The sequence below is a fragment of the Garra rufa genome, chromosome 2, assembly GCF_049309525.1.
Source record: "Garra rufa chromosome 2, GarRuf1.0, whole genome shotgun sequence".
Classification (NCBI taxonomy): domain Eukaryota; kingdom Metazoa; phylum Chordata; class Actinopteri; order Cypriniformes; family Cyprinidae; genus Garra; species Garra rufa.
In genome coordinates, this window is record NC_133362.1 from 26,086,311 (window position 1) to 26,158,399 (window position 72,089).

The 72,089-nt window shown below is 36.4% G+C and overlaps 1 protein-coding gene and 1 long non-coding RNA gene across 3 annotated transcripts; both read right to left on the minus strand.

The window, feature by feature from the left end:
- Window positions 1–9,166: 9,166 nt before the first annotated feature.
- On the minus strand, window positions 9,167–38,328 carry oprm1 (opioid receptor, mu 1). Its single transcript, XM_073835043.1, has 3 exons — window positions 37,827–38,328; window positions 13,180–13,541; window positions 9,167–10,587 (listed from the first exon to the last, which is right to left on the minus strand). The coding sequence occupies exons 1-3, from the start codon at window positions 38,087–38,089 to the stop codon at window positions 10,055–10,057; spliced, it is 1,158 nt and encodes a 385-aa protein (XP_073691144.1). The 5' UTR covers window positions 38,090–38,328; the 3' UTR covers window positions 9,167–10,054.
- Window positions 38,329–56,620: 18,292 nt separating this feature from the next.
- LOC141326345 (uncharacterized) lies at window positions 56,621–59,296 on the minus strand. 2 transcript variants are annotated; one of them, XR_012353879.1, is made up of 4 exons: window positions 59,145–59,296; window positions 58,125–58,234; window positions 57,965–58,036; window positions 56,621–56,987 (listed from the first exon to the last, which is right to left on the minus strand). It is a non-coding gene; the product is annotated as an uncharacterized lncRNA (long non-coding RNA). The 2 variants fall into 2 exon arrangements; XR_012353878.1 differs by lacking the exon at window positions 59,145–59,296 and having other exon boundaries at window positions 58,125–59,138.
- Window positions 59,297–72,089: the final 12,793 nt, after the last annotated feature.

Here is a 72,089-nt window from a genome sequence, read left to right on the forward strand (position 1 = left end):
CAAAGCATTCTTTCAGTTAAGAGTCGGGCTTACTTCCGTGTTCAGGAAAAAGGTCTATACAACTTATTATAGCCCACATACTAATAACAGCTTCGATACTTTATGTAGCCTAATTTGCGGGCATTGAGTATTCGCTTTGTAAACATGGGGTACTAAAATTGCTTTTGAATGCACGTGCGCGTTTTGCTTTCGGTTTCATTTAAACGATCACGCGAAACAGCGGCGCTGAGCGTGCATTCTACAATACAAGACATTACTTTTACAAAACCATTTAAAAGTGGGAGGACACAAACAGGATTTTGAAAAGCCCCAAGTGGAAATTACACCCTTGCATGAGCTGAACTCTGCCGCTGAGTTATAATTTTTGAATGTATGCCGATTTGTACAGTATACCGAGACTGAGGCGCCAGAATGCCGCAGTTCAGCGGAGCGCAGTGTGACATCTCTGCTGGAGGCGACAAAGTTGCAAATAATTTTAACTTTGAAGCCATGCATTGAGCTTTTGAATGACCAGCACCTGCCTGGGTCTGTGCAAATTCATATGTTTTTCTCTTCTCTTTTATGGCGTTATATGTGTGCCTCATTCCTGAGCGAGTAATTGTAAGTTTTGAGCACAGAGAACTATATTTTGCAAGCACATTACATTATATTTTGAACAGAAATTAACAATCGCAAAAAAAAAAATTTGTTTGAGCAAAGAAAAAACGATTCCGTGCTCAATAAATGTATTTGCTATTATCCATATCAACTTGCAACAGCGTTACAAGTGTGCCACAAAATCAACCAATCGGAAAAAATTAAAGGTCAATTGTGATTGGCTGTTGGTCTCCAATCAAATCGCTAGTAGAACCAAAGCCCGTCTTGTAGGTCAGGTCAGGTCAGAATCAAGTGTTTCCAGAACATAAAAAAAAATGGTTGCAATTGCTTTTCAAGGCCATTTATTTATATAATAAAAAGTATAACTGGCACTGAATCCACTCAAAAACAAACAACTTTACTCCCAGTTATTGAAATGAGATCATGTTCACACAGATGCTCTTTTGTCAAGAAATGCTTTTAAAAAGCAGATCTAATGAATATAATTAAGAAACATGATTTTGAAATCATCTGAAAAATGGGTGTATGTGAGACATTAATGGAATTAGACACTGGGTTTTGTTTTGTCTCCTTAATGCAATTGAGCGACACAGAGCGACAAGTCAGATTACAATGTAAATTTACCGTCTGTCAGGAAACATATTAAGGCTGTATTGTGCATCAGTAAACAGTAAAAAAATACATCTTCCAGAAAACATGCACTTCAATGCAATGATTGTGCGCTATCAGGGATATGTGTGCTTTCTCATATACACTACATCCATGTGCGTCATCTACTATAAAAACACTCAAGCTCTGTGTTGCTGATCACAGTGATGATTTTCTCTTTGAATCACCAATATATTGTGTGAAATTTTTGGAAAGGAGAGATAAGAGCAGAGGCTTGCAAGAGCACTTGTCCTTTAGTTTAATAGAAGCAGGTGTCAGAGGCATCTGTGGATATGTGATAGCTGCAAACCGCACATTGAAAATAGTCATTATTGGCACAAAGTCAACAGTTTTTCTTTTGTCCTCACAGTGACTTATGGTAGGGGGGTGAAAATCACTAGTTTTTAGCTTTCTGACAGCTTCATTAATTTTAGCAGCACATTTGGAGAGGAAAAGGCTTGAATTGAGAAAGGATGCAGGATGCAGACAACCCGATTTCATGAGAAAATTAGGGTTTTATGTTTTGACGAATTGGTGGTGAATTTGAATGAATTCATACAGTTTGAGGTTTTAAAAAACGCTATGCATAAAAGACAGTGGGGCTTTTGAATAGGTCTCTTTCTGTTCTTAAAGAAACAGTTCACCCAAAAATGACATTTCTGTCATTGTTTACTCACCCTCATGTCTTTCTTCTGCGAAACACAAGATATTTTCAGACCCCACTAGACTCCATAGACTTTTACTATATAGACAAAACAGTTGAAACACAACACAAGGGTGATTAAATGGTAACAGATTTTTAATTTTGGAGTCAACTATGCCTTTAATTCTTGCCATTGTTAATTATATTTTACATTTGCAGTGGAAAGCACAATACTTGGACATTATTTTCTTCTAATTCAGCAACCAGTAATTTATAGAATTAGTTCGCTTCCAGAATAAAATTCTTCTGATAATTTACTCACTTCCTTGTCATCTTTTTTCAGTCTTGAAGAATTTAAGGTTTTTTTCTCCATATAGTGGAATTTAATGGGAGCCAACGGGTTAAAGGTCCAAATTGCAGTTTCAATGCAGCTTTAAAGGGCTCTACACAATCCAAGCAGAGGAATAAGCATCTTGCCTAGCCAAACAATCAGCCATTTTCTAAAGATTTATATAATTTTTAATAGGGCTGCATGACATTGGGAAAAAAAATACATTGCAATATATTTTTTTCTTGCGATATATATTGCGATGTGTACAAATTCATTTATGTTCATCAGGTTGTTTTGAACTGCTTAAAAATCAAATAATAATTCAAGAATAATTGGGGTAATTTTGTAAGAATTTTCAAAGAATAAAAAAATGTAGAAGTGCAGTATAATCAAAACCCTTAAATAAAATACTTTTTAAAGCTTATTTTGGGTAGTTTCATAAACAGTTTGACTCACCTTATTCACTGTCAATTCAGGCAAATCAAGGCTCTAATATGAAATTAATAATGAATGTTGCTTTTACCCTGATGAAAGGGAACTCAGCTTCTTCCTTTCACGAAAAACATTAAAAGCTTAGCCAAGATGGAGGAACAGCTGATCATAGCTGTTACAGGGATAACATTTTTTAGTAGCAGAGCTACGGCAAGCAATTTTTAGTTTTGGAAATCCATTTATCTTTGCTGAAACTTCCACGTCTTTAGGAGAGCGCGGGTCATGGTTGCTTAGCAACGGCAGACGCCACTCTGCCACTCAAGTTACAGAGCGCTTTGGAAAGAAGGAGAAAGCGGCGCGCCTAGTGTTTTCCACGCGTTCTTAGGCGCGACATGTGAACGGTCCCTTAAATTCGCAGTGTTTCCGCGAGTTGTGGCAACAACTGCCAGGCACTCCCGACAAATCACCTGTTTTTGGTCAGCAGCATCCTTTTTGTATCCAAAATACTTCCATATGACCGACGTTGCGTTTCTTTTTCAACCAAGTCTTCCATTTCGGCGCTTTTCTCCCATCCCGCGCTCATTTCGCCATGCGCACGCAGAGACTGCAAGCATGAAGTAGGTGAAGCAACGTGTGCACTGTAGTTTTTAAAGAAGCCTTATACATGAGTTAATTACTTTATTTTAGACAAATATAGATCCGTGAATAGAAAGTTTAGAAATATAGAAAGTACATTTTTAAATCAGACACACATACATTTTTTTTTTGCCCTGCATCGTGACTGCCGCAATGTGTATATCGCGATGACGTTGCTGAAACGATCTATCGTGCAGCCCTAATTTTTTAAAACAAATGCTCATCTTGCACTAGCTCGACTTCATGTATTACATAATCAAGTTGGAAAGATCAGTATATAAATTTGTAATTTTTTATTTATTTTTTTTTTTTTTAGACAATGACAGATTGTTTCGATAAAGATAAGACTGTTATTTCTCGGCTGTAGAGCTCTATGAAGCTGCATTGAAACTGCAATTTGGACCTTCCACCCGTTGATCCCTATAAGTCCACTAGAGAGAAATCCTTAAATGTATTCCTCAAAACCTTTAAAGGAACACTCCACTTTTTTTTTTGGAAATAGGCTCATTTTCATACTCCCCCCGAGTTAATAAGTTGAGTTTTACCGTTTTTAAATCTATTCAGCCGTTCTCCTGTTCTGGCGATATCACTTTTAGCATAGATCATTGAATCCTATTAGACCAATAGCATCGCGTTCAAAAATGACCAACGAGTTTCGATATTTGTTCTATTTAAAATTTGACTCTTCTGTAGTTATATCGTGTACTAAAACCGGCGGAAAATGTAAAGCTGTAAATTTTCTAGGCTAATAAGATTAGGAACTTCCATTCCAGTGGAGTCAAGGAAGTTTGCTGCCTTAATATGGACGCAGCAGGCGCAGTAATATCACGCAGCGCCTGAAGTTCGGTCACAATTTCAAAAAGCCGGTCACATTGGCAGTTACCTAGCTGGGAACTCATTTCAGGCGCTGTGTGATATTACTGCACCTGCTGCGTCCATATTACGGCAGCAAACTTCCTTGACTATTACGCCGGAATGGGAGTGTAGTTCCTAATCTTATCAGCCTAGAAAATCGCAGCTTTACATTTTATGCCTGTTTTAGTACACGATATAACTACAGAAGAACCAAGTTTTAAATAGGACAAATATTAAAACTTGTTGGTCATTTTTGAACGCAATGTTATATTGGCCTCATAGGATTCAATGATCTATGCTAAGCTATGCTAAAAGAGATATCGCCAGAACAGGAGAACGGCTGAATGGATTTCAAAACGGTAAAACTCAACTTATTAACTCGGGGGGAGTTGGAGAATGAGCCTATTTCCAAAAAAAGAAGTGGAGTGTTCCTTTAATTTCTTTTAGACTGAAGAAAGAAATACATGGACATCTGACATGGGGGTGAGTAAATTATCAGGAAATTTTTATTCTTGAAGTAAACAGTCATTTCTTTAGTTTTTTTTAGGATTGACTGTTTTACTACTCTAACTTGGGGACACAAGGCCAGTAAGTCTATTAAAATGTTTTGGACAAGAAAGTGAGTTGACTTCATTAGGAGTGTGTGAGTTCTTTCACACTCTTTCAAGCCATTTTAGAATTAATTAGACCAGATTTAATGGCTTAAATTACTACAGCCACAATCTTTATTACCACAAGTTTCATTAAATCTCCAGTGCACTTTCTTCCTCTGCAGTCTATAGAATCCATGTCGAACTTTAATTATGCTGTATTCAGCAAAGCTAGTGGGAGGAATGAAATGAGTAGATGAGCAGCCACAAGCTCTGGTTCCCTCACATGAAACAATCAACCAAAATGTTTATGGTTTCATGTTATGGATTCTGTCTTCTTAATTAGGTTTAATACATTATTATATCTGCTAAGGAAAAGAAACAGTCTCGCATTGTTATACATATCCTGCGCCCTAAAGCCACAGTTAAACGAGAACTGCAACGATGACCCGAATGACTGCCGCCCCCCTCTCCTCTGCTTTCCACCGCTCCGCTGTTTCTCGCGCCTTAGGTTATGTGCTGAGCAGTCCTGACCATACTAGCTCTCTGTTCCTTAATTTCCCCAGGGTGTTGCAGCAAGACTGCATGTGGGGGGAAACTCTGCTACAAAATGACTGAAATGGCAGCTCAAAGGCCATGATTATTTGATTTCAAAGTATTACAGAACCAAATTATTGGCCCCATTGGTCTCAAACTAGATAAGAGATCCTGGTAATAACTGAAAACAGCTGGAATAGTTTTACATTTTGTCTTCTCACAGAGGACTTTCTTACTTATAAGAGTCCTGTTAGGAAAGGAAGGAAAGGAAAGGAAAGGAAAGGAAAGGGGGTGAGTGAGGCCAAGTATGGTGACCCATACAAGGAATTTGTGCTCTGCATTTAACCCATCCAAGTGCACACACACAGTAGTGAACACACACACACACAGTGAACACACACCCGGAGCAGTGGGCAGCCCGGGGAGCAGTTGGGGGATCGGTGCCTTGCTCAAGGGACTCACCTCAGTCGTGGTATTGAGGGTGGAGAGAGTGCTGTACATTCACTCCCCCCACCTACAATCCCTGCCAGACCTGAGACTCGAACCTGCAACCTTTGGGTTACAAGTCCGAATCTCTAACCATTAGGCCACGGCTGCCCCCGTTAAGCGATATGTTCATTCAAAGTAATTTTAAATTGAAAAATGTTGAAAAACTGACTAGCTCAAAAATTGGAGATGTCATAAATTTATGAAGGGTGCAGTCATTTCTGCATAAATTGATTATCAATAGTGTAGTAATGTATGAAGCACAGCTCACACAGAAATCATCACCAAATCAAACCAGCTTTTTGTTGGTTATTGCAATGAATCGATGTGACCAACCTGTTGCAAAATTTCCGTGGGGAAATTTTTCCTATTGAATTGACTGGATTTTACCCACCAAAGTTTGCAGAATCTTTCGAAATGTATAGATATAATATATCTGACAGCTTTTTGACCCTACATAGACAGCAATGCAACTGATACGTTGAAGGCCAAAGGAGTAAGGACAAATGTGCATCTAAGACTAACACGGAAGAGAATAAATTGTTTAATAAAGTTTATTATGTCATATAAATATAAATATATGTTATTTATTAAGTCATAGCTTCATAACATGACGATTGAACCACTGACTATTTTAATGATGTTCTTAATACCTTTCTGGACCTTGAACGTGTCAGTTGCATTGCTGTCTATGCAGGGTCAGAAAGCTCTCGGATTTTATCAAAAATATCTTAACCTTATGGGTTTGAAACAACATTAGGGTGAGTGATTAATGACAGAATTTTCATTTTTGCGTGAACTATCCCTTTAAGGCATAAAACCCGCCCATCATTTAACATTGATTCATTTTTCAGAACCACAACAATTAACAACTGGCGCATAATATACAGTTAAGATCAAAAGTTTACACCCCCTTTCAGAATCTGCTAAATGTTATTTTTCCAAGATAAGAGGGTTCATACAAAATGCATGTTATTGTTTATTTGGTACTGACGTGAAAAAGATATTTCACAGAAAAGATGTTTACATATAGTCTATAAGAGAACATAAGTTGAATTTACAAAAATAACCCCATTCAAATGTTTACACCCCCTTGATGTTTAATACTGTGTTGTTACCTGAATGATTTTTTTTAGTGATAGTTGTTCATGAGTCGCTTGTTTGTCCTGAACAGTTAAACTGCCCACTTTTCTTTAGAAAAATCCTTTAGGTCCCACATATTCTTCTTCATTTTTGTGTATTTGAACCCTTTCCAACAATGACTGTATGATTTTGAGATCCATCCTTTCACACTGAGGACAATTGAGGGACTCATATTTAACTATTACAGAAGGTTCATATGCTCACTGATGCTTCAGAAGGAAACACAATGCATTAAGAGCTAAGCGGTGAAAACTTTTTGAATTTGAAGATCAGGGTAAATTGTACTTATTTTGTCTTCTGGGAAACATGTAACTATCTTCTGTAGCTTCTAAAGGGCAGTACTAAATGAAACAAATATTATTTAGGCAAAATAAGAAATGTGCACATCTTCATTCTGTTCAAAAGTTTTCACCCCTGGCCTCTTAATGCTTCATTTTTTCTTATGGAGCATTAGCGAGTGTTTGAATTTTCTGTAATAGTTGCATAGGGACTCATGAACAACTATTGCTGAACAAAAAACACAGCTGTGGATCATTCAGGTAACAACACAGTATTAAGAATCAAGTGTATGTAAAATTTTGAACAGGGTCATTTTTATAAATTCAACTATTATTTTCTCTTCTGGACTATATGTAAACATCTTTTATGTGAAATATCTTACTCAGGTCAGTACTACATAAACAATAACACTTCGTATGAACCCTCTTATTTTGGTAAAATAACGTTTTGTAGATTCTGAAAGGGGGATGTAAACTTTTGACCTCAACTGTATAGTGTTACATAATAGTTGCATAACTTTCAAATCAAATCTAATTTAGGGCTGCCACTAACAACTATTTTTATATCGATTAATCTATCAACTAACTTTTCGATTAATTGATTAATCTAAATGACTAATTTCCCACAAAACCCAGACAATTTTACTTAAAAGGGTCAACGGATGCAAAACTTTTACATGTTGTTTGAACATTAATGTGTGTTGGCAGTTTGAGTACACAACCACCCTACAATGATAAAAATCCACCCAGTGGTATTTTTTTTAATCTGTAAAAATAATATTCCCTTTTTTAAATCAGGTCATTCTCAGCTTCTTGTCATTGTGACAGCACACTGCAAATGGTCTTTCTTAATAATGTGCTTGTTGGCAAGTTTCGCCACTAAATGCGGCTAAAGTAAACATCACATTTCAGGCAGAGAGGGGCGGGGCATTTAAAGGGCCATACAATAATATGAGTTGATGTTTTGCAGAGCTGATTTTGACAACGTAAAAGGGTGTTTTTTACACTACTATTGAGAATTTTTAACCAAAGTATATTATAGACTTTTCATTAAGACCCTAAAGAATCATATGAACTTGTGGAAAATGGGCATCCGATGACCCCTTTAAGAACATTTTATTTTTAATAAAATAAATTAATTGGAGATGTTTTTGATTATTACATTTTAATGGAACCTTTCAAATGAAATCCAGAAAAGTAATAGAAAGGATTTTGGTTAAAATAAAACTGTTTTAATTACACAGGATTTTTGATTAAAAAATATATATTTAATTATTAAAACAGAGTATAAAACAAAATTAAAAAAGAAAAAAAAAACTGAATTTGGATATAAAACAGATTTCATAGGGCCTTATAATTGTAATTAGGCTATTTTTTTTGTGGTAGTAAAAATGTAGAAATAAGTGAACAATTACTTAAAATGCATATATAATAGCAATGAGGCAATAATAATCAGTTCAAAGCAAGAAATCATATGATTTATTGCACAAAACTGTTGTATTCTCCTGAGTTTGCATAGGTTTATAAATGATTTACCTTACAAATCTGATGAAATGGCGCATGTTGCGTTCCCAGATGATGGGAACAATATGCAGAGATGGAGTGTGAGGCACTCCACACATGTAAATAATAACAGTTCCTGTGAACAGAGCTGCTGTGAGACGCACGTATGTAATGTACACGCATATAAACGCAATAAACCTGCATTGCATATATTTGTTTAACTGAATCGTAGCATTTGTGAATTCACAATTTTGCTTGATTATGATTTTTAAGTGTGTTTAATATATAATGCAACCTTGGAAAACAGTCTAGTGCACCACTTGAAGTGCGCCACTTCTGATATTTTGCTGGTTAGTCGACGCAGGCAAAAATGAAATCGAGGATTTTTTAAAAAACAAGTAGTTGATTAGAATCGACGAATAGCGACAGCCCTAATCTAATTATGTGCCATCTCACTACAAACACATATTCTGGTGTGAATGATTTATTTATGATGCTGCATACAGTATATAAAAACTTACAGAAACACCTGCACATAGATCTTCAAGGTATTTTAGAGCATAAAACATTTCCTTTTTCAGACAGAGTGTCTTAATGTGAGTGACAACCAGACAATTACATTGGACATTTACATTAGTACAAGAGATTTGCATCAGAGTACAAGCACAATACATTTGTCACCACCGAAGCGTGAAAATTATCCATTGTTGCACGAGGCGTTTTTGTTATTGTGTTCGGCATTTCTATGAAGTCCATGGTAAATCAGAGAAACAGTGCGAGCGTCACATCCAACAGTCATTTGATGATTAATTTCAATCACTCCAAAGGAACATAACTGAACAAGACAGCTTAACCAAATTGCTTTGTTGGCCATGAAAGCAATTGAAAATTGAATACTGTATGATTTAAGGCAAAGACAGATACACTAAAGGCTGAACATTTTATGTTAAATACATAATTGTGATCCTAAGTGAATTCATACATTTTCTTCTTTCTACAAATAAAAGTGTTATCAGTTATAAAATAAGCATTTTAAGTGTTAAAGGGGACTTAAGATGCAACTCTAAGTACATAAATACAGTTCTTGAATGCTGGACTAATCTAACGGATACATCAGATGCATGGCTGTGAACATCACAGATAGTGAAATAAGCTCAGCTTATTGGGGTCATTTGGGGTCAATAATCTAGTATGTATTGAATCTGAAATCTACTTCAACAGTCTGAAATTGTGAGGAGGCCTAGCAAGATGGTTCAGCCTACCGCAGCTCCTGTAGGTGAAGGTGTTAGACACCCGTGGTGACCTGCGTGACATCCGAGCTCATGTCAACACTGGGCTGGCAGCGGGACTCCAGTGATGACATTTCCAGGACTAGTCATACCTGCTGATTCGTCCTGTCTACTGTGTGGCCGCTGGACTGGCCCTCGCGCTGGGGGTTCCTGGTGCGTGTGGAGTTCTGGAGGTCCAGCACGGACGGACTCGGAATGCAGAACTCCCGGAAACAGCGCTTGAAGTTCTCATCCAGGAAGGCGTAGAGCACTGGGTTGAGGCAGCTGTTAGTGTAGCCGAGGGCGATGCAGAAATGCCAGGTGACGGTCTGCAGGAGCGAGCTGGGAATGGTCACCAAAGCCTTGATGATGACGAAGATGTGGATCGGTGTCCAGCAGACGATGAAAACCGCCACCACCACCAGAACCATTCGGGTGATGCGTCGGAGGTTGCGGTCCTTTTCCTTTGAGCCGGACAGCATGCGCACACTCTTCAGGCGGAGGATCATTAGGCCGTAACAGATGGTGATGATGAGGACGGGCATGATGAAGGCGAAGATGAAGACGCAGATCTTTAGGAGGTTCTCCCAGTACCAGGAAGGATGAGGAAAGAGCAAAGTGCAGTCAGTGATGCCAAACGCTGTGAAAGTAAGAATATAGCAGAGTGCAAGAACACATTGAGTCATGTGAAAATCAATTCGTATTTGCAAAGATGACAGTTAAACCACTAGTCATTATTTCTTCAAGGCATTGTTTAGAGGGCCTCAGAGACCCAGGCCTTTCTGCTACAGCTATTAAACCCCTTATGATTTTCTTCCCAAATGACTAGAAGTGACATCAATCTAAATCACTTAGTAACAATTTTCTGCCTGAACTCTTCTTTTGTGTCTGCAAAATTTGTGCCGCCACAGGAATAATACGGGACGTTTCCAGTATTGAGGAAAATGTCTTAAAGTATTAAGAGAAGATCAAGCTAAGAACTAGATGAGTGTGTTTCAAGTGCAAACTGTTCTGATGGGGTTGCATGTTAAAGGGATAGTTTACACAAAAATGACAATTCTGTCAACAGTTACTCACCCTCATGTCGTTTCAAATCTGTAAGACCTTTGTTCAACTTCGGAACACAATTTAAGATATTTTTAATTAAATCTGAGAACTTTATTGTTAAATAAAACATTGTTAAAATAGTCCATGTGGTTCAACCTCAATTTTATGAATTCCAGGACTTTCAAGTACTTTTCTAGCACTACATTTTTGATTTTCAAGGATGTTTCCTTCAAATTCAAAAATAGAAAAATGGATAAATTAAAATACATGACCTTGGACAACAAAACTTTAAGTAGCATGGGTATATTTGTAGCAATAGCCAAAAATACACTGTAGGGGGCAAAATTATCAAAATGATTTTGTTCTTTTATGCCAAAAATCATTAGGATATTACGATCATGTTCCATAAAGATATTTTGTAAATTTGCTACCATAAATATTTTAAAACCTAATTTTTGATTAGTAGTATGCATTCCCAAGAACTTCATTTGGACAGCTTTAAAAGCGATTATTTTGCACCCTCAGATTTCAGATTTTCAAATAGTTGTATCTCAGACAAATGTTGATTTATCTTAACAAACCATACATCAATGGAAAGCTTATTATTCAGCTTTTCTCAGCTTTCTCAATTTCAAAAATTGACCCTCATGACTGGTTTTGTGGTCCAGGGTCACATATACTAGTAAAACAAAATGGTAACCACAAATTAACCATGTTTTTACCTACACTAACCACAATTTAACCATGTATTTGTAGTAAAACTGTGGTTATACAAAAAACGTTTACTACAGTAAAACTTTAGTTTATTTTGTGTATACTTTCATTCCTCTTCCTTCATTTTTTAAAACTTATACTGCCTTAATGATTTGATGTTTTCTACTGTTTAAAAAAAAGAAGTCAGACAAAAGATTTGTGACCCTGTTCTGAAGTCCTGAACTGAATCAAATGATTCGCAATCTGTGTTCCGAAGGTCCGATCTGAATCAAAAGAATCGCAAACCCGGCCTGAAGTCTTAATCTGAATCAAAACAATCGCGATCCATGCTTCAAAGTTCCGAATCTGAATCAAAAGGTTTGCAAACCCTCTCCGAAGTTCAGATCTGGATCCAAATGATTCGCATTTTGAAGCCCCGATCTGAATAAGGATTCACGAGCCATCATTTCAGATCAGGACTCGGAGCGCGAATCGCGAATCATTCAATCCGAGAAATTATTCACAAACCCACTCTGAAGTTCCAATCTGAATTAAATGATTCGCAATACATAATGTTCTGATCTAAATCAAAAGATATTTGCTAATTGAGATAATTAAACACTTATTTCACAGATACATTGTCTTTTAATAATTCAAGCACTTTTCAAGGGTTTTCCAAACCTTAAATTATAAAAAGTCAAGCACTTCAAGCACCCTGGAGAATACTTTCTGTGCACAAACAAATCAAAATCACAAATTTATTTAACAATTTCTTCTCTTCCATGTCAGAACACCGGCTATTGCGTCAACATGCGTTGTGTACTCTCGTAACCGTGTGACGAAGACTAACACAGAGGAGAAAAAATTGTAGAATAAAGTCATTATTTTTGTTTTTGTAGCTTCATAACATAACAGTTGAACCACAGATGTCACATGGACACTTTAACTATTTTAAATTTCTGTTACTTGAAGATGGTAGTTGTTGCTTTCTATGCAGGGTCAGAAAGCTCTCGTATCCCTGGTGAAAAAAACAGCTAAAACCAGCCTAGGCTGGTTGGCTGGTTTTAGCTGGTCAACCAGCCTGGTTTTAGCTGGTCATAGCTGGTCGCCAGGCTGGTTTTAGAGGGGTTTTGGCCATTTTTCCAGCCTGGCCAGGCTGGGAGACCAGCTAAAACCAGCTACTTCCAGCTTAAACCAGCTTAAACCAGCTAATACCAGCCAACCAGCCTAGGCTGGTTTTAGCTGGTTTTTTCAGCAGGGATTTCATCAAAAAAATCCTAATTTATGTTCCGAAGATGGACGAAGGTCTTACAGGTTTAGAACAACATGAGGGTTAGTAGTTAATGACAGAATTTTCATTTATTGGTGAACTATCCCTTTAACATTATATGGTAATGTATGGTAACTAGGTTGGTTTTTCTAGTTTTTTTTTTTAGATTTATCCCTTTAACATTAAACATTAAATGTGCATTGAATATGTTGGAAAACATACAACTGCTGTGGTACTCAATAGTGGTGGAGGCCATGACCATAACAGGGAGTCCGATGGCAGATGAGAGGATCCAGTTACACACGTTGACAATCTTGGCGTTCCGGGGGGTTCTGAAGTCCAGGGCTTTAACTGGGTGGCAAACAGCGATGTATCGGTCGACACTCATAGTGGTGAGGGTAAAGATGCTGGTGAACATGTTGTAGTAATCAATAGACATCACAATCTTGCACAGTACGTCTCCAAAAGGCCATGTACCCATCAGGTAATTCACACTCTGGAATGGTAGAGTGCTTGTTGCCAAGGCATCTGCTAAAGCGAGGTTGAAGATGTAGATGTTGGTTGCAGTTTTCATTTTGGTGTATCTGGAATAGATAAAAATAGATAGAGATCATTACATCAATTGTGTTTATTAAATATCGTGAGTACAATGTGTATTCGGTTAACAGGAAAAGCAGTTTGATCAGGGTGAGTAATAGGGAAGTGAAGGGACTATAAAATGTTTATAAAATGAAAATAAAATGTTTCTCAGAAAAATACTGAAATAAACAGAACAGACATGAAAGGACTCTCCACGTAGTACACCTTATTCCATATAACTGCCTAAAATGATTTCAGTCCCAAGAACATGCTGCATCAAGCCATTAAGAAAGGTACCTTGTGCATCCTGTAATGCAACTATGACCTTCATTCAAATGTTAATTTAGGAGGACAGATAACAACCATTTTATACACCATTATGCAAATGCTAGGCTCCACATGAATACCACTGCAGTCTTGAGTAATAAAAAAATCAACCTGTAACATATTTACAAGCTTTTGAGCAGCTGTTTATATATTTAGAGGTAGGAATATGAGGGGAGGTGTACAAACTCAAGGCAATGTTGTTTTATGGATGACTTTGAAATTTTATTATGATGAATAACCCTTTAGTAGAAAAGACCTCTTGTAGAATGTTCGTACATGGACAAACAATGGAAAAATACACTTGTTTGAATGTAACACAAAAGCCGTAAGCTATTTTTGATATTTACTGGGGTTAGTCGTGACAGGTATGCAATGCTATATCGCGTATATTCACAGTTGAGGTCAAAAGTTTACACACACCTTGCAGAATCTGCAGAATGTTAATTATGATTATTTGACCAAAATAAGAGGAATCATACAAAATACATGCTATTTTTTATTTAATACTGACCTGAATGAGATATTTCTCATAAAATACGTTTACATAGTCCACAAGATAAAAGAATAGTTGAATTTATAAAAATTACCCTGTTCAAAAGTTTACATACACTTGATTCTTAATACTGTGTTGTTACCTGAATGAGCCACAGCTGTTTTTTTTTTTTGTTTTTTTTGTGACAGTTTTTCATGAGTCCCTTGTTTGTCCTGAACAGTTAAACTGCCCACTGTTCTTCGGAAAAATCCTTTGGGTCCCACTAATTCTTTGGTTTTTCAGCATTTGTGTGTATTTGAACCCTTTCCAACTATGACTGTATGATTTTGAGATCCATCTTTTCACACTGAGGACAACTGAGGGACTCATGTGCAACTATTACAGAAGGTTTAAATGCGTACTGATGCTTCAAAAGGAAACACAATGCATTAAGAGCCTGGGGGTGAAAACTTTTAAACAGAATGAAGATGTGTATATTTTTCTTATTTTTCATTTAGTACTGCCCTTCAGAAGCTTCAGACGATACTTATACGTTTCCCAGAAGACAAATAAGTAAAATTTACCCTGATTTTCAAATTCAAAAAGTTTTCACCCCCCGGCTCGTAATACATTGTGTTTCCCTCTGAAGTGAGAGTGTTTGAACCTTCTGTAATAATTGCATATGAATCCCTCAGTTGTCCTCAGAATCATAAAGTCATTGTTGGAAAGGGTGGGACCTGAAAGATTTTTCTAAAGAACAGCAGGCAGTTTAACTGTTCAGGACAAACAAGGGACTCATGATCAGCTATCACCAAACAAAAAAACACAGCTATAGATCATTCAGGTAACAACTCAGTATTAATGTAGTAATTCACTTTAGAACAAAAATTTACAGATAGTGCACTCACCCTTGTCATCCAAGATGTTCACATCTTTCTTTTTTCAGTCGTAAAGAAATTATGTTTTTTGAGGAAAACATTTCAGGATTTCTCTCCATATAATGAACTTCTGTGGTGCCTGCGAGTTTTAACTTCCAAAATGCAGTTTAAATGCAGCTTCAAAGGACTCTAAATGATCCCAGCTGAGAAAGAAGGGTCTTATCTAGCGAAAACGATCGGTTATTTTCAAATTTCTGCACAGAGTACACACAGAGCTAGACAATTTGATGTTAAAAAGTATATAAATTGTAATTTTTTTTTAGAAAATAACTGATGATTTTGCTAGATAAGACCCTTCTTTCCTCGGCTGTGATCGTTTAGACCCATTCGAAGCTGCATTTTGAAAGTTCAAACTTGGGGGCACCACAGAAGTCCATTATATGGAGAGAAATCGTGAAATGTTTTCCTCAAAAAACATAATTTCCTTGCGACTGAAGAAAGAAAGGCATGAACATCTTGGATGACAAGAGGGTGAGTACATTATCTGTAAATTTTTGTTCTGAAAGTGAACTAATATACATTTTTGAACAGGGCTATTTTTATGAATTCAACTATTATTTTCTCTTGTGGACTACATGTAAACGTCTTTTATGTGAAATATCTTATTCAGGTCAGTACTAAACAAAAAGTAACACGCTTATTTTAGTAAAATAATCAACATCTTTCAGATTCTCTAAGGTGTATGTAAACTTTTGACCTCAACTGTATATACAACTATAGTGCATCTAATTTCTTATTTTTAAACAGGAGATTTAAGTAGTCAAATAATAAATAGAATATTAGTAAATATATATTTATTCTTATTATTCCAAGCATTTGACATTTTATTCACAGCAGACAATCATGCAACCTGTTTGTGTGAGCAACATGTTCCTTGGTTCGTAGGATCACAGAACTCGTTTCTCCACTATGAATAAATCGCAATCCTAATACATGAGTTTTATCACTGAGGTGCCATGTAAATTTAATTTTAAAGATGTCCAGGAGAAAAAATTACAGTCCGAATAGGGCTAAAGAGATGTTTGGCTGGTTTAAACCTGATGTACAGAAACCTTCAGATTTTTTGTATTTATCATTTTCATAACAAAAAAAAAAAAAAATTAAATTATAAAACCTTTTTTTTTCTGGATAGGTGGATGGATGGATACATGTTTTGATACTCCTGATTTTATCTCAAAAAGAAACGTTATCCTACTGTTCACAGATGTGACCCCAACCTTCACATTCATAATACCACTGCTGGAGTAACATGAAAGAATGGCTTGTGCACATCACAAGCACAGCAAGCTAATTACACGAGCCATTATTTCCTTAACTGAGTGGCACATGGTGTGATGAAATGGAAAGATACCTTTGGTGCGGAAATTGGAAGATCATTTTTCAAGCTATTGTTTGATAGAGAACCCCATGAATAATAGAGCAACAGGGGGATTTTTCGATTGCTGAAAAGATGATATATTGATTTAAACAACAATTTAGCCTGGAATAATAAAAACTGAGTGCAAAATGGTTGCATCAATCTAAATATGTACGAATTTCATGAATAATGCATGGAGGCTTGCCTCATTTCCATGAGATACTCTGACTTTTAGCACTTATTTTCTGAGTTTAGATCTCTGTCTTCTTCAACTGCATAAAAACTCACTTCCTTTATTGAGAAATTGTGATCTAAATGGTTAATTCCTTTGTTCAGGAGAAAATTGCATTAAAGCATAATTTCTAGGGAATGCAGAAGAGATTTCTTTAGATAATCTTGGAAATGGCTGGTATTCATCCATAGTAAACACTACATCCAGATGAAAGAAATTCCTGCTCTAAAGTCTACATGTTTGTTCCCGTTCTTCTTGGCAAGATAAACAAAAGATGAGCCATGTGCCAGTTTTGACTATGAAGATACACAAATTCTGATGTATTGCAATAGCAGCGGAGATGATAAATTAACAGCATTTACACTATGTAAACTACCATCTCAGTAAAAACGATTATGGTTTGTTAGAGCTCCACTGTTTGACTTTCACAGAAATAAACATAAATCAGGACAAAGTCTAGTCCATCCAAATATATACAGTCAGCTGTAAATATATAGCCACTGTGTGGACAAAACAACTTCTGCAAAAACATAGTGTGTGTTTGATAAATGCAGCTGCAGTTCCGCTTAGATGACGGTCACGGGCTAAACTCAAGAAAACACTTAGGTCACAAACATGAACGTCACAAACATGGACTGGCTAAGGCTTCAAACCTATTTACAACCATGCTGTTCCCATTCAGTACCGTGCACTTGATATAATGATGGAATTTCAAGAGAATAACCTAGTAAAAAGTACAAAGAGGAAGAAACTTTAGCATTATTTTCCTTGAAAATACAAACAAATTATTTTAAATAATCATTAGACCAAAAAGAACAAAATTGTTTCAAAGTCTTTGTTAATTGATCCATCCATTTATCCATCTATTCACACTAACTAAATTTTTGATAAGTTTTTTTTTTTTTTGTTAAGAAATTAGTACTTTGGATAAGCAAAGACACATAAATCTGATCAAAAGTGATAGTAGAAGTTTTTTTTTTTTTTTTTTACAAACACCAAGGTTGTGTCGTAATTTAACTGCTGTCTAAATCCACATCTCTCAAGAAGAACTCAAAAAGTCATTGTTTACATCCTTTTTGACCTCAGCAAATTACCATACTGTAATTTGCATGCATAGTTTGTGTTAAAATGCTGGAAAGTATTTACAAGAACAATATTTCATAACTGCTCCACCACAGCAGGGGGAGCTGTTAAAAACAAAGAAGAAAGATAAAAAAAGCAAGCAAGCAAATATTTGAAATGAGTCATTATTATGGGAGCAACACATATGCAATACAATTTTAAATGTTTTATATACAAAGATCACAGAACTTGGTTCTCCACTGTGAATAAATAAGTCGAAAAGTTTCGAGAATGAAGTCGAAACACTGCGAGAATGAAGTCGAAGGGTTTCGAGAATAAGGTTGAAGCGTTTCGAGAATGAAGCCGAAAGGTTTCAAGAATAAAGTCGAAAGGTTCGAGAATGAAGTTGAAAAGTTTTGAGAATAAGGTTGAAGCGTTTCGAGAATGAAGCCGGAAGGTTTCGAGAATGAAGCCGAAAGGTTTCGAGAATAAAGCCGAAAGGTTTCGAGAATAAAGCCGAAAGGTTTCGAGAATAAAGCCGAAAGGTTTCGAGAATAAAGCCGAAAGGTTTCGAGAATAAAGCCGAAAGGTTTCGAGAATAAAGCCGAAAGGTTTCGAGAATAAGGTTGAAGCGTTTCGAGAATGAAGCCGAAAGGTTTCGAGAATAAAGCCGAAAGGTTTCGAGAATAAAGTCGAAGGGTTTCGAGAATAAGGTTGAAGCGTTTCGAGAATGAAGCCGAAAGGTTTCGAGAATGAAGCCGAAAGGTTTCAAGAATAAAGTCGAAAGGTTCGAGAATGAAGTTGAAAAGTTTTGAGAATAAGGTTGAAGCGTTTCGAGAATGAAGCCGGAAGGTTTCGAGAATGAAGCCGGAAGGTTTCGAGAATGAAGCCGAAAGGTTTCGAGAATAAAGCCGAAAGGTTTCGAGAATAAAGCCGAAAGGTTTCGAGAATAAAGCCGATAGGTTTCGAGAATGAAGTCAAAATGTTTTGAGAATTAAGTTGAAAAGTTTTGAGAATACAGTCGAAGCATTTCGAGAATGAAGCCGGAAGGTTTCGAGAATGAAGCCGAAAGGTTTCGAGAATAAAGCCGAAAGGTTTCGAGAATAAAGCCGAAAGGTTTCGAGAATAAAGCCGAAAGGTTTCGAGAATAAAGCCGAAAGGTTTCGAGAATAAAGCCGAAAGGTTTCGAGAATAAAGCCGAAAGGTTTCGAGAATAAAGCCGAAAGGTTTCGACAATAAAGCCGATAGGTTTCGAGAATGAAGTCAAAATGTTTTGAGAATTAAGTGGAAAAGTTTTGAGAATACAGTCGAAGCATTTCAAGAATGAAGCCGAAAGGTTTCGAGAATAAAGGCGAAAGGTTTCGAGAATAAAGGCAAAAGGTTTGAGAATGAAGTTGAAAACTTTTGAGAATACAGTCGAAGTGTTTTGAGAATGAAGTCGAAAGGTTCGAGAATGAAGTCGAAAGGTTCGAGAATGTAGTCGAAAGGTTCGAGAATGAAGTCGAAAGGTTCGAGAATGAAGTCGAAAGGTTCGAGAATGAAGTCGAAAGGTTTCGAGAATGAAGTCGAAAGGTTCGAGAATGAAGTCGAAAGGTTCGAGAATGAAGTCGAAAGGTTTCAAGAATAAAGTCGAAAGGTTCGAGAATGAAGTTGAAAAGTTTTGAGAATAAGGTTGAAGCGTTTCGAGAATGAAGCCGGAAGGTTTCGAGAATGAAGCCGGAAGGTTTCGAGAATGAAGCCGAAAGGTTTCGAGAATAAAGCCGAAAGGTTTCGAGAATAAAGCCGAAAGGTTTCGAGAATAAAGCCGAAAGGTTTCGAGAATAAAGCCGATAGGTTTCGAGAATGAAGTCAAAATGTTTTGAGAATTAAGTTGAAAAGTTTTGAGAATACAGTCGAAGCATTTCGAGAATGAAGCCGGAAGGTTTCGAGAATGAAGCCGAAAGGTTTCGAGAATAAAGCCGAAAGGTTTCGAGAATAAAGCCGAAAGGTTTCGAGAATAAAGCCGAAAGGTTTCGAGAATAAAGCCGAAAGGTTTCGAGAATAAAGCCGAAAGGTTTCGAGAATAAAGCCGAAAGGTTTCGACAATAAAGCCGATAGGTTTCGAGAATGAAGTCAAAATGTTTTGAGAATTAAGTGGAAAAGTTTTGAGAATACAGTCGAAGCATTTCAAGAATGAAGCCGAAAGGTTTCGAGAATAAAGGCGAAAGGTTTCGAGAATAAAGGCAAAAGGTTTGAGAATGAAGTTGAAAACTTTTGAGAATACAGTCGAAGTGTTTTGAGAATGAAGTCGAAAGGTTCGAGAATGAAGTCGAAAGGTTCGAGAATGTAGTCGAAAGGTTCGAGAATGAAGTCGAAAGGTTCGAGAATGAAGTCGAAAGGTTCGAGAATGAAGTCGAAAGGTTTCGAGAATGAAGTCGAAAGGTTCGAGAATGAAGTCGAAAGGTTCGAGAATGAAGTCGAAAGGTTCTGAGAATGAAGTCGAAAGGTTCTGAGAATGAAGTCGAAAGGTTCGAGAATGAAGTCGAAAGGTTCGAGAATGAAGTCGAAAGGTTCGAGAATGAAGTCGAAATGTTTTGAGAATGAAGTCGAAAGGTTCGAGAATGAAGTCGAAAGGTTCGAGAATGAAGTCGAAAGGTTTTGAGAATGAAGTCGAAATGTTTTGAGAATGAAGTCGAAATGTTTTGAGAATGAAGTCGAAAGGTTCGAGAATGAAGTCGAAAGGTTCGAGAATGAAGTCGAAAGGTTCGAGAATGAAGTCGAAAGGTTCGAGAATGAAGTCGAAAGGTTCGAGAATGAAGTCGAAATGTTTTGAGAATGAAGTCGAAAGGTTCGAGAATGAAGTCGAAAGGTTCGAGAATGAAGTCGAAAGGTTCGAGAATGAAGTCGAAAGGTTTTGAGAATGAAGTCGAAATGTTTTGAGAATGAAGTCGAAAGGTTCGAGAATGAAGTCGAAAGGTTCGAGAATGAAGTCGAAAGGTTCGAGAATGAAGTCGAAAGGTTTTGAGAATGAAGTCGAAAGGTTTTGAGAATGAAGTCGAAATGTTTTGAGAATGAAGTCGAAATGTTTTGAGAATGAAGTGGAAAAGTTTTGAGAATACAGTCGAAGCATTTCAAGAATGAAGCCGAAAGGTTTCGAGAATAAAGGCGAAAGGTTTCGAGAATAAAGGCAAAAGGTTTGAGAATGAAGTTGAAAACTTTTGAGAATACAGTCGAAGTGTTTTGAGAATGAAGTCGAAAGGTTCGAGAATGAAGTCGAAAGGTTCGAGAATGAAGTCGAAAGGTTCGAGAATGAAGTCGAAAGGTTCGAGAATGAAGTCGAAAGGTTTTGAGAATGAAGTCGAAATGTTTTGAGAATGAAGTCGAAAGGTTCGAGAATGAAGTCGAAAGGTTCGAGAATGAAGTCGAAAGGTTCGAGAATGAAGTCGAAAGGTTTTGAGAATGAAGTCGAAAGGTTTTGAGAATGAAGTCGAAATGTTTTGAGAATGAAGTCGAAATGTTTTGAGAATGAAGTCGAAATGTTTTGAGAATGAAGTGGAAAAGTTTTGAGAATACAGTCGAAGCATTTCAAGAATGAAGCCGAAAGGTTTCGAGAATAAAGGCGAAAGGTTTCGAAAAATAAAGGCAAAAGGTTTGAGAATAAAGTTGAAAACTTTTGAGAATACAGTCGAAGTGTTTTGAGAATGAAGTCGAAAGGTTCGAGAATGAAGTCGAAAGGTTCGAGAATGTAGTCGAAAGGTTCGAGAATGAAGTCGAAAGGTTCGAGAATGAAGTCGAAAGGTTCGAGAATGAAGTCGAAAGGTTTCGAGAATGAAGTCGAAAGGTTCGAGAATGAAGTCGAAAGGTTCGAGAATGAAGTCGAAAGGTTCTGAGAATGAAGTCGAAAGGTTCTGAGAATGAAGTCGAAAGGTTCGAGAATGAAGTCGAAAGGTTCGAGAATGAAGTCGAAAGGTTCGAGAATGAAGTCGAAATGTTTTGAGAATGAAGTCGAAAGGTTCGAGAATGAAGTCGAAAGGTTCGAGAATGAAGTCGAAAGGTTTTGAGAATGAAGTCGAAATGTTTTGAGAATGAAGTCGAAATGTTTTGAGAATGAAGTCGAAAGGTTCGAGAATGAAGTCGAAAGGTTCGAGAATGAAGTCGAAAGGTTCGAGAATGAAGTCGAAAGGTTCGAGAATGAAGTCGAAAGGTTCGAGAATGAAGTCGAAATGTTTTGAGAATGAAGTCGAAAGGTTCGAGAATGAAGTCGAAAGGTTCGAGAATGAAGTCGAAAGGTTTTGAGAATGAAGTCGAAATGTTTTGAGAATGAAGTCGAAAGGTTCGAGAATGAAGTCGAAAGGTTCGAGAATGAAGTCGAAAGGTTCGAGAATGAAGTCGAAAGGTTTTGAGAATGAAGTCGAAAGGTTTTGAGAATGAAGTCGAAAGGTTCGAGAATGAAGTCGAAAGGTTCGAGAATGAAGTCGAAAGGTTCGAGAATGAAGTCGAAAGGTTTTGAGAATGAAGTCGAAATGTTTTGAGAATGAAGTCGAAAGGTTCGAGAATGAAGTCGAAAGGTTCGAGAATTAAGTCGAAAGGTTCTAGAATGAAGTCGAAAGGTTCGAGAATGAAGTCGAAAGGTTCGAGAATGAAGTCGAAAGGTTCGAGAATGAAGTCGAAAGGTTCGAGAATGAAGTCGAAAGGTTCGAGAATGAAGTCGAAAGGTTTTGAGAATGAAGTCGAAATGTTTTGAGAATGAAGTCGAAATGTTTTGAGAATGAAGTCGAAAGGTTCGAGAATGAAGTCGAAAGGTTCGAGAATGAAGTCGAAAGGTTTTGAGAATGAAGTCGAAAGGTTTTGAGAATGAAGTCGAAATGTTTTGAGAATGAAGTCGAAATGTTTTGAGAATGAAGTCGAAAGGTTCGAGAATGAAGTCGAAAGGTTCGAGAATTAAGTCGAAAGGTTCTAGAATGAAGTCGAAAGGTTCGAGAATGAAGTCGAAAGGTTCGAGAATGAAGTCGAAAGGTTCGAGAATGAAGTCGAAAGGTTCGAGAATGAAGTCGAAAGGTTCGAGAATGAAGTCGAAAGGTTCGAGAATGAAGTCGAAAGGTTCGAGAATGAAGTCGAAAGGTTCGAGAATGAAGTCGAAAGGTTTCGAGAATGAAGTCGAAAGGTTTCGAGAATGAAGTCGAAAGGTTTTGAGAATGAAGTCGAAATGTTTTGAGAATGAAGTCGAAAGGTTCGAGAATGAAGTCGAAAGGTTCGAGAATGAAGTCGAAAGGTTCGAGAATGAAGTCGAAATGTTTTGAGAATGAAGTCGAAAGGTTTTGAGAATGAAGTCGAAAGGTTTTGAGAATGAAGTCGAAATGTTTTGAGAATGAAGTCGAAATGTTTTGAGAATATAGCTGAAAGGTGTTGAGAATGAAGCTGAAAGGTTTGGAGAATAAAGCCGAAAGGTTTCGAGAATAAAGGCGAAAGGTTTCGAGAATAAAGGCGAAAGGTTTGAGAATGAAGTCAAAATGTTTTGAGAATGAAGTCAAAATGTTTTGAGAATGAAGTCAAAATGTTTTGAGAATGAAGTCGAAAGGTTCGAGAATGAAGTCGAAAGGTTCGAGAATGAAGTCGAAAGGTTCGAGAATGAAGTCGAAAGGTTCGAGAATGAAGTCGAAAGGTTCGAGAATGAAGTCGAAAGGTTCGAGAATGAAGTCGAAAGGTTCGAGAATAAAGGCGAAAGGTTTCGAGAATAAAGGCGAAAGGTTTGAGAATGAAGTCAAAATGTTTTGAGAATGAAGTCAAAATGTTTTGAGAATGAAGTCGAAAGGTTCGAGAATGAAGTCGAAAGGTTCGAGAATGAAGTCGAAAGGTTCGAGAATGAAGTCGAAAGGTTCGAGAATGAAGTCGAAAGGTTCGAGAATGAAGTCGAAATGTTTTGAGAATGAAGTCGAAATGTTTTGAGAATGAAGTCGAAATGTTTTGAGAATGAAGTCGAAAGGTTCGAGAATATAGCCGAAAGGTGTTGAGAATGAAGCTGAAAGGTTTCGAGAATAAAGCCGAAAGGTTTCGAGAATAAAGCCGAACGGTTTCGAGAATAAAGCCGAAAGGTTTCGAGAATAAAGTCGAAAGGTTCGAGAATGAAGTCGAAATGTTTTGAGAATGAAGTCGAAATGTTTCGAAAAATAATAGCAGACATTTTCCAAAATCTGTGCTAATACATTCATCCATCCATCTACTCACACTAAATTAGTAAGGTTTTTTAAAAGAAATTTGTATTTTGGATAAGTAAGGACACATTAATCTGATCAAAAGTGATTGTAAAAGCTTTTAAATTGAAAAAAAAAATGTTTTATGATTTTAAAGGAATATTTAAAAGTATCACAGTTTCCACAAGAATATTAGGCAGCACAACTGTTTTCAACTTGAACTTCTGCATCACATCAGCATATTTGATTTCTGAAGAATTATGTGACATTGAAAATGTAATGATGCTGAAAATTTGGCTTTTCCATCACAGGAATAAATTACATCTTAAAATGTATTCAAATAGAAAACAGTTATTTTAAATTGTAATAGATTTTCACAATATTATGGCTCATACTGTATTTTTTGGCTAAATAAATGCAGCCTCTGTATTAAATCGTATCATTCCAAAAAACAAATAAATGTGTATTTAAATGTTAATATTAACAACAAAAAAAAAAGATATAAAGTCAAGTTAAATGTGATGTGTCTACTGAATAATTTAACAGTATTTTTAAGTTAACAGGCCATTGTACATCAGGGCATTTTCCTGAACAAGTAAATGAAAATTAATTAAAATAATTGAAAAGTAATTCAAACTTTTTAATAGCTGTAAGCATGTGTGAAAATGCCTAGACACAACACTCCTACCCATGGTGAAGTGGGCAGTTTCATTCATCACTAACTGGAAGTCTCATACAAGGGTTTAGGCTAGCAGCCATTACTAATGATTACGTTGTCATCCAAAGGCTCTTTGCACCAGACAAATGATCACACCGCTTATGTTTCCCACAAGGCACAGACTAATTATGAGGGCATCTCAGGGATGCACTACTCCTCCATACTTCACATTAAAGACATTTGAGGTGAAATGTCAGGCCTTTGAGTCTAATCACTGAGTGGAGGAGCTGCTCTTTGGTGCTGTGAACACCAGTTACTGAAAGCACATTAAAAATGTATCTTGCTATGATTAACAGTAAACAGTTGTGTTTTGGATGCTGGTGAGCAGTTCTTTACAGAATCTGTTACTGTACATCTACACCATCTCTGAAGATTTGGAAAGAGCGAATAAATGCATATCGGACAACATGCTTGGCAACCAAGACTTTTAATTAACCTCAAGGAGGGTGTGCAGTATTGCTTATGGAAAGAATTAGAAGTGTCATCTGTCAGCTCAGAGCACAGTTCATAAGTTAAGCGAGGACATCCACCTGCTAACTCTGAGATGAAGACAGACACATGTCTTCAATAGTTAACACACGTTCTGCAGAGAGCTGTCAAACCCCCCCGTTCAAACGTCAAAACATGGGAATTCTGTCATTCAGAAGGTGTCTTTGTCCATGTCAGTCTTCTAGAGTGAAGCTTAACTGATTTAAAATGTCTGAGTATAATTATCCCTGCCTCTGGCATGTAGAGACAGTTAATGCTCATAAAACATGACAGATGACACACTGTGAAAATAGGGATTTTAAATACCCCACACGTGCAGCTTCAGGCCTTGATGGTGACAATATTTGTGCTGACATGATTCATTTTCTGTCTGTTACTGTTGTATTCTCATTATTGTTTCCATAAATTAAAAAGGAAATGCTTAAAGGGATACTTCAGCCAAAAATTAATTACTCACCCTTATGTCGATTCAAACCCATAAGATTTTTGTTTATATTTGAAACGCAAATTAAGACATTTTTGATGAAATCTAAGAGCTTTCTGACCCTGCATAGACAGCAATGCAACTACCATGTTCAAGGCCCAGAAAGACATCATTAAAATAGTCCATGTGACATCAGTGGTTCAACCAGAATGTTATGAAGCTACAAGTATGCATTTTGTGCACAAAGAAAAAATAACTTTATTCAACAATTTATTCTCTTTCCTGTCAGTTTTTGATGCATGTTCCTGAGAGTACAACAATGTACACACTTAAAAATAAAGGCTCCAAAAGGGTGTTTTTGCAGTGATGCCATAGAAGAATCATTTTGGTTCTCCAAAGAACCTTTTAGTGAGCAGTTCCTAAAAGAACTATTTTGAAGAACATTTTAAAAATCTAAAGAACTTTTATGACTATAAAGAACCTTATCTGCATTTGAAAGTTTCCAAGGATGTTCAAGGTTCTTCATAGAACCATTGATGCCAATAAAGAACTTTTCCTTTTAAGAGTGTGCGTGTGCGTGTGATGCTGCTGACACAGGAGCCGCATTCTGTTTAACTTTTTATGTTTATATGTTTTAGGGGTTTTTTTTGGACTACGGTGGGTGCCATTATGACATGAAATGGTTGCACTCTGGCACTTATTGGCGCTTGCTATTTTTACAGCAACACATCTCGGAATACAAAATACTGATTTGATGTATTCGAATTCAAACTAGTTGGATATAACCATAGGCTTAAACCAAATAACGTACCATTGATTTTTTTTTTCCCCACAAGGAGTCTAAAATATCAAGTCAAATCCGGACTGAGAAACTCCTTCAGTGACTGCAGTGTTGCATGTTTACATCTGCCAGGATGGCATCTAGGATTTCTTGTCTCTGCCGTTTGTAAGCTCTTTCAGTAGCTGTGGTCTACTAAAACTGTGCTGTGGTAAAAATAGCAACAGGTAGCACCACTAGCTCACCAAGTGCAGCCATTTCACATCATCGAAATAATGGCGCCCCCATAGTCCAAAATATTTATAGAACAATGTGGATTTTTTAAAATGATGTCTAGTTAAGTCTTTCATGGGTTTTTTACTACATATTTCAGTAAGAGACATCATTTATGTTATTTTAAGCCATACAAGTCTTAATACCTAGGGTTCCCTTTAACAATGTCCTTACTACCTTTCTGGGCCTTGAACGTGTTGCTTTGCTGTCTATGCAGGGTCAGAAAGCTCTCGGATTTCATCAAAAATATCTCAGTTTGTGTTCCGAAGATGAATGAAGGGTTTGGAATGACAGGAGGATGAGTAATTTTAGACAGAATTTTCATTTTTGGCTGAACTATCACTTTAAAGAATACTGCTTAAAACTCTCAAGCCTTTTCATGTCTTTATTGAAAAAAAAATATTGCTGTTAAAATTGTATGAAGACAAACCGTAATAGTTTAAAAACATAACACTCATATTAGGCAATTGATCTTTCTATTCATCAAAAATTTTAAGCAGCACAACTGTTTTCAAATAATAATAAGAAACGTTTCCTGAGCACCAAATCAGCATGTTAGAATGATTTCTAAGGATCATGTGACACTGAAGATATATATATTAGTGGTGGGCATAGATTATTTTTTTTTAATCTAGATTAATCTCACTGTAATCTTGGAATTAATCTAGATTAATCTAGATTAAAATGGCTAATTTGAATTCTGCCGAAGGCATTCAGAATATGTGTGCTACCCAAATAATGACTAAAAGTAAGTCTTTGAGAACGGGTTTCTCAAGCCAGGTGGCGCATTAGACCTGGAGCTCATCTCCTGTTTCCAAAACGCATCACAAACTGCTTGACAATTGCATTTACAACACAATTAACTATACAAACTTGCATAACCAACTATTCCTACACTGCATGTACTTCTGCGTAAAAGGCTGCGTGACGTGCGCGTTGCGGTTAAATACACAGATGCGCACGGGCATGGATATCTGCGTGCATAGTCTTTGGCTAAACTGCGTTGCTTTTAGAAGCGTCAATTCAGTTGTTGCATATAGTTTAATGTCTTTATTTCGGGATTATCAAAGTAAATTATAACTCACGTACGTGCCCCAGTAAAAAGGGTCTAGCAACGCCCCTGCCCTGAAGCAAACCCGGCAGCTTCATAGCTGCATCCATGTTAGCACGTCTCGTTTGATGTGGTAATTTGACAGTAGGCATATCATAGACTGAGGCATACACACAGGTTCGAAGACTCGTTCGAAGACTCTATCTCGCCCACTACAGTGCAATTCGGCTAGGTATACATCCGCGTTAAAATATCAAGGTGAAAGTCATCATAGCTTGCGTAGTATAGACCCAGCTCCCAACCCAACTTTGAGAATAGATTAACTGCGATATTTTTTTTAATCGCCCGATAAGAGTCTCACGTTAACGCAGCATGTTAAATAATGGCCCACCACTAATATATATATATATATATATATATATATATATATATATATATATATATATATTAGTAACATTAGTAACATGCTGTATTTTTGTGCATTAAAAAGGGACTATTTCTAAAACAGTTCTAAAAACTTTTGAATAGAAGTGTATTCGTTTAATGTTCACTTATTGGTTTCTTACCTTTTTTAATAGTTAATTATGAGTTTATTATTATTATAAATTACAAATGTAATGCTTAACTTTAAGGAATACTGTTTAAAAAAGAATCATGCTTTTATGCTACATAAAGAATAGTACTCTTACAGTTATATAAACGCATATTATTATTATCTTCAAAGACAATGCATTTGTAAATGACTTTTGTTAAAGAAAGGAACAGTGTAGTAGCCAGGCAAATCAGATTTTGTTGTGAAAAAACCAAGGACTTGCTTGTTGCTAGGGAACACCAGAACATGTGCAGATTTCTCATACCATCTACCTATGTGCAATCTGCTCATAGATATGGACATATTGCAATGCTAAATACCAGATACTGGTTGAGAAAACACTTGGAACAAATGAACTTTATGGTGTTTGTGAATTAGACGCTGCACTAAAGCATTAACTCCAAATGGTGTTTGATTGCCATAAGTGGGAGATGTGCATCACAAATAAAGGATGATGACTCAAAATAATTGAAGCTTTGAAACTACATTCTTGTTATCACTTTGTCTATTTGATTTGATAGCATGTATATGAAAAAAAAAAACATAGTTTAAATACCCAATTATCAGCCTTTAAATGCAAACTGTCAGTCCAAATGACAAGCTTCTAAAATAGGCATCAACAAACGTTTTCATCTATAAAAGGCAGAAAAGAAGAAAATGGGATAGAAACAGATTAATAAATCAAAAGCTCCTTTTCTCTTTTTGTCATTATGTGCTTCTGATTTCAAAGCATCCAAAATGGCAGAGGAAAATATTATAATGTAACCAAAATGGATCAAGACAAACTAATCTGGGTGAGTCATGCATGAGTTGCCTATGCTGATTTAAAACTAATCAAAGGCGACGTTTACATTTAGACTGTCAGACACAGCTAATGCACGCTTGCTAGGCTGGAGTCCAGTGCCAGCACCTGGAGTCCAAACAACAACCAGCCCGCTTGTGCTTATGTTTCCATGCCAATCAGATGCTGTCAGGTGCAGTCTTGTCATCTGTCAAGAATAAGGGTGCTGATAAATAGTGCTTTTCAAGTCATTCCGTGGCTCTCAGAGGCTGAAGTGTCTCTAGGAATCTGTTTAGGCTTTTAACATGATTTAGTTTTATTTACTATATTATCTGTGGCTATTTATTGCTCTTTAGGTGGCAAAACCAAACTGTATATACACACACGCACACACACACACACAGTAAAATGCTGTTAATTGATTAATGGTTGATTTTATAAAGTCCCCTTTAATAGTGTATACATAGGGAAATCTAAAGCACATCACAAACAGTTTTTCCACAAGCAGAGAATAAAAATACAAACATAGGTGTCAGGGGTGCGTGCAGGATTAGACGAGACGATATATACAAAATACAATATATTTAATATAAATCTCCAAGTGGAACAAGGCAGGAACATTCACACACATCTATATCACAAAAGGACCGACAAAGAACTGAACTCAAACACAGACTCTTAAAGACAGACTAATTAACAAACACAGGTGACACAGATGACTAATAATTACAAGGACAGGTGCAGGGAATCACAATGACGAAGGGCTAAACCAAATGACAGATCAACGGGGGGAAGACAAATGGGAAAAACCAATGACAAGACAGACAGAACTGTGACATTACGCCCCCCTCCGGAAAGGCGCGTCCTCGCGCCGTGGAAAAAACGAAAAAACGAGAGGGGCGGAAAACCAGAAAACCAGAGTCAATGAGGGAGGGGGCTCCGGCGGAGGACGCAACCCCCGGAGGAGGACCAGAACAAAAGTCCAGGTGACACAAAAGACAGTCCATGGGGGCGACGACGGAGGGAGGAGCCAGGGAAGACACAGGAGGGACCTGAAGCAGGAGAGCAGGACCCAGATCGCAGCCAGGATGACAGCCCACGGAGGAGCCGACGGAGGGAGGAGCCATGGTGGAGGGAGGACCGCCGACTCCAGGGGTCCGACCGACAGAGGCAGAGCAGCTGGCAGAGGAACCCGAGGCGGAGAGCCGACGGACCAGGGCGACACCGAGGAACCGGAGGGCCAAGGTGGAACAGGAGGCTCTGGCGGCCGAGGCGGAGGCGGAGATCCGGAGGTCCGCGGCGGAGCCGGAGCGACAGAGGACGAAGGCGATGCTGACGGGAAGGAGGAGCCTGACAGAGCCGGAGGGACAGAGGGACGAGGCGAAGCCAGAGGAGTGGAGTCCCGAGGCGGCGGATGGTCGACGACTGACCAAGGCGGAGCCGGAGGGACGATGGAGCCCGGTGGAGCTGGTGGGCCGACGGGCGACGGTGGAGCTGAGGGCGTTGAGAGCCGTGGTGGAGCCGCAGGGTCGGAGGGCCGAGGTGGAGATCTGGGCTGTGAGGCTGGAGGCGGAGCTGAGGGATCCTCCAGCCATGCCACCGATGTTGATTGGCATCCCTGCGGCGAGCCCACTGCATGGATGGTGGGCTGAGGGTGAGCAAGGGGACTGACCGATGACCTGGGAGACTTTGGACGGCTGGGCGGAACCAGCGGGGACTCAGGACGGCTGGGCGGAACCAGCGGGGACCAGGCAGATTCAGACAGAAGAGGGCGGGAGGGAAGCTTAGGCAGGTCAGTGGCTCAGAGAAAAAGTCTATTAAGTCAAATGATTTATAATCCATAACTTCGGCAAAGAAGTCAATAAGGTCCCCAGAGTTGTCTATCTCACCCCCAGCGGAGTTGCAGTGGGCAGGGCTCTCCATTTCCCTCATCTGCTCCACGTCGCAATCCACCGTCGCAGATGTAGAATCCGGCTCACGCACCTGGTCAGCCGGAGAGGGCTCTGGCTCTGTCGCTCGCGGCTCTAGTCCCTCATCCGCGGTGCGCTCGGGTTCCTGCTCTGCGTGTCGGGGTGATGGTAGGCTGCTCTCTGGGTCATGAGTGGGGCTGACGTCCTCCTCGACGAAACCGACAGTCCAGGAAGATCCACAGGACGGCAGCACCCACTCGATGTATCCGGCAAGGCTCTCTCGAGGACCCTCCCCGGACAGCTGCGTCTTGATGTTATCATTTAGTCCGTTGCGGAAGAACGTGCACAAGCAGCTGTCCGGGTAGTGCGTAGCTGGAGCGAGGACCATGAAGTCTCTGATGTGGTCCTCGAGAGAGCGTTTCCCCTGCTTCAGGAGGATGATGATAACGGCAGGGTCCATAATAAGTCAAAAAACAAAACACTGAGAAAAACAAAGACGGAAAAATAAACGCAGGGGAAGGTGCCGGGTAAACTGTTGTAGGTCGGTCATTATGTCAGGGGTGCGTGCAGGATTAGACGAGACGATAGATGATATATACAAAATACAATATATTTAATATAAATCTCCAAGTGGAACAAGGCAGGAACAAGGCAGGAACATTCACACACATCTATATCACAAAAGGACCGACAAAGAACTGAACTCAAACACAGACTCTTAAAGACAGACTAATTAACAAACACAGGTGACACAGATGACTAATAATTACAAGGACAGGTGCAGGGAATCACAATGACGAAGGGCTAAACCAAATGACAGATCAACGGGGGGAAGACAAATGGGAAAAACCAATGACAAGACAGACAGAACTGTGACATCAGAAGATTCACAATGTCATTCACACAAATACTAAACACCATCATGGTAACACAATACTGAAATAATACAATAAACATTAATTTAACAACATAAGATGTAAGCCTAATGAACATAACTGGTGAGAAAAAGCTAAGAAAAAAAGTTATTTCAATGAAAAAACATCAAATGTCAAATGAAACCGGGAATTTTGTGAATGTCAATTTACAGTTTTTCACTTTAAATTATGTTTATTTTCACTTCCAAAACTGTATTTTACTGTAAAATTACATGATATGTCTATTAAAGCTTTTCATCATATATAGTAAGGTAACTTACCGTTAACCAATAATAGGTTTTTACTCTAGCATTTTTACAGCCTTTTACGGTTAAAATCATTATTTTATGTACATTAGGGTTTTATGTATTTGTGTGTATGACACTGGACTTTCTATATATTACTATTTACATCAGCAACGCTACTTCTTTGTTCAAGATAAATAAAGACTTTATTTTCAGCACAGTAAAACTGTGCTTTTTGTTTTGCATTGTATTGTCTCTTTTTTTACATTATCGGTAAAAACATTACTTGAGGGGATACAACCTCTCAAAACAACTTCCTTCCTGACACAAGCCCTATTTACACATATTTTATAATGGATCATAAGAACCATTAAGCTTGCACAAGGATCAATAAACATTTGTGGCTACCGTCCATTTTGTTAGCTCAGTATACATGAATGGTACATTTACCTGAAAATTCGGAAGTAGAGTTTGAAATGCTATAAAGCGAAAAGGGTGTAAAGAGTGGGCGCTGGATTGAGTATAGCTGTCTGAAACCTGAGCACATTCATCATTCAGCTGTCGAGAGCAGAGTATGAACTGAATAACCCCTCTTTTGGTCGTCTCTGTGATACGATTTTTACTTTTATCTTAATAATTAAATGTTTGAGCTTCACTTGGCACAAATCAAGGGGAAAATATGCAGAGATAAAGGAGGGATATCAGCAAGCTTTTGATAAATATAACAAATGAGAGAAATTGTGGGCAGTATTGATTTTTTTGTGCCTCATCGCTTGTGTACTTTTCTGTGGAAGAGTAGTAAAAACAAGAACAGCTTTTAACCTTTCCTTATGATGTATATAAGAAATTAAAAAATATAATTGATGAAAGTTTTCCATTTATTTCTCATTTGCTTGTAACTGCAGGGCACATGTAAAGAACACAAAATGCTGTAAACAATCGCATGAGCTTCTCCGTGACAACAAGAAGCATATGCTATTTAAATTCACAGCATTTGCCCTCTCTAAGCACTTAAAACCTATTTTCTGCACAACTGTGAATTGCAAGAATCCCTGAACACTGGATGCTCAACAGGTTTAAACAACAGTTGGTGACTGCTCAAAAGCCATTAATAAAAAAAAAAAAAAAAAATTACAACACAATTAACTATACAAACTTGTGTAACCAAGTACTTCTGCAACGCGCGACGTGCGTGTTGCGGTTAAATACACAGACGCGCACGGGCATGGATATCTGCGTGCATAGTTTTCGGTTAAACTGCGTTGCTTTTAGAAGCGTCAAATCAGTTGTTGCATATAGTTTAATGTCTTTATTTCGGGATTATCAAAGTAAATTATAACTCAAATTTGAGATTTTACTGGGGCACAGCAGATTTTCACTAAAAAGGGTCTAGCAACGCACCTGCCCTAAAGCAAACCCGGCGACTTCATAGCCGCATCCATGTTAGCACGTCTCGTTTGATGTGGTAATTTCACAGTAGGTTGGAAGACTCTATCTCGCCCACTACAGTGCAATTCGGCTAGGTATATATCCGCGTTAAAATATCAAGGTGAAAGTCATCATAGCTTGCGTAGTTTAGACCCAGCTCCCAACCCAACTTTGAGAATAGATTAACAGCGATATTTTTTTTTATCGCCCGATAAGAGTCTCACGTTAACGCAGCACGTTAACGCCGATAACGGCCCACCACTAATATATATATATATATATACAGTGTCAAGCTATGGAGAACTGAATTTAAACTCTGAACAGATACGATGACCGTTTTAGAACACATTTTTACAGCTGTGGCTAAATATTGGTGTTTATCATATTGACACCAAAAGGAAAACAAATTATTTAAAAGGCAAAGTTTTTCTACTGAACATCTAGGCTTTGTACCAAGGGAATTCTATGTGGAACTCTATAAATTATTAATAAGTAAAAAAAAAAAAACTTCAAAGTTTTTCTAAAAAGAGTGCTGTAGTATTAGGGGGTTGGTTTTGATACATGTGTGACACTAAAAGGTTGTAGGAGCAGGACTTGAAGAAAGTGCCTTTGATCTTGACTTTTGATCTTGGGATTGTATGTAGGACGTTCTGATGTGATGTGATGTGTAGCAGATCTATACAGGTGGAGCTGGGGAAGTGGAGGGTTTCAGAGTAACTGAAAGTGCATTACGAACTGCTCTAATGAATAACAAACAGCCATTTAAATGTAAAGCAGCAAGCTCATTGGCTCTGTATGCAACATGAACCAATCAGCATGTGTCAAGAAGTTTAATGCTGTGAATATCATTGGTTTGTGGTAAGGACCCAGCAGCCTGCACTATCTAGAGTTTCATGACAGAACTTGGCATTAATACAGTTAAAAAATGGTATGCTAATATTTTGTAAGCCATTATTTACACCAAGTATAAAAAAGTCAGATGCTCTTTACACCAGAGTTATTCAATCGGTGGCCCACGGGTCCAATTCGGACCGTCAATCATCTTCATCTGGCTTGATGAAAGAGTATGCAGGTCTTATATATACATCTTAAATTGTTTTTTAATTTAAAGAGCATATTAAAAGCATGTTTGAAAGTCTGTGCCAGTCCAGTTGCACTTCAATGGACAAAAATACACACAAAATTGTCAAAATGTGTGGTTTTGGCGAATTACCTCTTAAACAGTCTTAAGTGAGTTGTAAAGTCTTAAATGACCATAAGGAGTTTTTTTATTAGTAGGTGCAGGACACTATAGGTCATTTATGTAAGTGAAGATAGCAAAATAAAGTAAACTGTGACATACCCAAAAATTCTTCATACAGTGGACTACTAGTAAAATTGATTGATATTTGGGACCAAAATTATACATTATCAAGATGAATTTGTTCTGACACAGTTTAACTCTGAGTTCTTGTCATATTATATTACCATTTTCTAAACTATAGCGAATAAACTGTGATAATGTGAGAAATTATAAAGGTGTCTGAATAAATTTATGTTTGACTGCAATTCATTTGTGATTATCAAGATGAATTTGTTCTGCCACAGTTTAACTCTGAGTTCTTGTCATATGTTATTACCATTTTCTAAACTGCAGAAAATAAACTGTGATAATGTCAGAAATGTTGTAGGTGTCTGAATGAATTTTGGTTTGACTGTATATAGTTTATGCATATACAATTTATAGCTTATGTGAAGATTGTTTTAAGTTCATCTAAATTAAAAGTTATATTTTTCAGAGCCTATTAAATGTTTCATATAATGGCTTTCAATTATACTGTAGTGTTGAATGGCTATAATTTAAAGGAAAATGGATTTAGAGACATTATTTGTATCACTGATACTGGTCTTTATTAATAATAGGATACCTTAGTAAAATGATTCCAATAAACAAATATCACAAATATAACTTGTTTATGTTGTTTCTATATTAATTTGGAGGTTCAGTGTGAAATTTTGACAATATAAATATATTAATATGCAATTAATCACAATTAATTACAGAAAAAATGTGATTTTTTTTTTACATTGATGGAGAGCACTAATATTAACCTTTTATAAATGTTACTAAATGTTGGTTATATTAGTTCATTTAACTGCTGAATATGCTTATCAATTTAATATCTGATTTTATAGGCCCCCCAGAATGAGATTGGGATGGCGTCCCACTCCCCCTTCAAATTTCCAGTTTGGCCCCTAAATGAATTAAATAGCCCTGACAAGTGCAAATAGAAGTAACATTCAGTTTTTACTAAGAGTAAAACATCTGAGCAATGGGGCTGGAGTTGGATATTTGCACTGCCTCATATTTTGTATTTGGTTTGTTTACAAGCACCAGTTTTTATTCCACGAACAAAACCTCATTTGGGAACTATAAAAGGATAGTTATATCATCATTTACTCACCCTATGTCGTTTCAAACCTGTATAACTTTCTGTCCTTTGTGGAATGCAGAAGATACTTTTTAAAATGTGTTTTTTTTTTCACCCATACAGTGAATGTTATTGGGATCCAGTGTTATTTGGACCTCACTGACTTTCACTGAATGGGCAAAAACAGTTCTGAAAAATATATTTGGTGTTCCACAGAAAAATGAAACTCTAACATGTTTGAAACAATAAAATTGTAATTTTTGGGTGAAAAATTGCATGAACGCAAGTGGTTTCCCAGCCAGACCCGTTCCTAACCTCTTAAGATAACTGCGTGAGAGGAAACATGATAATGTACTTCTAAAACGCCTTATGTCATTTCTCAATATTTTTTATTTCTCCCAAGGCTTATTTTATTACCACATGATGAGGGTCGATAAACCAGTCCCCGACTGCAATCGCCTCATTAATCGCAGAAGTAGATTGCACCTACTGGGCTATAGCTGTCTTATGCTTCCCACTGTAGACAGCCGCCTCTAAAAATGTGATTGGTTGCTCATAAACTTTCAGAAAGTACTGAGTCTTCACAAAGCAACGAAAATCAGATGACCTTATGCAGAGGTCAATGCTTCTGCAATTTAAAACAAATTTCTCGATTCCTGTATGTCTTTACACCCCATATATCTGCTAATTCTGATGAGCACATATTATTCCGTTTAGGAAGTGGATATAAATGATGTATTCAACATCTTAGACACAACATCTCCGAATTAAGCAGTTAATGTGTGTGTGATCTGAAATATAGTGACACCTATTTAATCACAATTCTCGAAGACAAACAAGCCCCCACTCTCTCATTGAAATTCATTGACTTGTGTTTAATTACTCTATTCATTGCATCCTTCCCATATGCCTATGACTGTGATCCTAGATTTATAGGATCAGGTCAAATGTGTTTGCCATGTGTCTAGTTAAATGAGGCAAGTCACAAAAACACCCCTGAATCATCTTAGCGGCTGACAGCTGTGAATTGTAGGTGCATGAAATGAAAACAGCATGGGCATGTGTACAAACACACTGCATCGAAGCTAAGAAGAATCTTAAAGAACCTTTTTTAATATCAATCTCTTATTTTTAGCCATTCAGTTTCTGCTGCATTTCAGCATTGATTATTCATGTAAAGCATCCGCCCAGTTTTGTTCCATTTGCTTGTTCTTCTACATTCAACATCTCTATCGAACGTCGATATGTTACTTAACACGTGTGACTGAGAAGTACAACTATTTCACCATATCATACAGAATGTGAATGACACTGTGTTGTGTTGTTCTCCCGTACGCTGACAGGAATGTAATAGAAATGCGTACGCGCTCAATTTCATTATAGTGGATATGAAATATAGCCGGTAGTGGCGAGCTGAGAAGTATTTATATTTTATAAATGAGAAGCAGACATATTTTATATATAACATATGAACTACAGCTATTATTGACAGGCCGTTTTTGTGGCTGAACGACTGTACACAACAGAACAGGAGTTTCTGCAATGAACGACACTAATGGCCAGAAACACTGATTGAAACACTATCAGAATCTCTTTCAACAGGTTTCCAAGTAGCCTAGTTTTTAAAAGCAGTTTATCCTCTAATAGGGCTGTTTAGAGTGAGCCAGGCATCTCAGATGGCTACAGGTAAAATAATTTACTTACGTGTGATCTCTTACCTTATAATAACATACATGACGAGGACATTGCCCACCAGTCCCACCACACACACTACAGAGTACAACGCTGTAATGATGATCGCCACTATCACAGGAGTTGAGCTTTTGTCCAGCTCAGCCGTCCTGTCACATCTGGAGCTGTTCATGTTCATGTTCACAAGACTGGAGCTGTTGCTGAAGTTTCGGCAGAATACGCTGCTGTTCGACATCGCTGGGTTTGAAAGCGCATAAAGAAAGTCCGAAATGTTGCCACTGGTTTCCATGGTAAATGCTGTAGATTCGTAGAGTTCTTTACGCGCCCGGGGTTTGTCAATCTCGTTCTCTGATATCGATACCTGTCCGACTTCAAAACGCTCGATTCTCAACCGTTCTGCCTTGGACGCTCTGCTGCTCCTGCAAGTATAGCTACCAGTCTCTATTGTTTATGGCTCTACAATAAATCTATCCCTGCTGTTCTTACATTACCCTCGTGAAATTGTATCGAGCGTCTCTCATAGCGCGTATTCGCATTTTATTCAACAAAATGACGTCACACATATATGCACATGACTAGAGGCTTTTCAGCAGTCGCTGATGGCTTTCCAGTTCCTCACTTTCTCATCGGTGATTGAAGCTGTGGATTTATCACCCTTCTGCATCTTCAAGCTGAGTTTATGGGTTAATGGAGTATTATAGGGTAGCTGACTCCCCAATTAAAGATTTAACTCAGCAAAACCGAGTCAAAGCAAAAGGCGGGGGATTGTGAAAGTACCCCACATATTCCTTTAACATGTAGCCTAAGTATATTACTTTCGACTGGGGTTTAACATTTCATTAACCTAAAAACGTTACAATACAAGTTAATCATAGCGCACACTTTATCGTCACCTGTCGATAATTAAACAGTTTGTCTGAGGTAACCCCCAAAAACACGTTTGTCTGAGGTAACCATGGCAACTGTACAACGCTTGAGCTTTTTTTTATTTCAGCGTGATAACACTGACAAAGATTTATTATGTGTCACAAAACGTGATAGCTCACATTGGTCTCCTCAAACCAAGCATAGCACATTTTACACTTGATAAGTCTGAATTAATAGCTGTTACTAACTTGAGTAGCCATATTAGTCTAAGCTGCATACAGATGTTAGGACTTAACCATTGTAATAAATGTCAGATTTAGCTTTGCCACATCTGGTGTAAAATAACTCAGCTACTGTATTTCTATATCTCTGTAGCTAATGAGTGCTGTCAGTGAGCACTGTCTGTGATTGCTTGTCTTTCATCATTTCTTCTCATGTTCAGATGAGCGGAAAGTGAAACAGCTCTTCTTCTTTACAACTAAAATGGTTCATATTTCACTTTAAGGCTTATGCTAAATATTCTTTTTTAAATCAATATGTTTTTTAAATGAGGAATAAAACACATTAATAGAATGTAGCCTATTGCTATTTTCAGATCAATACTATCCTTACTAAATAAAAATAATGCTGGACCTTTGGATTTTGCAGGTTGGTCTCCATGACTGCCACTTGACTCTGCTTTGAACTTAACATTATGGCTTGTTGATGTATTGGGGCTTAGAGACATACTAATTTTACTGATGGTCTCTAATGATTGTAATGATTTGCTACAGGCCACCGAATCCAATGAAAGGTACAAATTACAAATACAAATGAGTTTCCTTCTATCCAGAGAGAAGGACGACTCAGAGTACTCCTTCATTTTAATGTTTTATGTTATCATGTAATTCTGTTATTAGTATCAGATGTCAGGAGTTCGCTGCAAAAACCCAGCTAATCCAATAGTAATTGATTTTAATTATGCTAATGTAAATGTCTGTGAAATCACTTTCCTTCGAAAACGTAAATGAACGAAATTATATTCCGAGGACATGTTGGGTGAGCATTACCTAGCATTACTGCAAGTATGATCTATCATGCAGAAACTAGTGTGCATAAAGGTGCAAAATAGAGATGTGACATAAATTAAAGGAATCCAATTATCTCCTGGCTCCTGGGTTGCTGAAGCAGCAGTTGCCCATCTGACGTTTAACAGAAGTGCGCACTGTTCACATAAAATCATTTTTGCATGCTTCTGAGGTGTGCCTGTGATTCAGATTTACTTCAGACAGATCTTTTTGAGTCATCTTGTCCCTAAGAGTTCAAAAAGACATTTTTCTGCACAGCCCTACAGTACTTCAACTGATCTGATACAAGATTTGACAGATTTTGTTTTGTAATGATATACATTTAATAATGTACATATACATTTTGCACATTAGCTAAAGGAATAGTTCCACAGAAACCCTCAGGCAATCCAAGATGTAGATGAGCTTGTTTCTTCATTTTGGGAGAAATTTAGCATCACATCACTTACTCGCCCAACCTGATCTCATGACGAAAACATATGGAAACTTTTTCACAAGACGTGAAATACCTTCATCTACATTTTGTGACATATTAGATGTGAAATGTCCACTAAGTGGTGCTAAAAGATTCTTTTTTCCACAGAACAGATGAACATATGGTATATTTTATGTGACGTTGGCTTTGTACATGTCACCGCAGTTCTCAAGTGACTTGAAATGTCCGTAGAGTGGCGCTATAACTCTAATGCTTCGTGATGTTTTAAAATAACATACTGCACTACACCTTAACCTATCTGATATTATGAACAAAAGCGAATGTGACGTAAAAACGCAATCTAAAGCATGCCGCTTTTGCTTGTTTTAAAATCTCTCATCTTTCAGCTCTTTTATCGTGAGTCATATTTTTCATGTGATTTGTACTCAAGGATTCCGCATCCTAAGTTCAATTTTGTGCCAGAGCGACCAAGCAAGCTTGTTAAGTCCGAAAAGCGAAACATATGGAGCTGTAATCATAACTGTGTACAAAAACAATTACAAGTGCTAGCTGTTTTTCCACCTCTAAACTACAGTGATATGTACTTATTGGTATGTGTTTCACATCTTGTGATAAAGTTCCCACAGGTACGTTTTCGCCATGAGATCAGGTAGCGCTCACCATTGGATCCTTTGCAGTGATTGGGTGCCATCAGAATCACAATAATCTACAAGCAATCTACACAACACAGCTTTTTATTTCACAAGACATAAATTAATTGACATGGAGTTGATTGCAGTACTGTGATTTTTTTTTTTTTTATCAGCTTTTTTGGATTCTCATTCTGATGGCAACTGCAGAGGATCCATTTGTAAGCAGGTAAGATACTAATTATCTCCAAATCTGTTCTGATGACAAACTCATCTACATTTTAGATTTCCTGAGGGTATGTAGTTTTCAGCAATTAATCATTTTTGGGTGGACTTTTTCTTTAAACAATATAATATGTTATGCCATACAAATGCAAATGTCTTTTACTGGGCTCCACTAATTAATGTTCCATTTTCCATAGGATCTACCAAGTGGGATCCCATGAGGGTCAGATCCTGTAAAGTGACCTTTTCAAAATCTGATTGTATCTTCAATCAATAAGCTTCTATGTTTATGTAAGTAGGCTTTCAGTAATAAGAGCAAAATTAGTGCGCACCAAATTTTTATTACTATGTTACCTTATCTCTTTACTACAATTAATTTTTTTGGAACATACTGTGCAAAAGTCTTAGGCTACTAGTATTTTCACCAACAAAAAAATGGACTAAAGTCAGTTACTTCTATCTTTTGCTGTGGTGTGCCAGTAGGAAAAATAAGTTTACATTTCCAAACATTCATACTGGCAATAATTGTAATAATGCAGTGAGATTTTTGTTTGCACAAGGAGTCTGAGAACAGCCAGTGCTCCACACAAAGATCTGATCTCATCATCATCCAGTCTGTTTGGAATGACATGAAGAAACAGAACAAACCGTGACAGACTAAATCCAGAAGAACTGTGGCAACGTCTCCAAGATGCTTCAAGAAACCTACCTGCAAAGCTAACTGAAATACTATGCGCTCAAAAGGTGCTTTAAACGCATAGGATGGTCACATCAAATGTTGATTTAATTTAGTTATTAGAATGTAATTGATTATTTTGGACAGCATCCTCATTTAACAGAATTTACAAGCACCTAAAACTTTACAGTACTGTAGCTTTGTAGGTAGGTCTCTTGAAGCATCTTGGACACATTTAGTCTCTCACAATTAATGGCAAAATGAATGTTTGCAAATGTAAGCTGATATTTCAAACTATTTTTAGCTGGTGAAAATACTAGTGGCCTAAGACTTTTTCACAGTACTGTATGTCTCTGCAATCTACATTCAGCACAATCAGGTTGTACAAGACACTATGTTGTGATTCTCAAAATAAGCTTTTTATTAGTAGCTCCATTGTCAGTGACCCATGTGACCAAAAACCACAATGGATGATCCAATAGCTGTGATTAAAGCTGAACACCATGTCTCTTTAAAGTAGCTATACTGTAGTTTATAGGAGCTGACCCTGACCTAAACTCCAATTTTTCACTCAAAGGCTCTAACATTTTTCACAGAGAGACTGTCGTGTTACAGAACACAAGATTTAGTGGCACCTAAATCCTTCCATTCTTGAAGTAAAAACGCTCCCATAAAATAAATAGTGGCTTGGTTGGTCTCTCAGAAGCAAATAAAAGATTAATATAGATGATGATGTTAACGAGTCAAACCATTTGCAATCAATAATTTACAAGGGTGACGCACTGGTAAAGATTTATTATTGCTTCCCTTCGAATATGCCTTTTTGGGTAATTTATTGAGCACCGTGATTCCTGATCTTTCAGCCAATAATACACAAGCATGGGTGCATTTAAGTGTAAAATATTAAATATGCTCAACTGGCATTTCATCTCATTTTAGACCATTCATGTAGTTTACAGCTGGCAGGCCTGCTTCCATCTAGAGCATATATTTTATATGTACAATGCAAAGTATTGCTGTTGAAAAAAGCACAAATGCATTTGGGAAAATCTGTATGATTGAGAGAATATGGATATTCCCTCTGAATCTTTTCAAACATTTTTCAGTTTTATGTGTCAAATCGCTGTTAAATTACACTTGTTAAATTGACAAATGCTTGATCAGATCTAACAAATCACAGATGATGTAACTGGCTTTTTGCAGCTGTGGTTTGTAGAGAAAAAGCCAATGAAGCAGTGCTCTGAACAAGAGCAGAAATGTTCGGCTGTCGTGAGTGGCAGAAGAGTATCTCTGTTGCCATGGAGATGAGAACATTCAAGGTGCACCCAAGCAAAGCTTAAAATCCTGTCAATTAGAGAAAATTTTCCTCTCAAAGATTTTGTAACTTTGGTTACTTGAATGTTCTTACTAACCCCCAAACATGGTGTTAATTATTGTTAAATTCAATCACATTAAAAAAAAGTCACACATTACCTTGTAAAGAACACCGATTTGATTCTATCATTGCATAATATATTAGCACAGCTCATACAAAAGTAAAATAAAGTAGGCCTAATATTTTCTATTATGTAATAGTGATAACCACAGGTCATTTGTTTCATTATTTCTGTTGTGTTTCCTTGTTATGTTTTCCATAATGTGATCAGCTTTATTAGTAACTAAATAATGTTCATGATATAATCTTATTTATTGAGCTCTTGGAATAAATAAGGGAAAAGGAAACCACTCCTGTTACTTCCTGAATAACATAAAGAAATAGCATGTAGAAAGCAGTTGCCATGCTATTGCTGATCAAACAAAGCCTACTAATTCTATACATATATAAAATAAAGGCAAAATGTGGAACACATGAAGCGTAAAACTAGATTGTAATTAGTCCCTTCTCTATTATCAGGCTAATTGAGTGCATGTCTCTTATTCAGATTCGATTCACAAACTATAATACTTTACCTGCATAAATTAATGTCATGTTCATTGGACCGAAAGCATTTATGATGTTAAAATGCCTTTGTGGCCCATGGCCTAGTGCCTTTAGCCCGGAGGATGACTTCATAAGACTGGGAGCTAATTTAAGTTCAGTGTTATTACAGATTTGGGAGTAGGCTACATGAAATATTAATGGAATGGATCTTTTGATGAGAATCTTATTTGCTTCATATTTCAGCCAAGACAACTTGAACGACTCTTAAAAAGCAGCGCTGATGTGCTTTAGTCATTATCCCGGGGGTCGTTTCCATGGAGGCCCGTCTTATCAAGTCTTCCAGCAAATATGTTGTTGACCAGGAACAGAACTGTCGAAGAAGGTAAGGTAATTATCCATTAGAATAAATCAAAATACCAATCGTTAAATATACAGACTGGCTTTCAGATGTGTGTTTTATAACTTGTATGGATTTTCTAATACCGTCAATACCGTAATAAATCAATTATGTGCCTCGAACAGCTGCATTTACATCAATAATAGCTAATTCTAAATAATAAGGCATTAAATTTTGTTCAAACGTTCAGTTGTGGTCTGAATACCTGTCCTTATACTATATATCTTGTTGTAAATAAAAAAGTAAAACATATTCGTATCAGCTTTGTAGGTGGTAGGTAAAAAGGGAGTGGCCATTAAACGACTGGTGAAACACCGTGAAGAAAAGTCGGGCCTGTAGCCTATAGACCTTTCTCACAACTTCCGTATTTTGCACCGGAAATACGCAATTGCTGTGTAAACCTATTTCCGCCCCAGTATGCCGGTAACCAGTAAAAGAACAAAGATGGCGAAAACATTGAGCAAATTGTTTGTAACATCAAGACCACAACTGTTATATTGCTTTAATAAAGTTGTACATGTCCTCTATACTATCCATACATAACCTTATAACCCTAGTCCTCGGTCTAAGTGGACACACTAGTAACTTGTTAGCCTGATTGCTCTCTAACGTTAGCTACGTTACTTACCTTGAAAGTTATGGATAAACGGGACGTTCTAAAACGCTTAAAGTTTCTGTCAAACCTTACTTGGAACAAACACTAACTACTATCAAAAGAACGAGCCCTTATTCCACAGATAAAGTGAATAATATCACGTTAAGCGTTTTCTCCCCCAAATAAGCCCATTATAAGGAAACAGCTTAACGTGGTTTACGTACCTCAACAGCGACCAGGGAAAACCAAACTTCTGTTAAATTTTACTTATAATAAATACTTGCTGCTGTCAAAAGAACGAGCTCTTATTCAGCATATAAAGTGATCGCCCCCCCATAGAAGTCCATTATAACAAACCATGTTAAGCTTTTTCCTTAATGGAGTTCTATAGGGAGAAAAGCGTGATATTATTCACTTTATATTATTCACTTTATATGCTGAATAAGAGCTCATTCTTTTGACAGCAGTGTTTAATATAAGTAAAATTAACCAAATTAAGCTTTTTTTGTATAATGGACATCTATGGGGGGCGATCACTTTATATGCTGAATGAGAGCAGAAAGTGTTTATTATAAGTGAAATTTAACAGAAGTTTGGTCTTCCCTGGTCGCTGTTAAGGTAAGTTAAACCACGTTAAGCAGTTTCCTTACAATGGGCTTCTATGGGGGAGAAAACGCTTAACGTGATATTATTCACTTTATCTGTGGAATAAGGGCTCGTTCTTTTGATAGTAGTTAGTGTTTGTTCCAAGTAAGGTATGACAGAAATTTGGGTTTTCCTGATCGTTTTTTACGTACGTTAAGCCACGTTAAGCGTTTTAGAATGTCCCGGATAAACTCTTAGTGGAAAAATGTATATCCTTTATCCAATTTGTTCCTCTTTGTGATGGAGTTTTCCTCCACGACTCTTATCAGGTCGGTAAAAGTTATTATTGGCAAACCAGTGAGGGAAGTGTAGACTCTCTCCATTTTAATTTTAAATTATCCGGCTTTCTGCTGTGTTGACATTACACAGGAAGTCTGCATACCCTGCGATTGCGTATTTCCGGTTTCTGTGAAAAAGGTCTATACCAGGGGCAGAGTGGCAGTCGGGATGACCGTAACTTTTCCCGGCGGCCGGCCGAAGATTTTACACAGCGCATCACAAATTGAGCGGGCGCGAGGCGAACGCGACCGGCCTGTTTACTTTTACTTTCGATTTTGCAATAACGCACACTCTGTGTAAAGGGAGCAGCACATCTTATAACGTTAATAGATATTTGTCAGTGAGTACAAGATTGCAGCAAATCCTCCAGTCTATGTTTGTAATCTCTTTACTTTCGACCCGTGATCAGTCAAATCTAAAGTCATTGTACACTGAGTCCGATTTTCGTATGCGTTTTTTTTTTGGTTATCTCATATTCGCCATCCTTATCAAAATGCTTATTATGGATGCGAAAATGCAGAAAATCAAACACGATCCGATTTTTTTTTTTATGATGGACGAAAGTTTCAGAGGCAGTGTGTAAACTCGATTAACATTACCTGTATTTTTTTTAATGTGCAAAAATCTCGGACGAAAATTTCGTACTCATGTGTGCAATGAAATTAACTCCAGCAGCTGGTGTTGGATGCAGGGTTGCCAAGTCTGCGTTTTTCCCCACAGAATTGGTCTACTTTTAAACTGTTATTTAAAGGTTTTAAATATTGCAGAAATTAAATTTCAATAAAACATTATTTTTGTTTTGTTGTACACTGTTAAGTAAGATCTTTAGGTTTTTTGCAAAATAAATATTTTAAGAATGCATACTCTCCCATGTCTCTTTTTGATAAGGATACCTACCATTTACTTACTATATTATAAAAATATTAACTTTATTCACATACTAAAGGGACAGGACAGGTTACTCCTCCCAAAATGTTCCAAAAAAAGTAATACCGTGATATTATCCCGTCACCGTTCAAAAAATGAAAAATACCGTAATTTTAGGTCATATCGCCCACCTCTAATTGATCTAATTTCAAAGGTCAAAGGTTTGTGTATATGTGTTAATGAGTGATTTGGAATTTAGAGTGGGGAAAGACTGAATTGAAGAATTAGAACATCTTTATAATTTATAATTATTTCTCTTACTAACACGTTATGGAAACTCACACCACACATCATGCTAAAAATGCAGTGAAAATACATTGCGGAGCAAAGAGGAATCTGACAACGCACCAACAGACAAAACAGAGCAGGTTAATTTAGGTATGAAACAAAACAACAGGTCCAACAACTTTGTTTTTTCAGCATTTTTGTGTATTTGAACCCTCTCCAACAATGACTGTATGATTTTGAGATCCATCTTCTCACACTGAGGACAACTGAGGGACTCATATGCAATTATTACAGAAGGTACAAACACTCACTGATGCTTCAGAAGGAAACACAATGCATTAAAAGCCAGGGGTGTAAACTTTTAAACAGAATGAAGAAGTGTACATTTTCCTTTTTTTTTTGTCTAAATATTTTTTTTTTTTCATTTAGTACTGCCCTTCAGAAACTACATACTTACATGATTCCCAGAAGACAAAATAAGAAAAATTTACCCTGATCTTTAAAGATTTCACTATTATTTTCTCTTGTGGACTAAATGTAAATATATTTTACGTGAAATGTCTTATTTAGGTGAGTACTAAATAAAAAATACATGCATTTTGTATGATCCCTCTTATTTTGGTAAAATAATTAACATTTTGCAGATTCTGCAAAGTGTATGTTAACTTTTGACCTGAACTGTATATCTTGCAATTCTACATTTCTGAGCAGAAAAGTCAGAGATATTGTGAGATATTTTGCATTTGCATTGCTATTTTTTTTTTCATGGTGGCAACAAACAAACAAAATTCAAAATTCTGAGAGAAAAAAATAATAATAATTGGAAGAAAAAGTCACCTTTTCATTTTTTAATCCAGTGATGGAAACATCCATATGTTTCATCATCATGCTAAACTTGTTTCTAAATATGTTACTGTTTAAACATTGTTCTTACAAGAAGCATCTTCCCCCTTTAAACGAGTTTGCAGTCTTCTGTTCTGTGATATATGAAACGTATGAGGAAAAAAACTTGTCAGATGTGTTAAATGGACCACAAGATTTGCAACATGGCCAATTTGAATAAGCCTCTTCAGCCTTGATGCATTTATACGTACACTATAATTTAATCCTCACGAAGATCATATCGCGTAACCAACACAAAACTTAATAATCATCCCCTGGAACCTGTTTTTTAATGGTTATCTCCTGTATAGTGACTCAAATGATTCAAAGGAAATTAAAGGGCATTTGAAGGTCTCTAGCTTCTGAATGATTGAACACATGCTTACAGAACATAGTTTTATCCTCCTGACCCTATTCATTCATTTCGGATGCATCTATCTGGCTTTTTCACCTTCTCCCTACAGCCTGTTTGAGAAAAGACAGACTTGCATGATTGAGTTGCTTTGTCTGATGTGTGCTTACGTGTGAGTCACGTCTTTTTGACATTTTTCTACACAAAAAACTGTCCCGAATTAATATGTTATGAAAGCACTCATGCATGGAATTTGTATATTTTTTATAACCTCAATGCAGGTGTAAACTAAGGATAATTAATGATATGCAACACGTGTACAGTGATGCTTTAGCTCTAGTTTAGAAATCCACAAAGTAAGAGGTTGCCTAATTCTCAAAGGTTTATACTGATGAAAATTTAAATATAAATTTTGTCCCTTATAATTATTTTTATTTGTCTTAACCTTGTTTCAGTATTTTGCCCTCAAGGAATTTAGCCTCAGAAAAAGATTTGAGGTTATGAGAACAGAGACCAAGCTTGTAAAGGCAGGTCAGTGGTGAAAAAAAAAAAGTGGACATTTCTATCACAACTTTTGAGACCCCTGTCGAGACTCAATCTGAATTTCTTCAAGATTCACATAAACAAGAGGCGAACAGACTTTGACTGTAAGTGTTACTTATCAAAGTCTGTGAAGAGCCACCACTTTGTCTTCATCACAGCCAATATTAGATCCCTGAGCAGGGCCGTGCAGAGACCTTTAAAGGGGCAGGTGCTCAAAGTATAAAAAGGGCACCTGGAACAAGACATTAAAGAACCCCTCGGGTCCATCACCTCATTGTAGGCATCCAGTTACTTACGTAACAAGTAACAATGTCTTTAATAAGACAAATAATGCATTATTCGAAGTTTTAATTGCATTTATGTTTAGTTCAGGACTCAAACAATAGAATTAGTAATATTTTTATCACTATAAAAGGGGCTCTATAAATAGGGCTGTGCTCAAAACATCAGTACAGCAATACTTATACTAGGCTTCTAGCTGCCAATGCTGTGAAGCAGTTTTGAGAAATAAACGGAACATAAAAAAACATTTTAATGTTTAAAAGATTAAAAATATTTTCTTTGGACCTATTCATTTTGATTAGAAATTGTTGTGTATTAAATTGTCAAACGTAAAGATTTTCTTCTCTCTGTTAAACACAATAATAAATAACAGCTGTTATATTAAAACCTGTGTGGTCACTATTGAAAATATATGTTGCCCCTGATGTATTGTATTGTAAGATTGTAGACGGTAGAATATTAAGGCATAAAATGGCATGATTTATAATTCAGATACAGGTTCACACAAAAACAAAATATCTTATACACCTTTACACCATTAAAAGGGATCAATCGAGCTTATCATTTATTATAGGGATGCACCTATACGATCATGCTTGCGCGTTTTGTCAGTAAAGCCGGTTCTGTAATCAGCGGTAAATGCCATCAGGTGCGTGATTTCACGTTGAGCCGTATATACTACACACAGCCGTTGTTTACCGACGAGCTGCGCAAATCAATGTTCATTATCAGTGTGAATGTGCGCAGCTCGTCAGTGAACAACGGCTGTGTGTAGTATATACGGCTCAACGTGAAATCATGCACCTGATGGCATTTACCGCTGATTACAGAACAGGCTTTACTGACAAAACGCGCAAGTGATCGGCCGATAAGTATCGGTGTATCCCTAATTTATTATATTTATTTAAAACATAAATATTACTGTCTTAATTGTTTTTAGAAGGCACATTAACTTCTGTCACAATTACAACTCTGTTTGCTACATAAAAACGTAGGTCGATAATTGCAATCATTTGACCATAGAGCTGAAAAATGTGGAAATAAAAATTGATTCTCTGTCACGAGGGGGCGCTTTAGGAGCGCTGAAATACTACGGTTTCCATAGGAACGGCTGAACACAAAGCAGACATGAAATGAAAATGCCAACGACACGTTTCTGAGGACAGACCTTTCCCTTCAGATATATTTATATAAAGACATCAGTGCCGCGTTTTTGACTTTGAAACATGCAGCGTGCATATTTATTCAATGACATCATTGCCTTTGATTTTGATTGGGCAGGCTGTCGCGAATTTGTTATTTTTTTAATACATTTTTTATTTTTATATTATTACAAAAAAAAAATCTTAACAAAAAGGCACTTTGATCACTAGTGGCCAAAAGGGCAGGTGCTCAACCCCCCCACCCCCCCACCCCTCTGCACGTGCCTGCTCCTGAGAACGGCTGACATTATACACTGTAAAAAGTGAACAGGTGGATCAACTTAAAAAAAATTACTTCAATTGGTAACACCTAAACATTTTAAGTTCTTTCAACTTAATTTATCACATAAATTAATTATAAATTAAGTTGAAAAAACTTAAAATGTTTAGGTGTTACCAATTGAAGTAATTTTTTAAAGTAGATCCAACAGTTCACTTTTTACAGTGTAGTAAAGCACGTAGGATTGAATGTCAAGGAAAAATGGGAAATCTGATGTTTCATTTAAACTGCAGGGTACTGCCTGTTGCTGCCTTGATAAATTGCTTTTAGGGGAGTTTTGTGAGCAAACGTATTTGTGCTTGTGACCATGCTTGTCTTTGAAATCTTTTATGCAAACGTTTAGGATTATTCATGGAGTTGACATATGTGACCATAAAAAGCCTTCATGCTGTTAATGTCCATCAGATGGCACCCATCAGGTGAAAAGGTTCCACTTTATATTCATAAGTCAGTCCGTGTCAGGTTTTAATTGTTGCCAGAGACCTTGTTTGTCATCGATGTCAGTACCGCTCAGTTTCATGAGGAAGGAAGTCAAGTCAAGTCACCTTTATTTTTATAGCACTTTTCAACAGTTCAGATACAATTCAGATACAATTAGGAAGCAGCTTCACAGTATTAAACAGGGCAGAAACAGAATCAGTGATGCAAACTTCAAACGTGAGGCAAATCTAAAAGCGGCTGTAGCAAGACAATAGTGTCATTATTCAAGAAGAACTTCAAGAGACCATTTGTGGAAAAATAGATTTGATTCAAATCCTCAGAGGGAAAAGAAAAAATGGAATATAGATTATTAGTCTCTATATTGGCAGAGATTTTTGACTCCTGTTACATTGTTATGCCAATAGGTGGCGACAGGTGTCTTTATAAGTGAGTCATTCATTCAGCTTGAGTTGATTCATTCAGGGACAAAATTTTCACAAGTGAGTCATTAAATAATTCACTTAACAGATTTGTTCAAAAACAAATGCATTTACTAATAAAAATTAACAAATCATTGAATCGTTTTCTCAAAACACAAATTCATTCAGTAAAGAAACACTGAAGAATCATTCACTTAACCGATTCTTTCAAAACTTAATTTATTCACTAATGAAACAAACAACTCATTGAATGGTTTACTCAAAACACAGTCGTTCAGTAAAAACATGCTAGTTGTGACACATAGCTAGTGCCTGGTTTGTACAGTAATTGTTTCGTTCTCACAGTGGAAATAGACAAAGTAACTGGCAAATTGTGTATAAAATGTAAGTAAACATCTTGTTTGTAATCATGCTTTTTGTCTGAATGTCAGAATGGCTGCTATTTTTATAATTTTATTTATTTGCAGGTGTCTTGCTTCTGAATCAAAACGATGCCTCCTGCGTCTAGATGTATTTAAGTAATCATGTAAGGTTGAAAGTAGTTTTGTGGGGGGAAAAAACAGGTTTGATTTAAATGCTTGGATGTAAAATAAAAAAATGGAATATAGATTTTCAGTATCTGCACTGGTAGAGATTTTTGACTCGTGCTACATTGTTATGCCAATAGGTGGCGACAAGTGACTTTTTATAAGTGAGTCATTCATTCAACCAGTTTGTTCAAAAACATTGATTCATTCAGGTACAAAATCTTTACAAGTGAGTCATTAAATCAATTTACTTAACAGATTCATTCAAAAACAAATGTATTCACTAATAAAAATAAATCATTGAATCATTTTCTCAAAACACAGTTTCACAGTAAAGAAACACTGCTAGCTGTGGCACATAGCTATTGCCAGGTTTGTTTTGTTATTTTGTTCTTAGAAAAAAATAGAAAAGAGTAATTGGCAAATTGTGCATAAAAATGTAAGTAAACTTATTGTTTGTTAAACTGTATATTGTTATCACGCTGTTGGTCGGAATATAAGAACAACTGCTGTTTTTGGAACAGCAGCAGTTTAGCAGGTGTACTATTGCCTATGAATCAAAACGATGCCTCCTGCATACTCTGTGTAATAAAATCGAGTGTGGATGTATTTAAGTAATTAAACTACAGATGTTATCTGCACATTGTAAGGTTGAAAAGAGATTCAAGAGACTATTATTTTCTTTTTGTGGAAAATAGGTTTGATTTAAATGCTTAGATTTTCAGTCTCTGGATTCAAGTACTCCTCGCTGCAGACTGTAGCGCGGTGACGTCAGGTACCTACGTCAGGTATGTGTTTACCGCGCATGCGCAAAGTGACGTATGGTATGCCTGTGTAATTTGCATTGCGTGGTGACGTTAGGCGTTTTCGCGTCGTTTGTGACGTAACGCGTCATTAAAACGCATGCGCATACTTAACATAATACTCTTATAAAATGTAAAAGTATTAAAAAAAGCTAAGGTGAAAAAAAAGAAGGGGAAAAAACAGTAATATGTAGTACAGCACAAATCCATGATTTTAACCATGTCTGAGGTAAAATTATATGGAATTACAGAGTTTATTCTGTAATATTTGTGTAGTATTATATACAAGGTATTAACATTGTTGCACTTTATTTCACTGTGTATATTGTAACATTACTCTGCACCTTATATGTTTCTTATTTTAACCTTTCCTCTGTCATGATTCTTGTTTATTTAGTATAATTATGGACATTTTTCTGTTGCTTTGGCAATTCTGCCTGTGGAATATTTAAGCCAATAAAGTAGTATTAAGTTAAATAGACTACATACAGTATATTTTCAGTGTCTACATCCCATTTTATGCATGGTGCCTCCAAAAAACCAAACTGATAACAGTGATCTTTTATTGCAAACAACAAAACAAAATATAATTGTATATACTGTGACGAGTCGGCTGCCTCCCCCCTAATTATCATCACCACCCCGTCCCTTATTCGTCGCCCTTCTCCAGGCTCCCAACGGGAGTGGGTGTGTATGGGAGAGGAGAGTCGCGAAAACATCCCGGGCTGGCGGTGTGTGATGAGGAGCACGTGAACTGAATGAAGCCTCATCACCGCCGCTGCGGATCCGGATGAGGACCGCACCCGTGACGGCTGACGGGCCAGGATGCCGGGCCGTTTCATCCCCCAGAAGTGCCGCGTAGGCGGAGGAGGAAGATGCCGCTGAAGAAGCCGCCGCCCCTCGCGCCCCGGACCTGAGCAGGCGCCTTCACGACGAGGACACCAGATTCCCCGTTTATTTGGACACATTTACCCCCTTGGAAACTTGTTTTCTTTTACTTTCTGTTTAATAAAAGCCTCTCCGAGGCCTGACGCCACACCCACTGTGTCTGTCGTTTGCCCCTCCCGCCACAATACATATATATTTTTATATATAATAATTAAAACTATAAACATGACACATGAGGACAAGAGAAAACAACAACAAAAATAGTTTAAAAAAAGTTAATGAACATGCACATGCGCACATTGCGCAGTAACGCCAGTAAGAATAGCGCGCATGCGTGTTATATACATACCATACGTCACTTTGCGCATGCGCAGTACACACATACGTGACGTAGGTACCTGACGTCACCGCGCTACAGTCTGCAGCGAGGGGTGTCTCTCTGGATTGGCAGAGATTTTTGACTCCTGTTACATTGTTGTGCCAATAGGTGGCGACAGGTGACTGTCTTTATAAGTGAGTCATTCATTCAACTGGTTTGTTCAAAAACATTGATTCACTTAGGTACAAAATATTTACAAAAAAATCTTTACTACTAAAGTGAGTCATTAAATCATTCACTTAAAGGTGCCATAGAATGCATTTATACAATATTTTTTGGTATAGTATTGCTTCTGAATCAAAACAATAAATGAGAAAGGTTTGAGCACCATGCCTCCTCTCTGTAATATCTGAGTGTTGATATATTTAAGTAATCAAACTGCAGATGTTATCTGCACATTGTAAGGCTGAAATTGTTTAAACTGTGTACTTCAACAGCACCTTAACATTCCACTCAGTCATGCAATGACTATCCTATCACAATGCATTTCATGTATTGAATAAGAAATCCTCAGTGCCTATTCTTTGTATTATTCTTTTGAAATACTTTAAATTCTTGGTAACTTGTTATTTATGTGTGACATTCAAAACAAATAATTCGTTTTATCTGTTTTGTGAAACCACTGCAGAATATCTCTCAGCAGAATAAAGCTCTGAAAGTCAATTGGCCAATGTCAAATCTTTATCCTGTTTGGATAAATGATTGCACTAGGCCTGTGTTGTGGATGATAATGGCATATAAAGTGATTTATTGATAAAATGATTATTGTAGTGTCTGTTCAATGAAAAATCATATTTTGTTGGGTGTGCTGATCAAACAGTTCTGTTGTCCATTATACTTTTCTGAGATTATGTATTAGTATTGCAAAGCAATGAAAGTTAGGATGCAAATGAGTACCATAAATAGTTTCGTCAAGCAGGCAATTATGCTATACAATGTTGAAACTTTTGTTAACTGCCATTTGAGTATACAAGTCCACAAAGTGCATCTAACATGTCTGGTATGGCACATTAAAACAACCACAAATTTTATTGAAATTGTTTGCTCTTAGAGAGATGTCAAGAGGCCCGGAAAGGGAACGGATGATGGTTGGGAAGGGGGGGCGATGACAGCTGTTTGGAGTGGAGTACAGGCTTCCTGATTTCTTACAGCATACATGCTTCTTCATTTTCCACTGGCTCAATTCCAGATGGATTTGTCTGCACTGAAACTTGCTGCTTTTCCTCATCCTTCTCTTAAATGTCGTGAGCTAGAGCATCTGTATTGGAGAACAGAGCGAGAGTGATTTGTTGCAGCAGAGGCTGTGCTCTGCAGCACACCGATCACACGCATCTCAGACAGCTCCGTTTGTGCTTTGGCTGAGAGAATCGGATGATATACTGTGTTCTGTGGTCAAGCATGAATTCAGTTTGTGGTCGTTGCATTCCCAGCTGTGGCTGTTCAGTCTCATGCGGTCTTTGGGTTCATCTAAATTTAGGAGCAGTAGTACCTGTTCATCTTCATTAGCTTAAAAGGTGGAAATAATGTTGTGCCATTTACAGTGAGTCTAGTGAGACTAGCTGTTTTTTGTTTTATGCTTCTATACTCTATATACTGTAAGCTATCTATGTAAATTAGGTCATTTTAGGTTTAATTTTTATATAGAACTGTTCACATACAAGCCAAAATACTGCTATTAACTAATTTTTTAGTAAAGAGCTCACACAGTTCTTATACTTTTTTTTTTTTTTTTTTTTTTTTTTTTTACAATATTTTGTGTTCTGATATCCTTGAGTGTTAAGATTTGAATGACTCTTTCACATGCAGTCCAAATATTTGGCTAGAAAAGCAATTATAGTAGATTCAGAAAGAAAAACAAGCCATTCACTTCACAAAATAACAGTAGTGTCCACGGCAGAGAATGTTATTAATTTGACCTCGGGAAATGTGAGAGAGCTCAGCAGACCGAGCTCCACAAAGACAGAAGAGAACAATGTGTATAATGAACATTTGGCTTAGCAGTAAAGTCGTGTGCACAGCTAAGAAGCTAATTACAATGTATTATGTGTTTGGTTCAAATTGCATTTAGTAGTTTTTTATATAACGACGCATCTTCAAGGTGCTAAAATATTATGCCAAAAATAGCTTCTGAGCCTCCTAATGAAAGCACACCAATTCTTTAGTTTTAGTTTACTGTTTTAATTTTAATTTTTTAATTTTATTTTTTTAGATGCATTGATTGGACAGAAACTAACTGGAAAGGCAGGTGGCTTAAAGAGTCTAGAGGATTAAACTAAAAGGCTTGTAACTTAATTCCAACTGCTTCCAGTTTAATTGAATTTCACAATGTGCTGGCAATGGGATCCTGTAGTCCAATGCATGCAGCATAGCCGATTTAGACAAAAAGGGATTATACTGTCAGAAAAATAAGGCTTCTGCATACTCAGTGATTCATAACTTGCATATACAGTTGAGGTCAAAAGTTTGCATACACCTTGTTATTTATTTTGCCAAAATAAGAGGGATCATACAAAATGCATGTTATTTTATACACTGAAAAAAATGATTCATTGAATTTACTAAATTTTTTTAAGGTAAGTGGTTGCAATCAATTGATTTGATCTAAATTTAAACAAACACATTTATTTGGATTTAAACAATTTTATTTAGTTAACTTAGTATTAAAAAAAATAGTAATTTCAGCCCAATTTAAATATGCTACTTCCTCTTAATTTATTTAATTGTTTCTGAAGAAAAAATATTCATTGAATTTACTCAAATTTTTTAAGGTAAGTGGTTGCAATCAATTTATTTTAGCTACATTTAAATAACCACATTTTGTTGACTAAATTTCAAAATTGTTTTAATCACTTACCTTAAAAAAAATCCTTTTCTTAAGGAGAGGTTCTTAAATGGCTTTGCAAATACACACAACAAGTTTAATGTTTTGAATTTATTTTTAATGTCATCAAATGTAAATTCAGTAACAGTTTCTTTGTATATACAACAAGTGTTTGGAAGACAAGTGCTTACTTAACGTTGCACATTCACAAAATAAAAATTAACAAAAATTCACAGGTGAAAGAGGCCACATTGTTGAGTGCGGACTTGGAATTGCAAAATTAATAAAACATATGTGGAAACAGGCAACAGTATATAGTGATTAAACAGTATATTGTATTTTTTCAATAGTGAATAAAACAATAGTGCTAAAACTGTTCATATGTCATGCAACAAACTGCAATTTGTAATGGATTTTACAGGTATGCCCATGGTGATGTGTTGTGGGTCTTTCAAGGAGTCATCTCTTTGACTGTCCTATATTTAAATAAAAAGAAACTGTTATTAGTAGGGTTGGGTATCAACTGATATTTACCAGCCAATATGCACAAAAACACATCAGTATGTCATCATAAACAGCTGTTTTTTTTAAGTTAAAGTGAAAGGAAGCAGATGAGAAAGAAAACTGACAAATCTATTTGTATATCTCCCACATGTCGTTCCTAATCTGCAAATGGAACACAAATTCAGATATTTTAATGAGATCTGTGAGCTTTCTAACCCTGCATAGACAGCAACGCAACTCAACTGAAATGTTCTTAGGCCAAGAAACACATTAAAGATATTGGTAAAATAGTCCATGTGACATCAGTGGTTCAACAGTAATTTCATGAAGCTACGAGAATACTTGTGCGCAAAGAAAACAAAAATACAGACTCCTCCGCGCCACCGTCTGCCATTCATGAGAGTACCATGACACAAGTGTTTGGTGTTGCTGACATGAACATGCATGGGCTGAACCATGTTTATAAGCAAAGAAAAACACACGCATATGTCATTGTAGTCTTGACAATGGAGGCAGGAAGAAGAATTGTTGAATAAAGTTATTTTTGTTTTCTTTGCACATTAAAATTATTCTTTAGCTCTGTAAAGATACGGTTGAACCACTGATGTCACATAAATGGTTACACTTATGTCCTTAGTACGTTTTTGGGCCAGTTATATTGTTGCCTATGCAAGTCCAGAAACCTCTCAGATTTCATTGAAAAAATTTTTTAATTTTTTTTGGTTCTGAAGATAAACTAAGGTCTTCTGGGTTTGGAAAGACATGAGGGTGAGTAATTAACGACAGAATTTTCATTTTTTGGGCAACTATAACCCTTTTAGTATTTGAAATTTAAGTAGAATTTAAATTCAAGCAGAGACATTTTTGTCTGGACACTGTATTTGACATCACTGTGTTAAATAATAATACATATGGGAAAGGAAAAGACACTTGATAAATGAATACATACCTCCTGTAAAATGCCGAAATATTTGACCATTTTCCTCCCAGTAAGACCTCCTTTCTGGAAAACAGCAGTGATCTGTGGAACATAACATATTACATTATATGATATATTTCATTAAAGTCAACAGTTTATTGTAAAATGCTTTAATACTAAAATTACTTACTGTGCATATTGCTGGAATAATACAACTTCAGGAAAGTGGCGAACCTGGAAACTTCCTTTGGCATCAAGGAAATGGTATGTGTCCTAGTCACAGGAACATGCAGAGAGTCCCTCAAATGAAAGTAAAAACACAATAATTATTATTGCTAGTTTAAAACAGTTTACATGCTGCACCATTAAAGCTAGCAAAAAGGGGCATGTTCACATGATTACAATTGTGAACACTAAAAACATTCAGAAATCCAATGTTATATTGTGAGATTTACTGATAGGAACTAACTGGAAATTCCCCTCATAACTTCATGCCTTCGTCCATATTTTTGATTTCCCGGAACTTTCTATTACAAGGCATAGTTATTTGGAGTTGTGATGGTGTCCAGTATGAACGAAACACATCTAACGTAACACCACAAATAAAGTTTGAGTCTGTGGAAACAATTCTACAGTACAAACACGCAGTTAAGGATACGATCTTCCCATCATTGCTTTAAATGCAATAGTTGCCACAGAAGTTAATAATTTTTTTCGGTATCACGCAAGCACTACCTTACCTTCAGCCAAAACAAACTGCTCTTGAACAAACAAGTTAGGACATTAAAGATGACCCGTCCAAAAGGATTTAACGTTATATGTCATGTTTAACCACATTAGAAGCCGGCAGATTCCCGAAGGACTGGCTGTGGTAACGTTAACTAGGCGGGAACACCAATAACGTTACCGGCCTGAGCATCTCCGAAAGCGCTTAAGCATTTAAATAGATGCTATCCTTTCAAATAAACGGCGTATTTTAGGCTTATACAACTACATTTTCATACAAAAATATCTTAAAAGTAACGTTACATTCTGTCACATAAAAAAGTATTATTTGTGTTATTTGTGTAAGTTATATGTGACCGTCCGTTGGTCGCTGTGGAATTTCTCCCAAAGACTCATTTTGCAGATATTATTTATACAGCGAACAAACTATTTACTGTAATAAACAGTGCTACACTACATTATTACTCACATAAATATTACTCACCGTGTAAATCGACCGAATGATGAAAACTCCGGGTCCGGAATGAAAAGTTCCCACCGTGAACCTGACTGAGTCATGACTGGAAACTCCTTTTGGCGCCAGGGAGAATGTGCATTTGTGCGCATGCGCAGAAAGTTTACTTAATATTTTCTAACTGAATTTAATTAATTCACATGGCTTGGATTTAAAACACATGCAATTTGCTTAAAACCAATTAATACTTATTAATTAAAATCAAAAACTAAATTTTTATTATTTAAACTAGCGAAATTGAATCATGCTTAATTTAATTGGGGCCATAATCATTTTTTTCAGTGTAGTGTGTACTGACCTGAATAAGATATTTCACATAAAAGACATTTACAAAAGAAAAAATAATAGTTGAATTTATAAAAATGACCCCGTTCAAAAGTTTACATACACTCGATTATTAATACTGTGTTGTTACCTGATGATCCACAGCTGTGTTTTTTATTTTTTTGTTTAGTGATAGCTTTTCATGAGTCTCTTGTTTGTCCTAAACAGTTAAACTGTCCGCTGTTCTTCAAAAAAATCCTTCAGGTCCCACAAATTCTTTGGTTTTTCAGCATTTTTGTATATTTGAACCCTTTTTAACAATGACTGTTTGATCTTTTTACACTGAGGACAACTGAGGGACTCATATGCAACTATTACGCATGGTTTAAAAGCTCACTGATTCTTCAGAAGGAAACACAATACATTAAGAGTCAGGAGTGAAAACTTTTGAACAGAATGAAGATGTGTAAATTTTTCTGATTTTGCCTAAATGTGTATTTTAAATTTAGTATTGTCCTTCAAAGCTACAGAAGATAATTTCATGTTTCCCAGAAGTCAAAATAAGTTACATTTACCCTGTTTTTTTTTTTATTCAAAAAAATGTCACCCCCCAGCTCTTAATGCATTGTGTTTTCTTCTGAAGCATCAGTGAGTGTCTGAACCTTCTGTAATAGTTGCATATGAGTCCCTCGGTTGTCCTCAGTGTGAAAAGATGGATCTCAAAATCAAACAACCATTGTTGGAAATAGGGATGCACCGAAATGAAATTCTTGGCCGAAGCCGAAGCCGAATAATAATGAAATGCTTGGCCGAAGGCCGAAGGCCGAATACCGAACGCGGTGTTTCGCATTTTTTTTCCATTTATTTTGCCAATTTTTTCACCATTACAATAATTAAATAGTAAAAATTTGCTTTTTACTATTTTGCATTGCTTTTCAGAGAAATAACAAAAATACAATTTCAAAATATTTATTTAACACTGAACTAGTTTTTAATATTAATATTTTTACTAGAAATTAATATTAAAGTTTCAAAGAATAAATAAATTATATTAATTTAACCAATTGTTATCAATCAAATATTATATTACTTAAATAACATATACATATATTTTACTGCCTTTGTTTAAATTGTTTACATTTTTATAACACATTATCTTGTGGATCCATCAGTTCACATTTACAACTCTATGCGTTTCTCTTCCAGCAGGAGGCGCTGTCAGAATAATATTACACAGAGCAACGCAGCAAATGACTTGAGAAGGGTCTGGCTGCAGACCGTGGCTGTATCCGAAATCGCCCCCTATACCCTCATTCACTATTCCCTACATTAGTCCACTCATTCAGTCCACTTGAAGGAGTGAGTGAAAACGAGTGAGTGAATTCGGACACTGAGTGCACCGGAAGGACTGCCGCTTTTGCATAGTATTGCTTACTGTTTAACAATCATTTAAAACGGACAGTTCGAGTAGTTAGATTAAAGGATTTATCTTGAACTATGTCAAGGAGTTTACATATAAACCCTGGTTAAACAATTTAATAATCAATTTACAACGAATTTGTACCCGTGTTGTATGCTGTATTATGCAGTGGACAAGCGAATGGATGGATGATTCAGCTGCGGGCGCCATCGTCTGGCGAGACGCGGGAATTCAGTCGGCGCGCGACTCTCACAGTGCATTATGGGTTATCTCTAGCTGTTGAGCATACATCGGTTGTACACTCGTTTTTGCGGTGCATTGTGGGATTGAATGAGTGCACTCGGGAACGTTCACTATGGTTTCGAACACCACTTAAAATGGCTGTCCCCTCAAATAGTGCACTATTTGAGGGTATAGGGGGCGATTTCGGATACAGCCCGTGGATGCGAGTGGAGCTCCACTCAAGAGCGGAAATACGTCACCTCCACTTCCGACGCAAATTACTTTATTATTGTTTAATCTTTCGTTTTGTATTATTTATAGTTACATATACATGCACGTAATATTTACATTTTCTGTACATTTTATCGTTAAAACGTTTACCGTGGCAAATTATATATGTATATAATTATATATTTTAGAAAGTAAACAGTAGATCTATAATATCACTGGACATTAAATGAGAAGTTAATTTATTAAACATCTTAATCACAATTTGTATTTTAAACAAAATAACAACATGTACATATCACAGTAAAATAATGTTTTCCACAATGTTTAATTTAATTCCTTTATTTCAGACTCTTAGGTCCATATCAACAAAAGTAACAAAATATAGATAATACATAAGATAATACAAACATAAAATACACATACATCAAAACCTTTGAAAAACACACAAACATTCATGCCAACACTTTCGATACCAGAAGTACTTAGGATCACTTAATTTAAGGGTTACTTAGAAAAAATTTAATTTAATTTCTAGAATTATTAAATAGACACATACAATTGCAAATATTTTAATCCTTAACAAAGCGTAAATATTATTTTATAGCCTACCAAACCATAGGTATATTGCCGCCTTACAGGTGGTGTCGAAGCCGAGAAATCCATCTTTAAATCATGCATTATTTCTAATTGGGAAGCAGGAAAAATCCTAATTTCAAATTGTCTGCAAGGCAGCATTGCGCCTATGTAAACTTTCACAAAACTAACATTGAAATTTCACAAGTAGTTTTGTTATGATATGATAACCTCGTTGTAACTCGCTAATGTAGCGATGCTAAATTATAGTGACTGCTTCGTATTCTGATTCAAAGAAGGCAAACCTCTTGGGCAGGTTTTAAGTGTCATTTACCATAATATGAATAAATAGTAGTTTTGCGCATGGTCATTTTGTAGTAATCCCCGCTTCACAAGCACTTATAATTAATAAAATTATTAGTCAATATTCTTAATTTATTTTGATCATATGCATACATGAACCATGCTTATAGCTACTATTATAAGTTTATTTACAGATTAATTAATTTATACCTTGTGTAAGTAAAATTAAAATTCTATTTGTTTATTTCTTATGGTTTTCGTAGCACAAATTGAATTATTTTATGAAACTGTGTAAAAATCGCTTGGACATCTGGGACGCGAAAGCAACTTTTTCCACCTTTGACCGCAAGATGTCATTAGTGTGCAACGTGTTGAAAAGCTTCGAGTAATGTACCTTTTTACGATACACTTAAGGGGAAAGCCTCAGTGCTTCGAAAAGCTTCATTTTCCCATCACTACTAAATTAATAGGCTACAATAAAAAATAAAATTACCTGAATTAAAGTGCGCGACGCCATTTTGATTTTAGTGGAGATGACGTCTTTCCGGTTTGAGGGTGGAGGTGACGTATTTCCGGTGGAGCTCCACTCGCTGTATGTCTGCAGCCAGGTCCTCTTGGATGACTTTGAAACGTGCAGCGCTTATATTTATTCAATGGATAGCCTTTTGAAGTTTCATCGCAATTCTTGTCTTTCAGTCCCCACATTTAAGACAACCTGAAATTATAATTAAGACTTTCTTAGCCCCTAAATAAAACTGCAGTCATCAATGAAAATTAAGAGCTTTATTTAAGTCTTTCAAAAAACAAACCTTACACAAAATACGTTTCTTTTTATTTTTTTCCCACCATGTTCAGGGAACAAGAAAAATATTAAGGGGACTAAATTAATATCAGCATATAAAGTATAATCGCCTCTTATTGTCTCTGAGAGAATGCATGTCAGATGCTGAAAGCACTGTCAGTTTTCACTTTCACTTTCACATATAGCGTAGTTTTCACGTTGCTTGTGTGATATCCATTGGCTCACCTCCATGGTTTAAAACATAAATATTTATAAAAATACAGTATATAGAAAGGACAAATCTTTAAAATATTGTGACGTAACACCAACGTAAAGCCAATAGGTGCGTTCGACTTCATGCGGCGCCGACAGAAATCGGCTGCCGCCTTTCAAAACAATGCATTCTGGTAAGATCATTTGTCCGACTTTGATCGGCGCTGCAGCCGCCTTTCAATCACGTGTTCCATCAAAGTACCGTGAGAGCAAAACGAGAGCAGCCGCAGAGGTCAGGCGCTGCAGCTATGGCGCGTACTCCGTGCCAATACCGAACGACCGACCGACCGACCGAACAGCCGAACGGCTAATCGAACGTCTGACCGCACGTCTTGAACTCTCTGCGGGTGATCCACGTGACGACCTCACGTGACGTCAGCGCTATAAAATTTGGACATTAGGAATTAAAAATGATCAAATAATAACTCTAGCTTTTATGTTTTTTGCTTGTACTTGATTGGAATGTTGATGTTTTCTGTATTGTCTCTGTATTACTGTATTATCTGTTTATGACATTAATAAAAAAAACTCTTACCCTCTTTCCACAGCAGGTGGCAATGTATAATAAATGTAGTGATGTGATTGTGAATAGGTTTAACTTTCAAGGTGTACTTAATTTAACATATTAATGTTGAAATCTTATTTTTTTTTATCTTTCTTTTTCAAAAGTGATTTCAATGTAATTACATTTTTAATTCGAAAAAGTTTATTAGAAAATAAATTTTCTAATATATATATATATATATATATATATATATATATATATATATTTATTTATTTAGTTAGTTAGTTATTTATTTTTATAATTGTCCTACTAATCGTAAGTATATGATTAATTAAATCATTTGATAGACTTGGGTAACACAATTTGAATGTACTTTTATGAATGTACATATTAATGCTGCTAAAGAAATCGGATATCAACGCAAAACCCACTTTTAGTCATATTTATTGACGTGTAATACAGTTACAAAATAATTGATAATAAGCTTAAAAACATTACGTCGTGAATTGGGAACTCAAGGAACTCAAGTAAGTAAGAACATTAAACACTAACTCACAGTAGGATTTTTTTGTTAAACAAATGAGTGTGTCGATATGTATTGTTATTGTGATATAAGTCTTATAGCGATCAATGCAGTAAATTTAAAAAAAAATGATATGCTTAATGTGTATTATTGTATCAGTAATCAGGCACGTGCAGAGGGGGGGGGGGGGGGCGGAGGGTGCTCGAGCACCCGCCCCTTTTGCTCAGATGCCCAAAGTGCCCTTCTGTCAGAGGGCACCTGCAGGTCCTAAAAACTCCTCAATTTAGTTGTATCAAATTTAAGGCCATAAAAATGTTGAAATATGTTAAATAGTATAAGAAAATACTTAATTATAATTTAGGAGGTCGTACATTTGGGGATGGAAAAACGAGAATCGCGATATGGCTGGATTAAACTTCAAAAGGCAATGATGTCATTGAATAAATATGCACGCTGTAGGTTTCAAAGTCAAAACGCGGCACTGATGTCTTTATATGAATTTATCTGAATGGAAACCGACTGTCCTCAGAAACATGTCGTTGTCATTTTCATTTATTGCCTGATAAACAGCGTTAATGCTGATTTGTATACAGCTGTTACTAGAGAAACCTTAATATTTCAGCGCTCTTAAAGCGCCCCCTTGTGACAGAGAGTGACTTTTTCTTTTCCACATTTTTTCAGCTCTTTATGGTCAAATTATTGCAATTATCGACCCACGTTGTTATGCAGCAAACACAGAGTTGTAAATGTGAAAGAAGTTAATGTGCCTTCTAAAAATCTAAACAAATAAGACAGTAATAGTTATGTTTTAAATACATATAATAAATGATAAACTCGGTTTATCCCTTTTAATGGAATAAAGGCTGAAATTCCATTGTATAAGATATTTTGTTTTGTTTTGTGTAAAGCTGTATCTGAATTAAAGATCATGCCATTTTATGCCTTAATATTCTACCGTACATTGTCAAATCCTACTCATACTGTTCATTTTACTTCTGCAGCTCTTAAAAAGGATCACAATTTGCCTTAAATTGATATTTAAAATATTTTAAATAGTGAAATAAAATTCCTTCCTTAATATGTTTGTTTTATTTCTATACTCTGCAGTAAAGCCTGTTGTCTACAATCGTACAATACAATACAAATTGTACAATACAATACAAAGTGAAAAAAATATTACTGATTCTGTTGTTTGAGTCCTGGAAGGCATTTAAACTTCAAATAATGCATAATTTGTCTTATTAATGACATTGTTACTTGTTACATAAATAACTGGATGCCTACAATGAGGTGATGGACCCTAGGGGCTCTTTAATGCCTTGTTTCAGATGCCCTTTTTATACTTTGAGCACCTGCCCCTTTAAAGGTCTCTGCACGGCCCTGTCAGTAATATTAAAAGACCACACACATCTTACGAATCATATTAGTATGAAATGCATGCAACACAATAGCCTACGTTTTTATCAGCTTACTAGCTTTTATTGTGACAATGTGGGAATACGTTTTTTTCTGCCATTTTCCCAAAATCTTATGTTTCAAAAGTACATACGATATGCTATTTATGACAATGTGGGACTTGACGACAATAATGCTACACTTTTCGGTCCTTAAATAAATAAAAAACATTTGTATAGGCTAAAGTGTTTGTTGAGTAAAGAAAACTATACATTTTCAACGAAACAGCTGGCATCGCATACAAGCAAGAGAGAGAGAGAACCAAAATGTGCGCGTGTCGCTGTAGGCTACTCCATTCACAACGTGACTGTGTGGATTTATGATATTTGAACATTTTTAATAGATAATAGATATTATAATAGAAGAATTTACAGAGGGGATGCTTTTTGTCATTTTACTCAACAATCCCTCGCATCCCTCTTCAAATCGAGCCCTGGGTATAACAGGTTTATCGTTATACTAACCACAATAGCCTATATATATATATTATACTGTACAATGAGATAAAAACACTCCAACGTGTTACAACGTGTCTTTACACGTAAAAAACGTGTTGTAATCACGACGAGTTACCAGCGCTGTCGACCAGACGCCATGACTACACGTAAACAACACGTAAGTACATGTAGAAACGTGTTACAAGTTAAAGATTATAATTTTGTCTCTTTGTTTGTGTGTGGCTAACATGAAAATGACTTGTGCCTCGATAGCGAGTCGGCTGGAGCTGATGTTGTTAAAATAGGCAGGTCATCTGCATCTGCGAGTATAGCTGTTTTATTGAAAATGTACATTGTTTTCTTTACTTAGCAAACACTTTAGCACATAAATGTTTTTTATTTATTTAAGGAGCGAAAAAGTCTGGTATTATTGTCGTCAAGTCCCACATTGTCATAAGTAGCATATCACATCTACTTTTGAAACATAAGATTTTGGGAAAAATGCAGGAAAAAAACGTATTCCCACATTGTCACAATAAAAGCTAGTAAGCTGATAAAAACGTCGGCTATTGTGTTGCATGCATTTCATACTAATATTCATAAGATGTGTGTTTTCTTTTAATATTACTGATACAGTAATACACATTAAGTATAGATATTTGTTGAATTTACTGCATTGATCGCTATAAGATTTATATCACAATAACGATACATATCGATACACTCATTTGTTTAAGAAAATTCCTACTGTGAGTTAGTATGTTTAATGTTCTTACTTGAGTTCATAGGCGGAGGGCGAACCAGCTGTAAGGCTAACTACAAACATCATAAACTCGTCTTTTAGAAAAGAAAACAGACGCAGCTGTCATGTAGGCCAATAAAATATTTTTAATGGGACGGACTTAACTAAATAAAAACATTAGAAATTGATAATTATAACTTTTCATTTCAACAGTTATTAAAACAGCGATTATAGGCCTATTCAGAAAACTACATTACCACTAGCTTTCCAAATCTCACTCTCCAAAAAAAACAACAAACAAAAAATAAAATAAAATAAAATAAAAAATAAAACGCGCACACACATTAAACAGGGACGCCTGCAGAATTTCTTCCAAGGGTACACAGTTTTTTTTTTTTTTTTTTTGCGAAGGCCAAATGATCAATGAGACGGTTTAAACTCAACAAGAATGCATCTATCAAAAGCATGCTTTCCACTATTAAAATAGTTCAGTTTAATAATGGGAAAGTGATTATATTTCGTTTCGTTTTTTATTAAGTTAATTTAGAAAAACGTTTGAATCATTTTTTTTTATTGTTAATTGTACCTTAAATGTTTTTAAAGTAATAACTAAGCGGCCAGCAGCAGTGAGTTGATCATCTATATTTGATCAATTTAGCCTTCTCAAAGCACAAGGACTTGCCTAAATTAAAATTCTTTATATAAAACAGTTCAAGCATATTACACGTTAGTTTAAACGTTTAACCTTGATAAATGCGCGCTGTTGGATGAATATCCAATCGTTTGTGTGGAGACTGGAAGGCAGCTGAAGCATGCTTTGTAGGATGGAGGCACCAGTGCATCACTTGTTTGTTTGTTTCTGTGAAAACAATCTAGAAAAAAAAATTCTTCATTTTTGCTCATAAAGGTAGGAGTAATACATCAACTTTTATTTTAGTGCACTCACAATATAAACAACTCGTTTTGCGTTTATAAAATAAATAGGAAAACAGAAGATGCGCCGTCTGGTCTTGAACGGCATCGCTTCACAATCAACTGAAACTCAGCGAATAGCCTCACAGACATGATATATATATATGATGATATATATAGAAAGCTATAAATTACCACTTTAAAACGAAATAATTCAAATCGAAAATAGAAACTTTCATTATGTAATCTGTAAAGATTTAAAGATATTTCTACTGTATATAAAGGCACGTTCATTGAAGAGATGGCGAGTAATTTTTTTCTTCATCTCCATTATTGATGAATGTCTAAAATATAAAAATAAGGAAAAGCCTAAAACAGGCCCGATAATATTTGTTTTAAATTCTATTAAAATTATAATGTTATATAATATACTATAAAACTATAATTATAATTACAAATTATACTGGCATATGTAAAACTTTAATAATTGTAGCTGCTTATATATTTTCCGATTTTTATGTCTCTCTGTTCTAAATATCTTAAAATTTAGAGGATTTGCTGCAACGCAATTTTGTACGATATGCGAATTATTAATTAGCCTATTAGTATTTTAATCCATACCTCAAATGCTTTAAAAACACCTTTAAAAATTACTTTATTGCATTCCAGATGCTTTTAAAGAACTTTTCAATGTACATGTTATCTTAAATTTAAACCATGAATTTGTTGTATTCCCTGTGTAATGAATCTCTTAACATTGTAGGTACGTCTGAGCTTTGTTGTTTATGATGAGAAAAAATCAAGAGTTGAGCGCACTCAACAAAACTGACAAGACTCATTTGAACGCTTCTGATTAGACATTTCATTCCTAAACTCAACAGAATCGTGTGTGATGGTTATAATATGCAACACTGTAAAAACGCCTAAAAAGAATTATGGTGCAGATGAGCAGATCTTTATGTAATGCCGCAATTTACACTTTCTATCATTTTCATTTTATTAGCAACAGACGTAATATATTTAATTTGTTTGTGCAGGGGAATATGTCCAATTTAGTGGCATTTTTTGCCCCAGGTCCCCGTGGCCAGTACACACGCTCCGCTTGAGTTCCTAACTGAATGTGTTCTAGCACTCAACCAATTCACGAGGACGTATTGTTTTTTAAGCTTATTATTATAAATTCTTTTGTAACTGTATTACACGTCAATAAATATGACTAAAAGTGGGTTTTGCGTTGATATCCGAACATTATTTCATAAAACAATTTCTTTAGCAGCAGTAATATGTACATTCATAAAAGTACATTCAAATTGTTTTACCCGTCTGTCAAATGATTGAATTAATCATATACTTACGATAAAAAAGATAAAAATAAAAAATAAGATTTCAACATTAATGTTTAATTCAGTACACTTGAAAGTTAAACTTATTCACATCACTACATTTAGGCTATTACACATTGCCACCTGCTGTGGAAATAGGGTAAGAGTTTTTTTTTAATTAATGCCATAAACAGATAATACAGTAATACAGAGATAATACAGGAAACATCAACATTCCAATCAAGTACAAGCAACAACAAAAAAGCCAGAGTTATTTTTTGATCATTTTTGAATTCCTAATGTCCAAATTTTATAGCGCTGACGTCACGTGAGGTCGTCACGTGGATCACCCGCAGAGAGTTCAAGACGTGCGGTCAGACGTTTGATTAGCCGTTCGGCTGTTCGGTCGGTCGGTCGGTCGTTCGGTATTGGCACGGAGTACGCGCCATACTGCAGCTGCTTAAAATCGGCTGCGAAAGCCTTGATGACGACACACTTTATTCTCATTGGTCAGATTATGTGACGACAAGAACGACGTGTGCTGCGTGTTTTTTCTTAAAAAAGTTCCTGTATGGAATCAATCTTTATATCGCATATCTAATATTCAAACAAAACATTAATGATGAAAATGAAGATTAGGCGATATGGTATATATTCTTATTGTATAAGTGTAAAGTTTGGAAGAAAAAAAAGGTCAACCAGAGGCCGTTTTTTTTTTATGGATGCTGTGAGAGGCTTCACTACACTGAATAAACTGCTTATATTTGATAAATGTCCTATAGCTAACTACAAAACCAAGATGCAAATAATAAACGTCATATTGCATTACAGTAAAGTTACTCACATACTTGATATGATCAACAAAAAAAGCAAAACGATTGTATAGAATAAACGAAAAGGTAACTTTTTTTATTTTATTTTTTATTTATCTTATGTAGTTTCATTTCTTCTTTTTCTTTATTCCTTTTTTGTGTATGTCTGGAATACAGTTTCATCCTCTATAAGTGTCCGACTTGACGGCCGTCTCTTTACTCCTCCCCCGACTGCAAGCGGCTGCTCTCGCCAGCCGGCGGCAGGCTAGTGTAGTGCATCTCGAACACACCTATTGTTTTTCACTCACTGAAAGCTGCATCTGTGTCGATCTCTGCTCTCATCACTGGCTGCCCGCACGACTGCAAACACACCCCCTCTTGAAACTTCGGCATTACATGTTTTGCAAATCGCTATCCGTGGGTCTTTCTCGGATATACTGATATACGTCCACCGCAGATGTGTTGCTTCAGACAAGCATGTGCAGGCTGCGGTTTCTGTTTGCGTCAACATACTGTTTCGGCCGTGTTGTTTCGGTGATAAAAGTCTTTCGGCCGAACACCGAAAATGCCCTTTTGGGCCATTTTCGGCCGAACATTTTCGGTGGCCGAATATTCGGTGCATCCCTAGTTGGAAAGGGTTCAAATACACCAAAATGCTGAAAAACCAAATAATTTGTGGGACCTGAAGGATTATTCTGAAGAACAGTGAGCAGTTTAACTGTTCAAGACAAACAAGGGACTAATGAACAAGTATCACTAAACAAAAAACAACAAAAAACGCTGTGGATCATTCAGGTAACAACACAGTATTAAGAATCAAGAGTATGTAAACTTTTAAACAGGGTAATGTTTTAAAATTCAACTATTATTTTCTCTGGTGGACTATATTGTAAACATCTTTTATCTCAAATATCTTATTCAGGTCAGTGCTAAATAAAAAACAACATGCATTTTGTATGATTCCTCTTATTTTAGTAAAAAGAAACATTTAGCAGATTCTGCAAGGTGTATGTAAACTTTTGACCTCAACTGTGTCCACACACACACACACACACACACACACACACACACACACACACACACACACACACACACACACACACACACACACACAATGTTGGGTTTACATGTTTTATGGGGACATTCCATAGGCGTAATGGTTTTCATACTGTACAAACTGTACTTTCTATCGCCCTACACCTAAACCTAGCCCTCACAGGAGATTGTGCATACTTTTACTTCATCAAAAAAACTCATTGTGCATGATTTACAAGCCTGTTTCCTCATGGGGACCTGAGAAATGTCCCCACAAGGTCAAAATCTACTGGTATTCCTATCCTTGTGGGGACATTTGGTCCCCACAACATGATGAATACCAGGTACACACACACACACACACACACACACACACACACACACACACACACACACACACACACACACACATACACACATATACATATGTCTGCATTTCGCTACTCTCTATGCTTGCTACAACATTTAAATTTACCCCAATGCATATTTAAAACAGAAGCTCTATATGTGTAAATCAAATAAAGATGTTTTTAGAAAATAGGATTATCATTATACTAATCATTATACATATGTTTTCAGCATCATACAGTGGACAGCACTCTGTCTCTCCCACAAGGGGGAGACAATCAAGATTGTCATAAACCCAGGCCCGAGTCGGCAGAATGCATGCTGGGAGAAAAAAAACGTGACCTATGCCATCATTTTAACCTAGCAACACATTTCAGTTTGGTTGTATTTTGAAGGTCTGGTTTATACTGAAGTACTGGAATTATTATGTTGCCGATTCATTCAAACATACATTAATAGTAAAAAAGTTAAAGTAAAATACAATGCCTTACAAATCCAAATGTTTTGTATTGGGCTCCACTTATTAATGTTCCATTTTCTTTAGGATCGGCCAAGAGGAATCCCATGAGATTGAGATCCTGTAGTCATCTAGAGTGACCCTTGCAGAATCTGATTATGTCTTCAATCAATAAGGTTCCATGTTTGCGTAAGTAGGCTGTAGAGTTTCAGTAAGAAGAGCAAAATTAGAGCTCACCAAAAGTTATAATTATGATGTCTTTTTTACTGCACTAAAGAAGTTTTTTGGACCACATGTTGC

Bases quoted from the DNA above. Each gene is read 5' to 3' on its own strand.
- oprm1 (XM_073835043.1), bottom strand. From the start codon at position 38,089: ATGGAAACCAGTGGCAACATTTCGGACTTTCTTTATGCGCTTTCAAAC. The intron at 13,542-37,826 runs GTAAGAGATCAC...TATCTATTCCAG, and splicing joins GTCATGTATGTTATTATAAG to ATACACCAAAATGAAAACTG. The intron at 10,588-13,179 runs GTATGTTTTCCA...TTACTTTCACAG, and splicing joins TATTGAGTACCACAGCAGTT to CGTTTGGCATCACTGACTGC.